Genomic DNA, 72089 nt, shown 5'->3' with positions numbered 1-72089 from the left:
TCCCGAGTACAGTGATAGAGGCCAGAACGTTGTGTAGCTTTAAAAATAGGTTGGATAAATACATGAGTGGATGTGGGTGGTGTGAGTTGGACCTGATAGCTTGTGCTACCAGGTCGGTTGCCGTGTTCCTCCCTTAAGTCAATGTGACCTGACCTGACTAGGTTGGGTGCATTGGCTTAAGCCGGTAGGAGACTTGGACCTGCCTCGCATGGGCCAGTAGGCCTTCTGCAGTGTTCCTTCGTTCTTATGTTCTTATGTTCTTATGACGAGGTATGTCCTTGATGGGTTCAAACCGCTCTACCCTCTCCCCTTTGATGAATTGACGTCACGAAGGGATTTACCGTGTAAGTTCAGTTCACCCTCACTGGTGACTCGGTGAATAGTGTATTAGCAGACCTACCAGTACTCCAGTACTGTTCTCTCTTGGTGTCTTAGAGAGTCTAGTTTAGAAACTCCTGAACTGGCTTGAGTTGGGAATTCTGTGGTGAAGGCAATAAACAATTATATCCAGATATCTTCGGTATACGATGTGACTACCTGTGTCGTGGGTAGAATCATAAGTGATTGAAGGTGTTAATTTACGGTTGATAAAACCCGTACTATTGTATATATATAAAACTTAATATTTTTATGGGACTGAAAGAATCTAAGTAATACTTAGTAGATATTTACGAATATCCAAGAAGTATTTAAGCTTTTAATAAAAAAAAAATCAGAAAATGCTGAGTAACTCTTATTTGTGCCTTACGTTTCTAAGTTTGCAAGTTCCTTCTTATTCTTGGAAGCGATTTTGTTACGGAGATCACTATCCTGGCCAGAGACTAAGATTCGAACCGTAACAGCAGCATATATGTAGAGAACCTAGAATAACCCAAAGTGACTTATTTCGATTGGGGTCCTTTTAATACCTTATTATACTATAATGGAGATATGTTATTATTAAGCTATAAAGGAGATATACTAGGAATAAGGTAAAACGAGTTATTTATATTTACATGTATGTCATCGGGGTCTTGACATCTTTCATGTCTCCTGCCATTAAAAACTGTCATGGGCTTCTGGGTTTGGTACATCAGCAGGTATCCTTTTCGGAGGTTGGCCTATGTAAAAAAAACTGCACCTCAGCAACAAACTTCCAGGCTGTGAGGGCAGGTGGTAGATTTCCTTAACCCCGGTTCTGCTGTGAAAAGAGTAGAGGTGGAGTAGGGAGTAAAGGTGGAGTGGAGCTAACAGGATTGGTGTTCGAGAGAGTAGGAAAGGTAGCAGGGATGGTGTTGGGAGTACGAGTGGTTGGTGAGATGGAATACGGTGGAGGGCAAGTGAGTGGTGGAGAGACAATAGCGTGGTTGGTCACCTCCAGCACTGCCTCACGGTCACATGAACCTCTTGTCACCCATCGTGCTGGGCGTATATCATGATATCAACATGACTAATCGTATACTGCTTTCGTTGCACTGGCATATAATTTGCTAAAGAATTTATTATATTCAATAAAGGGGGGTCAGGTTACCTCCTTGTGACTGCATTCGGTATACACTTACATTTACTTTCCTGTCTGTTTCTTAACTGTTCTTAATTCTGAAATATTTTCTTTCAAATCAAGGAGGCCTGGTTCAAGACTGGGCCGTGGGGGCGATGATCCAATGGACCATTAACAAATATAGCACAACACGCCTTTCATCCAGAGAAGCCATCCAAGCAATCCATTCTGGGAAGTTCACGCGACATTACAGTTGGAATGTCAAAGGAAGACGTCCTTAATACGAAGGTGATGTAGTTGTTGTCGATGTATCAGAGAAAAGCAAGTGGTGATGCTCAGTATTTCATTCCTTGAAGCTAACTGGGAAATAGAGGCTATATATAATTTTGACTGTGGAGAGGCTGGTGACCTTGCTTTCAAAGGTTGTGCACTGTTCAGATACCTAGTTGGAGAATGATAGAAATGAATCGGTTAGTTTATTTTTCATAAGATGACCCATTCACTAGTGCCGACACTATGGTAAGAAGACACGAAATACAGTTATATGAAGCCTTCACTGACTACGTTTCGCCCATGCTATGGGATCTGTCAGGTCACAAACCGCGTGTACGAAACGTCAAGAAAAGTCTTCTTACCACCCGACTCTGAGATAATTTGCTGGGAGTGGTAAACCCAAGAAGCCCAGTTAGTGTGGTTCATTTCCATTTGGTACTTTAATTAACCTCTTTCCAAGGATGGTACCCAGAGGAGTCGCGCAACACCCTCCAGGTACTTATTTACTGAAGTATGCGTAACAGATGGCCCTAAGACTGCAGGTACAATAATAACAATAAATAACAATAGCAGCTGAAATGAAATTAACAAAAGCCGTATATTATAAGCAATTACTATAAATGACATAGGCAGACAATCAGTCCCTACTGCGTCAGGTTGGGTGTTTAATAGGCTTTAAAGTCTATCGACTACACACGAGGGTCATTAAGGCTTCATGTTCACCAATAGGTAATATACACCAGTTCGGTGTATATTCCTTGAGAGACATACAACTCTCGGTGTATGTAGTATATCTTGCGACTGGGGATTTTTTAGTAGGCTATTTATAAACGTCAGTAAGATGAGCCTTCGTTGTTTTTACCAGCCTCACCATCTGCTTCCTGACCTTATCTTTTTTCCATTCTACTACGCTCTTGACCTTCACGCACGTACGTCCACGTACACACATACGCGCACTTGTATACATGTACCTACTCGCACGTAATGCATGTCACGTGTATGCATGCCCGTGTACATACGTACAAGCTCGTACATGAATGCAGGTGCAGGCACATACGCGCAATTCAAGCACGTACATGTATTTCACGTGCGTGCGTGCAGGTGTGCAGGTACACGTACAAATGTATACGCGTGCGTGTGTGTGTGTGCCTGTTTGCTGAGGTGTTTTATAGAATTGTCACTTGAGTGTTTGTGACTCCCCCACCCCCACCAGCACCCCCACCAGCACCCCCACCCCCACCAGCACCCCCACCAGCACCCCCACCAGCACCCCCACCCCCACCAGCACCCCCACCAGCACCCCCACCCCCACCCCCACCAGCACCCCCACCAGCACCCCCACCCCCACCAGCACCCCCACCCCCACCAGCACCCCCACCCCCACCAGAACCCCCACTAGCACCCCCACCCCCACCAGAACCCCCACTAGCACCCCCACCCCCACCAGAACCCCCACTAGCACCCCCCACCCCCACCAGCACCCCCACCCCCAGTACCCCCACCCCCACCAGCACCCCCACCAGCACCACCTCCCCCACCAGCACCACCACCCACACCAGCACCCCCACCCCCACCAGCACCCCCACCCCCACCAGCACCCCCACCCACACCACCACCCCCACCCACACCAGCACCCCCACCAGCACCCCCACCCCCACCAGCACCCCCACCCCCCACCAGCACCCCCCCCACCCCCACCCCCCCCACCAGCACCCCCACCCCCACCCCCCCCACCCCCACCAGCACCCCCACCCACCCACACCAGCACCCCCACCCACACCAGCACCCCCACCCCACCACTACAACACCCCCAACACTACTACACCACTACACCACCACCACTACACCACCACCACTACACCACCACCACTACTACACCACCACCACTACTACATCACCACCACTACTACACCACCACCACTACTACACCACCACCACCACTACTACACCACCACCACCACTACTACACCACCACCACCACTACTACACCACCACCACTACTACATCACCACCACTACTACACCACCACTACCACCACCACTACCACCACCACTACCACCACCACTACCACCACCACTACACTACACCACCACTACCACTACACCACTACCACCACCTCCACTACACCACCACCACTACACCACTACCACTACACCACTACCACCACCTCCAACTACACCACTACCACCACCTCCAACTACACCACTACCACCACCTCCAACTACACCACTACCACCACCTCCAACTACACCACTACCACCACCTCCAACTACACCACTACACTACCACCACCCCCACTACAGCAACACCACTATACTACCACCACCCCCACTACAGCAACACCACTATACTACCACCACCTCCACTACACCACTACACTGCCACCACCCCCACTACACCACTACTCTACACCACCACTACCACCACCCCCACTACACCACTACCACCACCCCCACTACACCACTACACTGCCACTACCCCCACTACACCACTACACCAACACCACTACACTACCACCACCCCCACTACACCACTACACTGCCACCACCACCACTACACTACTACACCACTACCACCACCCCCACTACACCACCACTACACCACTACCACCACCACCACTACACCACTACCACCACCCCCACTACACCACCACTACACCACTACCACCACCCCCACTACACCACCACTACCACCACCCCCACTACACGACACCACTACCACCACCCCCACTACACGACACCACTACCACCACCCCCCCCCACTACACGACACCTCTACCACCACCCCCACTACACAACACCACTACCACCACCCCCACTACACGACACCTCTACCACCACCCCCACTACACGACACCACTACTACCACCCCCACTACACGACACCACTACCACCACCCTCACTACACCACCACTACCACCACCCTCACTACCACCACTACCACACCACTTCCACAGCTACCACACCACTTCCACAGCTACCACACCACTACCACACCACTTCCACAGCTACCACACCACTACCACACCACTTCCACAGCTACCACACCACTTCCACAGCTACCACACCACTAACACACCACTTCCACAGCTACCACACCACTACCACACCACTTCCACAGCTACCACACCACAACCACCACTACCACACCATAACTACCACTTCCACACCATTACCACTTCCATTATCATTACCACCACCACTACAACACCCCCCATACCCATCACCACCACTACCACCAGCACAACAACCACCACCACTTGCAGCTGCTAGGTCTGCGGATCTTATTGTCTGAGGAGTCGCATGTGATCTACGTTATTCTGTGTATAAAAATTAATAATGAAGATGACAGTGGAGAAAGTGGACGAGGAGGAGGTAGAGAAGAAGGCGAATCAAAACACCAATACTAAAAAAAACAACAACAACAGCAACAGCAAAAATAACATCGGCTTGCAGAACAAAAATAATAAAGAACACTAGCCTCCAGGCAACTCATGAACACAAATTATCTTTCATGAAAACTGGTTAAAACATTTTTGTTATAAGAAAGATAAAGGAAAGAGTTTTTTCAGAGATGAGTCTCAAGATATACACGAAGATACAAGCAAGGGGAAAAATACAGGAAAAAATTAAAACAAGTGACTGTTAATAAAAGAGGTAAATAGAGTATTTGCGAGCCAGAAACTAATCTTAGGCTGCACCAAATTGAAAATTAGAAACAAATTGGTTGCCATGGTATCGAGTGAGGGGTTCCCCGCCCCCATTTAACCCTGAATTCAAGGATCCTTTAATCCAATAACCTCTGCGCCCTATTATTGCGTTTAATGAAACAATAGAAGTAATTACTTTTTTTGTGCGCCCGTTCACTTTACGGGCTAAGATTTATCCTATCTTAGCTCATTCAAAAGTCCGGTCCTGTCTTTATGTATACATGGGTATATACACTGAGTGGGGTAATTAACTATTTTTAATTACTAATTTGTAGCATTACACACACACACACACACACACACACACACACACACACACACACACACACACACACACACACACAATGTTCCAGAGATGGGACACAGCAACAAGGGGACACAGTTGGAAGTTGAAGACACAGATGAATCACAGGGATGTTAGGAAGTATTTCTTCAGTTACAGAGTAGTCAGGAAGTGGAATAGCTTGGGAAGCGATGTAGTGGAGGCAGGATCCATACATAGCTTTTAGCAGAGATGTGATAAATCTCACGGTTCAGGGAGAGTGACCCAGTAGCGACCAGTGAAGAGTCGGGGCCAGGAGCTATGAATCGACCCCCGCAACCACAAACTAGGTGAGTACACATGTATATATATTCATGACAGTTCCGATAGGTCTTAAAAATTCAGTGTTAGAGGTTTAAGAGTATTCGCTGTACACTCTCCCAAGTGTTCAAAATTGATTTGTAAATTCTAGGTCACTAAAATTAGTCTTGTACCCATCCATCCTGCATTTAAACCACGATGCGAGGATATTTATTTTCTGCGGGGTGGACCGGCAAGCTAGCTGAGAACCTCGGTCAAATGACTGAAACCTGCACTCAGCGGGCCCCTCTAGTGAGGTGCCTTGATGTTGGAAAAGGGTTCTTGATACAGGGAACTGGACTTGTCCTCCCTTTCCCTGGAATTAATCTGTTTTCCTCGGCGCTGCATATTCCCTGTGGGCTTAGGACATCCCGCTGATTAAAAAATGTCCACTGAGCGGGCCATATAAGATATGCGTTAGAAGGTACGTTAACTGACATATAATCTTCCCTTCCTCCTCCTCCTCCTCCTCCTCCTCCTGCATTGCTAAATCCACCATTGTCTGGGAGAGGCATTCTTTGGCAACCTCTCTGTCCATTGTTGATGGCGGGGAGGTTTACCTGGAGTCTACCTGGAGGTTATTCCGGGGATCAACACCCCCGCGGCCCGGTCCATGACCAGTCCTCCCGGTGGATCAGGGCCTGATCAACCAGGCTGTTACTGCTTGCCGCACGCAGTCCAACGTACGAACCACAGCCCGGCTGATCCGGCACTGACTTTAGGTATCTGTCCAGCTCTCTCTTGAAGGCAGCCAGGGGTTTATTGGTAATTCCCCTTATGCTTGGTGGGAGGATGTTGAACAGTCTTGGGCCCAGGACACTTATGGTGTTTTCTCTTAGTGTACCAATGGCGCCCCTACTTTTAATTGGGGGTATTTTGCATCGCCTGCCCAGTCTTTTACTTTCGTAGGGAGTGATTTGTGTGTGCAGATTTGGGACCATTCCTTCCAGGATTTTCCAAGTGTAGATTATGATGTATCTCTCTCTCCTGGGTTCCAACGAGTACAAGTCAAGTGCTTCCAAACGTTCCCAGTAGTTGAGGTGCTTGACAGAACTTATACGTGCAGTAAAGGATCTCTGTACACTCTCTAGTTCTGCAATTTCACCTGCTTTGAATGGAGATGTTAATGTACAGCAGTATTTCAGCCTAGAGAGAACAAGTGATTTGAAAAGGATCATCATTGTCTTGGCATCTCTAGTTTTGAACTTTCTCATTATCCATCCAATCATTTTATTTGCACTTGTGATCGTGGCACGGTTGTGATCCTTGAAAGTGAGATCCTCAGACATTACTACTCCCAGGTCCCTTACATTATTTTTCCGCTCTATTGTATGGCCAGGTGGGGGCAAGAAAGCTCTTAGATCTTAAAGAAACCTATAATATGACAGTCTACTTCTTCATCTCCTACTCTTCTTGTAGCTTGCTCTGTTTCGCCTACTCTTCCCTTGCTATTCCCTTCCCAACTCTTCTAAATCTCTTTCCCCTAGCTTTTTCCTTTTCTCCTCCCTCTCCCCTTTTTTTACATTCCTACTCACCTCTACATTCATCAACAGTGTAATACTACTACTACTGTTATTACTACTACTGTTACTACCACCACTAGTTATTATTATTGTTATTATTATTATTATTACATGTAAGCCAGAAGACGCTTTTGCGCTCCGTATGACTTTATGAAAATGTTAATTCTAGAAAGTCTGACACAATATACAGGTAAATTCACCAGTCTAATCACTATTAAGACTGTTAACATCTTATCTTCAAATTCACTCGAGGACAATTTAATGTGTCTCACTGGCCTATCAGGGAAGAGATACCCGATAATCTGTCAGTGCCCTGACACTCGCTGGCCTGTCAGGGAGATGACACTCTCCTTTTAATTACGTGCAATTAGTCTAGGTTTTAATTATTTAAAAGGTACGATATGTAGCTAATCTGAAACTATAGCCTATATTTATATATATGTACCTAATATTTATATAGCCCATATTTCCATAGGCTATGAAGACTGTCTCTCTGTCTGTCTCTCTCTTGTCTCTCTCTTCTCTCTCTCTCTCTCCTCTCTCTCTGTTTTATTCTCTCTGGTGTCTGTCGCTCTTTAATTTATTCCCTAAAAATGCAGTATATACAGGTATATTTACAATATTTCAATTCAATTTAGATAAGCGTTTCACGACATTGACCGTGCAAATTACATTAACAGGGGAAGTAACATTGACCGTGAAAATAACAGCAGCAGCGGTAACTACGTTAACCGTCATAGTAGCCTTCACCGAGGCACAGTTGTGATTGAACTACAATAACAAGCTGCACAGAGGTAAATGATGCCTGGGGAAAATTTAGAACCATATTCATTCCCATCCTTGTTAATATTGCACCAGTAAAGAGGTTAGGGTTAAATGAAGCACCGAGCCCTGGGTGGCTGGATTAGTTTCTCAAAAGATTTAGAGCAAGGTTCTAAAAGATGGTGCCTCCGAATTGCCAGTCCCCATTGCGGGCATAATAAATTTATCTGTCACCACCAATACCGTTCCGGTGGGGTTTAGGGAGACCAGAGCTACCACTGTTTTCAAGAAAAACAGCAGGTCTGATGTCAGCTTGTTAGTATTCTCAGCGTGATGTCCAAGATTCTGGAGAAAGTAGTGTTCTGTCAAGTAGTTAAGTATCTTAATGACCAAAACATTCTCCATACTTGCCAGTCAGGTTTCAGGAGATCTTATTCGACTGGTACCTTCCTAATTAATATGATGGACTACCTGAGAATTCTAATGTTGTCAGGGACTCTTGTAGGTTTGTTGACCCTATACCTGCAAAAGGCATTCGGTACAGTTAACCATAATGTATTGTGTAAGAAACTACAAGTAATCGGCACCTCTGAAGACTGGTTTAAGCTTTATTTGATCAACAAAAAAGTGTCAAAGTCAATAATACAGAATCAGAACCCTTGCTGGTAGCACGTCGGGTTCCGCATGGTAGCATTCTGGGACTATTTTTATGTGAATTATATATCTATCAGCGTCAAGTGTAAGCTTCTGCTGTATGCAGACGACAGTGCTCTGCTAGTCCCAGGTAAAGATCCACAAGATATAGCTAATGTACTATCACTGGAACTAGAGTCCTGCAGCAAATAGTCAATAGACAACAAACTATAGCTGCACCTCGGCGAAACAGAAGCCATACTCTTTGTCACGAAAAGTAATCTGAAAAGGGTAAATACTTTTCATGTCTAGTGTAATGGAGAACTCATCACTTCAGCATCTTCAGTGAAATACCTGGGAACTCCCTCTGATCCAAACATATCAGGAGAATTTATAGTGAACAATGTAGGCACAAAAACGCAAATGCCAGGTTAAAGATGAACTATAAACAGTCAGTGTCTACCTACTGAGTTTCGCTGCGCCCTATGTCTAGCTCTTATACATCGACATGTAGATTATTCTCGCTCTTCATGATACTCTGTGCTAGCCAAAAATAATGATACTACAAATCACCCAGAACAAAACGATGAGATTCATTCTGGACCTGGGTCCAAGACAGCATGTATGACAGGATGAATTACAACAGCTAGATATGCTTGACAGAGTCAAACAGCTGAAGTTAAATCAGGTTTATCAAACCGCTCACAAACAGTATCCAGAACATCTTGCTGCGGAGTATGTCAAGGTTAGGAGCCAAACCAGTATGGTGCTAGGGAAAGATAACACAATATTGTAGTAACTAAGGTAAGTGGACGAATCTCAAACACTTTTTATCATACATAAATAATACAGTGGAAGGGAAAGCCTGAACACGTCAAGGCCAGTCTTAACATGAAACATCTCAGGAAGAGCTTCAAGAATTCTAATGAATGAATGAAGTTACAGAAAAGGAGAAAAGTAATTTCTTATATAGGTAACATTTGTGTACATTAAACCAAGCTTCCTTATTTATTGTTCATGAAAAGTTCTCAGTTATAACTCTTGTTTCTCTTTTTAGTGTAACTGAATTTCAGGCATTTGAATTACTTTAGTTTTAATTTTATGGTTATAATCATAATTGATTTCTACTGCATCTAATAGCTAAGCTGCTAATAGTAAGATATTACAAGAACCACAGTGGAAATAATCACTGACTTTTTTAGGGGGCTATCCTAGGCAATTATACATGTTACTACGTATGACAATTGTAAACACCTAAACCTGTGTAACTTGTAACTGTACCTAAATGAACTTACCCTGAAAATAATATTTTTCCCTTGAAATTTTTTTACACCTTGTATATACCAGTGACCGTGAAAATAACCTTGACCGTGAAAATAACCTTGACCGTGAAAATAACCTTGACCGTGAAAATAACCTTGACCGTAAAAATAACCTTGACCGTGAAAATAAACTAGAAATTTACTATTCTAGTGGTGTCGTTCTTGTTACTTGATCGTTCCTTTTTTTTTTTTTTATTCGCCGGTACTCTCCCGGCCCGGGTCTTCTCCAAGTAGTGGTATCCCGGCCTTGGCTCCCTATCTGGGGAGTATCTCGAGACCTAAGTCTCCCATGGGAGGAGGTACAAGTACCCCCTCATCTTTGGGACCAACTGTCCCCAGGCCTAGCCACAGTCCCCGCCCTCACTGGGCTCGTAGGGAGAAGCTAGGCCTCTGGGCTGCCATCTGCCCCGCCACAAAGGGGCTCGTGGGGATGGCAGTCTTGTGAGCTGCACGTGATAGCAAGCTCAGGCCTAAATCGTTCCTTATTATTTTAAAAACCACTCTTTAAAAATTTCATGTAAGTCGGTGCGCAACTCAAGAACCGTAGGGCGGGCCCAAGAGCTACGGATCAACCGCAAAAAAAATATACAGGTAAAACAAATACAAAAAAAAAAAAAACAGCCTGTATCTATCGACGAGTGCCTTTGACAGCTGGTAACTAAAACACACGAACACTAGTCCTAACGCTGATATAACCTTGGCCCTCACTGTCGAGAGAGAGAGAGAGACAGAGAGATAGAGAAAGAGAGAAAGAGAGAGAGAGAGAGAAGGATGGAAGGGAGAAGAGGGGAAAGGGGAAGGATGGGGGGGTAACGCACCAAGGCAACATTTCATCTTAGAATGAAAAATAAACGAAAACAAAAGTCAACTGATTCTATTGATTTCCTTTTGTTTTACGCTGAACGTCAGGTTCCCATGACCACGTGCAGATAATAATTGCTCTTCTCTTAAACTATTGTGTTCATGTGTTCTTTTTCTTGACTATGTACGCAGTCGTGTATGTGTAGTTTTGTATACATTAAAACAAGTTTATTTGTACGTATTTGTGTGTGTATGTTTGTACTCACCTATTTGTACTCGCCTATTTGTGGTTGCAGGGGTCGATTCATAGCTCCTGGCCTCGCCTCTTCACTGATTGCTACTAAGTCCTCTCTCTTCCTGCCCCATGAGCTTTATCATACCTCGCCTTAAAACTATGTATGGTTCCCGCCTCCGCTACTTCACTTTCTAGGCTATTCCACGGCTTGACTACTCTATGACTGAAGAAATACTTCCTAACATCCCTTTGATTCATCTGAGTCTTCAACTTCCAATTGTGACCTCTTGTGTCTGTGTTCCATCTCTGGAACATCCAGTCTTTGTCCACCTCGTCTATTCCGCGCAGTATTTTATATGTCGTTATCATGTCTCCCCTGACCCTCCTGGCCTCCAGTGTCGTCAGGCCGATTTCCCTCAACCTTTCTTCGTAGGACAATCCCCGTAGCTCTGGGACTAGTCTTGTTGTAAACCTTTGCACTTTCTCTAATTTCTTGACGTGCTTGACTAGGTGTGGATTCCAAACTGGTGCTGCATACTCCAGTATGGGCCTGACGTAAATGGTATACAGAGTCTTAAACGAATCTTTACTGAGGTATCGGAACGCTATCCGTAGGTTTGCCAGGCGCCCGTATGCTGCAGCAGTTATCTGATTGATGTGCGCCTCAGGAGATATGCTCGGTGTTATACTCACCCCCAGATCTTTTTCCTTGAGTGAGGTTTGCAGACTTTGGCCATCTAAACTATATCGTGTCTGCGGTCTTCTTTGCCCTTCCCCAATCTTCATGACTTTGCATTTGGCAGGGTTAAACTCAAGGAGCCAGTTGCTGGACCAGGCTTGTAGCCTGTCCAGGTCTCTTTGTAGTCCTGCCTGATCCTCATCCGATTTGATTCTTCTCATTAACTTCACATCATCCGCAAACAAGGATACTTCTGAGTCTATCCCTTCCGTTATGTCATTCACATATACCAAGAACAGCACAGGTCCTAGGACTGACCCCTGTGGAACCCCGCTTGTCACAGGCGCCCACTCTGACACCTCGTCACGTACCATGACTCGTTGTTGCCTCCCTGTCAGGTATTCTCTGATCCATTGCAGTGCCTTTCCTGTTATGTGTGCCTGATCCTCTAGCTTTTGCAGTAACCTCTTGTGAGGAACTGTGTCGAAGGCCTTCTTGCAGTCCAAAAAAAATGCAGTCGATCCACCCCTCTCTCTCTTGTCTTACTTCTGTCACCTTGTCATAAAACTCTAGTAGGTTTGTGACACAGGATTTTCCCTCCCTGAAACCATGCTGGTTGTCAATTATACACTTGTTTCTTTCCAGGTGCTCCACCACTCTCCTCCTGATGATCTTCTCCATGACCTTGCATACTATACACGTTAGTGATACAGGTCTGTAGTTTAGTGCCTCATGTCTGTCTCCCTTTTTAAAAATTGGGACTACATTTGCTATCTTCCATACCTCGGGGAGTTGCCCAGTTTCAAATGATGTGTTGAAGATCTTTGTTAATGGTACACACAATATCTCTGCTCCCTCTTTAAGGACCCACGGAGAGATGCTGTCTGGTCTCACCGCCTTTGAGATGTCAAGTTCGCATAGCAGCTTCTTCACCTCCTCCTTGGTTTTATGTACCTCATCCAGCATTTGCTGGTGCACCCCCCTGTGTGTGTGTGTGTGTGTGTGTGTGTGTGTGTGTGTGTGTGTGTGTGTGTGTGTGTGTGTGTGTGTGTGTGTGTGTGTGTTTGTGTGTGTGTTTGTGTGTGTTTGTGTGTGTGTGTTTGTGTGTGTGTGTGTGTGATCTCACCTATTTGTAGTTGCAAGGATCGATTCACAGCTCCTGGCCTGTGTGTGATTAAAACACAACAAAACGTTTGTGTACATTCGTAGCTCGATTGCTACCGCAATCAGCTCACACACTAAGGTCCGGGGGTCGATCCTCCGGTACAGGTAGAAACATTAGGACATCTTTCTTTAAGACACCTGCTGTCCATGTTCACCTGTCAATAAAATAGGTACCTGGATATTAGTTGGCTGGTGTGCGTCGCATCCTGGGACAAAATTGACCTAATTTGCCCGAAATGTTCTGCATAACAAGTAGTATGTCACTGATGTCAGCTAGGACATGTACTTGTAGAAATAAAGATTATTATTATTATTATTATTATATATATTTACGTGTATGTTGTTCATATCCTTGCCTCAAAGTCTTGTATGTAATCAGGAATGTAATCAGGAATGAATCGGTAAGCACTCGATCAACTGTGATAACCTAGTTTGACAGAAATTAACTCGGTGAGAATTTAGCATATTCCTACACACAATCAAATTAGATAATTTTCTAAAGCATCTTTAATAAATGCAGAAAATCATTGATTTGCTTCATTTAATTTTAGGACGAGTCTTGACTATGTGGTGGACCAAACCGAGGCTTATTTTTGGTTAAACGGAGGCTGTGATAGGATTAGAAATTTTTAAATAGGCGCGCACAGAGGTAAAACCAACTAATCAGAGAAGCCTGGTGTGTTAGTTATGTAATCAGTTAAGTACACATTTAGTTACCTCTTTATTCATAAAGTTGAGACTGGAGGTGTCATCTTGCCTCTAGTCACTGTTGTCTGATAAAGCCACTGCAATAGATTTCTTTACGGTCCTGCGCACTCAGTGACCATCAGGTGTTCCGTAAACTACCCGCTGGTGGGTTAATTGCGTTTAAAGCCCGTCAACCACACTCGATGTCATTAAGGCTGCAGTAACCCGTTCATCACTAGTAAAGAATATTTTAATCCATAAACTGCGATTACAGTAAACTATCAGTGTATATACATTAAAGGATATATGAACCTCGCGGTGCATATATCCTTGATTACTCGCTGCCAGCAGCAATTATTAGTTAAAATCTCAGTGTACGTATATAAACTGAAAGATGTGTACCTCTTATACACCATGACGTGGGTATCTTTCGGTGTATTTAGACTAAGACGTGTATATACACCGAGAGGTGTATGCATTGGCCTTAACGACAGCATACATATCAGTGGACATAGGAGGTGGTGTTGTAACCATTAACCCAAGTGAATGATTACAACGACAAAATCCTCGACCTTCTGAACAATACCCAGATTTATCAACCCATCACAGTGACAGCTGCATAAATACACCACGATATTCCTACAGAAAACACGCCGCACCCTTCATAGTACTGAACAGGGTATTCGGACTCCAAAAGGCACTCAAACCTGTGATTAATATCCGTCTTATCACATCAGATATTGGAAATCCCTCACAGAAACTAGTTAGACAACTAACCAAAAATCTGTCCACACAGTTCCGAGAACACAGAAATTCGTGTAACTAGGATGACACTAGTACTGTTTGTATCTTGTCAAGATTTAATTGGGCCATCTCATGCACTTTAATTGCTACATCCAACACCATAGAACAAAGAGCTGGCAAATATATCATCTCGACTACATTTGAGCATGAGAACCTACTCCACACTGATTACCTGCTGCCACGTATTATGTTTATTAAATGACCTGACGCTTTCACCCCAACTTCAACAGTCACTGTGTTCTCTCATTCTCTTGTATCGTTTGGAATGACTAAAATCCCAGGAACGAAATGTATCCAGTAAGGATGTCTTAAGAAGAGTATGCAATTGTGTTCTTTCATTCACCTAGAGGTGTGTATCTATCTGTGTGTATAAACCCTGGGAGTTTCATCTCTCAGTGTATATACACAAAGAAGTGTGCATCTCCCAAAATATGTACTCTGAGAATGGAAATATAAACACATATGCCGTATAATGTGATCCTTTATTGACAACGTTTCGCCCACACAGTGGGCTTTTTTTCAAGTCACAAACAGATCTGTTTGTGACTTGAAAAAGCCCACTGTGTGGGCGAAACGTTGTCAATAAAGGATCACATTATACTGCATATGCGTTTATATTTCCATTGTGTCGGTATTATATACCATTTATTTCCATCCATGTACTCTGAGAGGTGTACCTTTTAGCGTATATGTACCGAGATGTTTGTATCTCAAATCTCAATATGTATACATTGAGAAAAACACCTTGGTTTATATACATATGCCCCTCAAGGAAGGTTCCTTGATGTTGGTGAGGGGCTCTTGATTTAGGGAATTGGATCTGTGCTCCAGTTCCCCGAATTAAGCCTGAATGCCTTCCACATCCCCCCCCCAGGCGCTGTATAATCCTCCGGGTTTAGCGCTTCCCCCTTGATTATAATAATAATATATACATATGTATCCTTGCGGGCAAGTAACCACATCCTGTAGGTGATGTACAGAACACTTTCTCCTGTAATTACTTACGTAACTTTATTATTAAAAGAAACAAAAGATAAGTTTGTATAGATCATACTGTAACTCTTTATAAAAGATCATACATGGAGCAAATTGGGACAGACGAAGTGAGTCTTAATTCTTCAATTCCTAATTATTCTTTTTATTTCAAAACATGTTAGTAATTATCACTATGGGTATTGCGATCATTGCCCCTCACTCGAGGGCAAGCAGTTTTACGTCTCTGGTGAAGGTTATAGTGAGGTTCTGTATGTGACGGCACTTGTTCTTTTATCATGTCGGCCATATTAGATGTAAAATCACACTGTCAAACACGATACACAGGAGGACCCCGCTATACAGCAGGCTAGGTTCCGGGCTACTGCTGTAAACCTAAATTGGTGTAAATTGAAGCTTTTTTTGCTTTTACTTTCAAATGCATATAAAAGCCTGATAACATGTTTACACTATCATATATAAGTGAGCAATAGAGCTAGGCCTTAAAAATGTATATACAGTACACACATTACTTACCTTAAAATATTTTCGTCCTTTGCTTAGAGTGGTTCACATACTTATTGTAGGAAGTCTGAATAAATGAAGAACGGGCATAATATATATATATATATATATATATATATATATATATATATATATATATATATATATATATATATATATATATATATATATATATATATATATATATATATATAATATAAGAAACATTAATCATATATCAGCCAAATTTGGTTAAATATCTATATTGGGAAAGGTTGTCACGAAAACAAACCATAAATAAATTCGCAAAATTCGGAGAAAGTGAGAAAGGGGTAGGGGGAACTGCCGCAGTTTCCATGACAGGTGCTGCACACACTCCACTCCTGCAGCTCACAGGGCAGGTGCTGCACACGCTCCGCTCCTGCAGCTCACAGGACAGGTGCTGCACACGCTCCACTCCTGCAGCTCACAGGATAGGTGCTGCACAAGCTCCACTCCTGCAGCTCACAGGATAGGTGCTGCACAAGCTCCACTCCTGCAGCTCACAGGATAGGTGCTGCACACGCTCCACTCCTGCAGCTCACAGGGCAGGTGCTAGACATACTCGACGCCTGCCGCTTCCAGGACATTTGCTGCAAACACTCCACTCTCGCAGCTTCCAGGACAGGTGCTGGACACCACATCTGCGGCTTCCAGGACCACGTCTGCGGCTTCGAGGACAGGTGCTGCACACTCCGCTCCTGCAGTTTCCAGAACAGACACTGGACACACTCCACGCCTGGGCCCAAGGAAGGTTCCTTGATGTTGATGAGGGGCTCTTGATTTAGGGAATTGGATCTGTGCTCCAGTTCCCCGAATTAAGCCTGAATGCCTTCCACATCCCCCCAGGCGCTATATAATCCTCCGGGTTTAGCGCTTCCCCTTGATTATAATAATAATAACTGCGCCTTGACTCACGAGTCAAAAGGTTTAAATTAGATTTCTGTTTTATTGCTTAAGATTCTAATTCAGGATTTTTTTTTTTTAATTTTTGACTGAACATTAGCGTAGTGTGGTAAGGGTGAGATATAACTGTACTTGATTGTGGAAAAAAAAAAGTTTGAAGGACACTGCACTAGGCTGTCAATATAATACTAGGCTAATATGCTGTTAGTTGCAAGAGAGAGCATTCATACAAGCAAGCACATATTCATATTCTCTGAGGCAAAATACTCCCCTCGATGGAGGTGCCTTGATGCCGGTGAGGTGTTCTTGATCCAAGGAATGGCACTTATCCTCCCCTCGGATCAAACCTGAATACCTCCATCTATTGTCTTTTGTCTCCATTCTCCCTCTCATCCCTCCTATGACCCACCAGTGTTTAGCTCTTTACATGAAAAACAAATTCTTTCCTCCGTTTCCCTCCTCTCCTTTCCCTCAAAAGGGGCTATTCATCCGAAAAAGTGGAACTATCCTCCTTTGGGATCGATCCTGATTGCCTCCTATTCCCAATGAGTTGTTTGACACCTAATGGGTTTAACGTTTCCCCCTGGTAACAACAACAACAACAACAACAACAACAACAACAATAATAATTCTATCCAATATTTTCCCCCCATCTCCCCAACCCCTCCCCTCCCCGCCCTCTCCCCTCCCTCTCCCACTCTCTACCATTCATATCTGACGCTGTGCTGCCTGACGTATGATACACACTACTACTGCACTCTACACCACTTCCTTGCGGCTCCTTCATACACAGTTACACTGGATAGCCAAATCACGGTTTACGTTTACCTCATAACTATCAAACATTCCGCTTGCCGGCTTGTACACTAACGCTACGAAAATCGTAACGCTACGAAAGCTGTGAGGGCGCTATATGGGCAGCTTGCGTGGTGGGTCAGGTCACTCTTAAAGCCTGAGTCCTGGTCTTGCCAGCCTCAGTCCACCCTTATGCCTGTCAAGCATCGCATTGGCGGCAAGGAATGAACCTGTAGAGCACTTTCACACTAGACAGTAACCGAGTGGAGAACTTCGGCTTCTCTCGACACTCCGGACTATCACAGCATGGCGAGTGTTGTTCCCGTAGTACTTCAACGACACTTTCGTCGGGTTAGTTCTTCCCAGCAGGCGGTTCAGAGGAGGCACCGAGCTTCCCTCGCCGCCACATTGGAGGATCTTAAGACACCTGTAGGAGAGCAAGCTCCATCAGCCACTCCTCGGCCTGTAGTCCCTACGAAAGTTAAGACTTACGAGGAGATCCCAACACCCCGAGGATATCCTCTCCTGGGGACACTACCCAGCTTCCTGGCGGCGGGGGGAGTGCAGTACCACCACAGATACATCTCCCAGCGCCACCGGGAACTGGGAGGCATCTTCAGGGAGACTTTGGGAGGATCTGAGATGGTGTTCGTGAGTGATCCTGCCACTGTGAGACAGGTCTTCGCAGCCGAGGGCCCTTACCCACGACACTTCATCCCGGAGGCTTGGCTCCTCTACAACCATGACCGTCAGGCCAAGAGGGGACTCTTTTTCATGTGAGTGTCAAAGTGTTGCACTAGCAACTCTATTAGTGTTACACTAGCTATTAGGAACACTAAATACTAGTGCCACATTACTTACTAGGAACATAAAACAAGAAATACCAATGTTGCTATTGGGAACACTTGCAGCTACAAACTATTAGAACCACGCTAATTACAAAAAACGCTGAATAATAAGGCCAAACTAGGAACTAAGGTCATGCTACTCAATAAGAAATTACTTACAATTAGCACTCACTAGTTACTTTTTACCCACGTTTACCAAGCTTTTGTTAATCATTATTATATTCCCTTTGAGGACTAAGCCCTCATGCATCATACAGAACTTGTGGAATGAGATTTAATCCGATTTCGTCTCATGCATGTATATTTTGCCCAAACACAGACAATATATATATATATATATATATATATATATATATATATATATATATATATATATATATATATATATATATATATATATATATATATATATATATATATATATATATATATATATATATATATATATATATATATATATATATATATATATATATCACAGCAGCACTGCTATTTTGCACAACTGATTCACTAGTCATCTAAAATACCCAGAATTCACCACGTGGAGGCAGCTGCGCTTCGAGTTGCAAATCAAATGAGTTGCTGGTGTAAGAAGATGGCTATAAAAACTTGTAACTCGCGTTGCAGATGGAAGCCCCAAAGGCATTACCTGTATAAGACAGGTTGTCAAGCTTCCTATTGTAACCAACATGACCGGGTGGTTGATCAGTGGATTCACACACAGGGCCGCGGGTCAGGTTTCCGCTAAAGTGGGACAAAATTATTATTGTTTCATATACATTTTTTAAATTCATGCATTGTATAATCTCTGATACGGCCATTTTCGTTAAAATACATACATCTAGAAGTTTGTATCTTAGCGTATATACACTGAGAGGTGTGTATCTTAAGCGTACATATACTGAGAGGTGTGTATCTTTCGCATAGATATACTGATAGGTGTGTGTTAGGCTTATATATACGGAAAGGTGTGTATCTCATAGTATATTCAGAGGTGTGTCTGTATATGCACTCAGTCCATACATATGCAATATTTTATCAACAGCTAACCTTTCCAGCGCATAAGTATATTGTCTGTCAGTCCTGTCTCCAGCACAATCTGCCTATTTCCATGCCTCACCCAAGAGTGTTAGTTACTAATTTGTCCAAGGCACTTGTCACTAAGACACTTGGCCTGTTCGTGTGAGTGTACTCACCTAGTGGTTGCAAGGGTCCAGTCATAGCTTCTGGCCCCGCCTCTTCACTGACCGCTACTGGGTCACTCTCCCTGCACCATTAGCTTTATCATACCTCTGCTTAAAGCTGTGAATGGATCCTGCCTCCACTACATCGCTTCCCAAACTATTCCACTTCCTGACTACTCTGTGGCTGAAGAAATACTTCCTAACATCTCTGTCATTCATCTGTGTCTTCAACTTCCAACTGTGTCCCCTTGTTGCTGTGTCCCAGCTCTTGAACATTTTGTCTGTCCATCTTGTCAATTCCTCTCAGTATTTTATATGTCGTTATCATGTCCCCCCTATCTCTCCTGTCCTCCAGTGTCGTTAGGTCAATTTCCCTTAACCTCTCCTCGTAGGACATACTCCTTAGCTCTGGGACTAGTCTTGTTACAAACCTTTACACTTTCTCAAGTTTCTTTACATGCTTGGCTAGATGTGGGTTCCAAACTGGTGCCGCATATTCCAATATGTGTGTGTGGGTGTGTGTGTGTGTGTGTGTGTGTGTGTGTGTGTGTGTGTGTGTGTGTGTGTGTGTGTGTGTGTGTGTGTGTGTGTGTGTGTGTGTGTATTCACCTATTTGTGGCTGCAGGGGTCGATTCACAGCTTTCTGTGTGTATGTGTGTACTCACCTGTTTGTGGTTGCAGGGGTTGAGACATAGCTCCTGGCCCCGCCTCTTCAATGTGTGTACTCACCTAATTGTGGTTGCAGAGGTCGAGACTCAGCTCCTGGCCCCGCCTTTTGACTGAGTGCTACCAGGTTCTCTCTCCCTGCTCCATGAGCTTTATCATACCTTCTCTTAAAGCTATGTATGGTTCCTGCCTCCACTACCTCACTTGCTAGGCTATTCCACTTCCTGACTACTCTATGACTGAAGAAATACTTCCTAACATCCCTTTGACTCATCTGGATCTTCACCTTCCAATTGTGACCCTTTGTTTTTGTGTCCCCTCTGGAACATCCTGTCTCTGTCCACCTTGTCTATTTCACGCAGTATTTTGTATGTCGTTATCATGTCTCCCCTAACCCTCCTGTCCTCCAGTGTCGTCAGGCCGATTTCCCTTAACCTTTCTTCGTAGGACATTGCCCTTAGCTCTGGAACTAACCTTGACGTGATTGATCAAGTGTGGGTTCCAAACAGGTGCTGCATACTTCAGTATGGGCCTGACGTACACGGTGTACAGTGTGTTGAACGATTTCTTACTAAGGTATCGGAACGCTATTCTCAGATTTCCCAGGCGCCCACATGCTGCAGCAGTTATCTGGTTGATGTGTGGTTCCAGAGACGTGCTCGGTGTTATACTCACCCCACGATCTTTCTCCTTGAGCCAGGTTTGCAGTCTTTGCAGTGTGTGTGTGTGTGTGTGTGTGTGTGTGTGTGTGTACTCACCTAGTTGTACTCACCTAGTTGAGGTTGCGGGGGTCGAGTCCGAGCTCCTGGCCCCGCCTCTTCACTGATCGCTACTAGGTCACTCTCCCTGAGCCGTGAGCTTTATCATACCTCTGTGTGTGTGTGTGTGTGTGTGTGTGTGTGTGTGTGTGTGTGTGTGTGTGTGTGTGTGTGTGTGTGTGTGTGTCTGTGTGTGTCTGTGTGTGTGTGTGGTGTGTGTGTGTGTGTACTCACCTAGTTGTACTCACCTAGTTGAGGTTGCAGGGGTCGAGTCCAAGCTCCTGGCCCCGCCTCTTCACTTGGTCGCTACTAGGTCACTCTCCCTGAACCATGAGCTTTATCGTACCTCTGCTTAAAGCTATGTATGGATCCTGCCTCCATTACATCGCTTCCCAAACTATTCCACTTCCTGACTACTCTGTGGCTGAAGAAATACTTCCTAACATCCCTGTGATTCATCTGTATCTTCAACTTCCAACTGTGTCCCCTTGTTGCTGTGTCCCATCTCTGGAACATCCTATGTGTGTGTGTGTGTGTGTGTGTGTGTGTGTGTGTGTGTGTGTGTGTGTGTGTGTGTGTGTGTGCGCGCGCCATATCAGGATGTTGATGTGCTAATTAAGTACATACCCTGACCAACCGTCATACGTTTTGGGTTTCAACGCAAATGCTTTGCGAGGAAAGAATTGTTGGGGGTGAGGTAGTGGTTGTTGTGTAGGTGAAGGAGTGATTGTTGAGTAGGTGAAGGTGTGGTTGTTGTGTGGGTTAAGGAGTAGTTGTGTGGGTGTAGGAGTGGTTTTTGTGTAGGTGAAAGAGTAGTTATTGTGCGGGTGAAGGAGTGGTTGTGTGGGTGGTTGTTGTGTGGGTGCAGGAGTGGTTGTTGTGTAGGTGAAGGAGTGGGTGTTGCTTGAGTAACGGAGTGGCTGTTGTGTAGGTGAAGGAGTGGTTGTTGTGTAGGTAGAGTAGTAGTTGTGTAGGTGAAGGGGTGGTTGTGTAGGTGAAGAAGTGGTTGTTGTGTAGGTGAAGGTGTGGTTGTTGTGTATGTGAAGAAGTGGTTGTGTGGGTGAAGGAGTGGTTGTTGCGTGAATGAAGGAGTGGTTGTGTGGATTAAGGTGTGGTTCTTGTGTTGGTGAAGGGGTAGCTGTGTATGTGGAGTGGTTATTGTGAAGGTGAAGGAGTGGTTGTTGTGTGGGTGAAGGAGTGGTTGTTGTGTGAGTGAAAGAGTGGTTGTGTGGGTGAAAGAGTGGTTGTTGTGTGGGTGAAGGAGTGGTTGTTGTGTGAATGAAGGAGTGGTTGTTGTGTGGGTGAACGAGTGGTTGTTGTGTGGATGGAGTGGGTGTTGTGTGGGTGAAGTAGTGGTTGTAGGTGTGGTGGTTGTGTGGTTGAAGTGGCTGTTGTGTGGGTGAAGGAGTGGCGTGAGTGAAGGAGCGGTGTGGGTGAAGGAGTGGTTTTTGTGAGAACCCACTAAATATTAGTGAACTAAACTTATTACATTGAAAGAGACCGAGTGTGCAGCCACGCTCAGTTTCTCATGATTTATGACGTAATTACTTAGAAAGTATCTGATGATCAGTACAATGACTTCTGTGAAGTGTGACCATGGTCTCAATCGTGCTTAATAAAGCAGAAATGTGTATGTGCTCATTACCTTTTGTAATTACTTATTAGTAACTACTGGAGCACAGCTAAGTCTGTGGTGTCTCGTGTATGGTATTTTTTTTTATCATATATTTTTAAGCTTTCAGCGGCTGTAACGCTTATTACCACTTCTAGTATCCCTACACTTTCTTAATTTATGATGCTAGTAAATCTTCCTAGTAATTTGGTCCAACTATGTAAATTGAAAACTTATTAATGTTTGAATTCACATTTTTTTATGTTAATGTTTTTTTGAGCTTTTTTGCTACGACACCTCCACCTATATTTACTTCATATATGCTGAAAGTATATAACCGAGAGAAGGCTCGTTGCAATGTATTCAAATTGGACATATTTAGATTTAGAAAGGATATAGGGAAGTACTGCTTTGACAGTAAGGTTGTAGATGATTACTATAAATATCAGTTGGACAGGAATGTGTGTGGTTGGGCGTAAACTGGACCTGCCTAGCATGAGCCAATAGGCCTACCGCAGTGTTCGTTCAGTCTTAGGCTCTATTATAACTCACCTTATAGCCTATCCTTTCAACGATTTTGGGCGGGTTGCGCACTTTTTTTTTTTTTGTTACCGCTAGGAAACTGAAATAAGCTATACTGTCTGACTTGTAAGTTAGTAAGTTTATTTAGGCACAGGTACACATAAGTACAATTATCATACATAGTGTAAATTACCTAGGATGACCCCAAAAAAGGTCCGGTGACAACCCTGATAGCCTATACACCATAAAAATAATACAAATAATTATAATAATGAAAAATTGATGACAAAGATTATAATTATGATAAAAAAAACTTACAATAATGATACGTTATTTGCATTTAGAAATGTGTACAAAATTCAGATATGGAGGTCAAAAAAGTTCTTAATGTTCCCTAAAAGAAGATACACATTTTGAATATCCATTTGCAAACATCTCGATAATCAGTTACAAATGTTATTATTATTATCACTACTACACCTGGAAAATCCTAGAGGGACTAGTACCGAACTTGCACACGAAAATCACTCACTACGAAAGCAAAAGACTTGGCAGACGATGCACCATCCCCCCAATAAAAAGCAGGGGTGTTACTAGCACGTTAAGAGACCATACAATAAGTGTCAGGGGCCCGAGACTGTTCAACTGCCTCCCAGCACACATAAGGGGGATTACCAACAGACCCCTGGCAGTCTTCAAGCTGGCACTGGACAAGCACCTAAAGTCAGTTCCTGATCAGCCGGGCTGTGGCTCGTACGTTGGTTTGCGTGCAGCCAGCAGCAACAGCCTGGTTGATCAGGCGCTGATCCACCAGGAGGCCTGGTCACAGACCGGGCCGCGGGGGCGTTGACCCCCGAAACTCTCTCCAGGTAAACTCCAGGTACTACTACTAGTAGAAGTAGAATTAAAAAATGTAGTAATAGTAGTAGTACTGCCCTAATAGTTAGTAGTAGCAAAATAATTGTATGATAAGGAATCAACAGAAACAGCAATAATAATAATAATAATAATAATAATAATAATAATAATAATAATAATAATAATAATAATAATAATTTATGCTAATTACCAGTTAAATATCTTTATTATGTATCCCATGCCCATCCTGTGGGCGATAGTCGAAAAATTACAGGGGTACATAATGGCTCCAGGGACTTGACAGCATAGTTTTGATAGCTGAACAAGTTACAGTGATGAACTATTTACGTCTACCGGTTACAGTCGTAGTGAGTTATTTATACAGACATGAATTAAGTCATAAAAAATATTATAAAACCATTACCTTATATTCTAGCAAGGTATACTTGTAATAAAAAAAAGTTAAGTGTAATGATGTTGGTAGAATTACCGACAATACGTCAGGTAAAAGGACACAAAGTGCAACTGATGTGACATTTTATTGTAGCAACGCTTCGCTCCAGAAGTTTTGTCAGGCCGTTACAGCTTGCCGAAGCTCATGGAGAGCGAAACGTTGTCACAATAAAATGTCACATTAGTTGCACTTGTGTCCTTTTACCTAACAAAAAGTTTAAGTGATCATGCATTATTTACAATAGGCAAAGTCAGGGTATGATTCCAGAAGGGTTGATAATATGGTACCGTGGATAAATTACTTTAACATTTCTTGAGAATTTCTGAGAGTCGTCTCCGAATTCACCAATATTATCGCACTCCAGTACATAATGACGCAAGGTGTGACAGTTGTCCATCTGGCAGAGTTTTCATTTAGTTTGCTTTACATCAACTGCTGGTGGTGATTTAACAGCCGGGACCGAGTTTGAGTTTAATATCGTTATTATGTTCTCCTCCCGTACCCATCCTTTGGGCGGTAGTCAGAAGATTACAGAGGTACATAATAGGTCCAGAGACCGGGCCCCAAAATTCTGATAGCTGAACAAGTTACAGTGGTAATGAACTATTAACAAGTTTATATCTTGTTACAGTCTTCACGAGTTATTTATGCAGATATGAATTTGGTCACACACAAAAAATAATAAAAAAAACATTGCCTTATATTTTAGCAAGGTATGTTTGTAATTAAAAAAATATTAAGTTGTTATGCGTTATATGACTATATATTCCCCTTTACTGTTCAAACGGTGATTGGCGGAGGAAACAGCCAGTCAGCGAGCTGGAGTGAGGAGATAAATATAGGATGCAATAAAAATGTTTCATTGATGATTCGGTTGGTGATACCTCATGGATGGAGAGTGTATGACCAGTGTTGGAGAATGTGTGGCCAGTGTTGGAAAGTGTGTGACGAGTGTTGGAGTGTGTGATGAGTGTTGGGGTGTGACGAGTGATGGACTTATGAGTGTTGGGGGTGTGACGAGTGATGGACTGTGATGAGTGTTGAGGGTGTGACGAGTGATGGACTGTGATGAGTGTTGGGGTGTGACGAGTGATGGACTGTTATGAGTGTTGGGGGTGTGACGAGTGATGGACTGTGATGAGTGTTGAGGGTGTGACGAGTGATGGACTGTGATGAGTGTTGGGGTGTGACGAGTGATGGACTGTGATGAGTGTTGAGGGTGTGACGAGTGATGGACTGTGATGTGTGTTGAGGGTGTGACGAGTGATGGACTGTGATGATTGTTGGGGGTGTGACGAGTGATGGACTGTGATGATTGTTGGGGGTGTGACGAGTGATGGACTGTGATGAGTGTTGGGGGTGTGACGAGTGATGGACTGTGATGAGTGTTGGGGGTGTGACGAGTGATGGACTGTGATGAGTGTTGTGGGTGTGACGAGTGATGGACTGTGATGAGTGTTGAGGGTGTGACGAGTGATGGACTGTGATGAGTGTTGGGGGTGTGACGAGTGATGGATTGTGATGAGTGTTGAGGGTGTGACGAGTGATGGACTGTGATGAGTGTTGAGGGTGTGACGAGTGATGGACTGTGATGAGTGTTGGGGGTGTAACGAGTGATGGACTGTGATGATTGTTGGGGGTGTGACGAGTGATGGACTGTAATGAGTGTTGAGGGTGTGACGAGTGATGGACTGTGATGAGTGTTGGGGTGTGACGAGTGATGGACTGTGATGATTGTTGGGGGTGTGACGAGTGATGGACTGTGATGAGTGTTGAGGGTGTGACGAGTGATGGACTGTGATGATTGTTGGGGGTGTGACGAGTGATGGATTGTGATGAGTGTTGAGGGTGTGACGAGTGATGGACTGTGATGAGTGTTGGGGGTGTGACGAGTGATGGACTGTGATGATTGTTGGGGGTGTGACGAGTGATGGACTGTGATGAGTGTTGAGGGTGTGACGAGTGATGGACTGTGATGATTGTTGGGGGTGTGACGAGTGATGGACTGTGATGAGTGTTGGGGGTGTGACGAGTGATGGACTGTGATGAGTGTTGGGGGTGTGACGAGTGATGGACTGTGATGAGTGTTGAGGGTGTGACGAGTGATGGACTGTGATGATTGTTGGGGTGTGACGAGTGATGGACTGTGATGATTGTTGGGGGTGTGACGAGTGATGGACTGTGATGAGTGTTGAGGGTGTGATGAGTGATGGACTGTGATGAGTGTTGAGGGTGTGACGAGTGATGGACTGTGATGAGTGTTGAGGGTGTGACGAGTGATGGACTGTGATGAGTGTTGGGGGTGTGACGAGTGATGGACTGTGATGATTGTTGGGGGTGTGACGAGTGATGGACTGTGATGAGTGTTGGGGGTGTGACGAGTGATGGACTGTGATGATTGTTGGGGTGTGACGAGTGATGGACTGTGATGAGTGTTGAGGGTGTGACGAGTGATGGACTGTGATGATTGTTGGGGGTGTGACGAGTGATGGACTGTGATGATTGTTGGGGGTGTGACGAGTGATGGACTGTGATGAGTGTTGAGGGTGTGACGAGTGATGGACTGTGATGAGTGTTGGGGGTGTGACGAGTGATGGACTGTGATGATTGTTGGGGGTGTGACGAGTGATGGACTGTGATGAGTGTTGAGGGTGTGACGAGTGATGGACTGCGATGAGTGTTGGGGTGTGACGAGTGATGGACTGTGATGATTGTTGGGGTGTGACGAGTGATGGACTGTGATGAGTGTTGAGGGTGTGACGAGTGATGGACTGTGATGAGTGTTGGGGGTGTGACGAGTGATGGACTGTGATGAGTGTTGGGGGTGTGACGAGTGATGGACTGTGATGAGTGTTGGGAGTGTGACGAGTGATGGACTGTGATGAGTGTTGGGGGTGTGACGAGTGATGGAAAGTGTGTGATGAATGTCGAAAGTTGTGTGACAAGTTAGTCACCAAGCTATCAAAGTTACATGTTGTGTTGGACAATGTATATGTGATGTGTTGGGGAGAGTGTGACGACTAACGAGTGGTGGAGAGTGTGGTATCAGTATTCGTCTTGTCTGAGTGTGGACTCATGGTGAGCTTTGAGTGTGACTCATTATGTCTGAGTGTGTACTCATGTCCAAGTACGGACACATGATTAGATCTTATTATGTGATGTCAGTAGCCACGCACTCATGACGAGACTCAATTACAGCAATCATCCATGTATTAAGGCGTAACTGTTACCCTTGTTCCTTGAGACAGAGTGCATGGGAGTACCTGAGAAATACAGGCACTACATGACACTAGAGTGAAACAATTGGAAGCACAGGGAAAAGGTGAATAGCAGAAGACCTTGTAGTCTTTGTCGATGATGTCTGCTGAGAACTAGTTCTAGTTCTAATGTACTGCTAATAATAATAATAATAATAATAATAATAATAATACAGCTACTGCTTCAACAACTACTAATACTACTGTTGATTGTCGTGAACACAGAAAGTAACTAAAGTGTAATGAACACTTGTCAGTGTTCAATAATAACCCATATGAAGACAGAAACAGAGAATGATGATTTATCTGTATATTTCGACCCCCTTCTAGGGTCCTCTTTAGCAGATGAAGAGGATCCCAGAATGAGTCGAAATATACAGATCATATGGGCCGCAATTCACATTGCTAAACTCACAAACTAGTATTTAGTCACTTAGCCATAATACCAACTTACCTCATAATTTTGTAATATTTTAAACTTAAGATTTAATTTAAGTCTGCCCGAAATGCCTAGCCATGCTAGGTGTTTTAATGGTACACTCTGTAATTATTATTTTACTATATGTAAACAATACAATAACCAAATTCTGTAAACTCAGCATTGTAATCCTTATAGAGAATAAACTTTGAATTTGAATTTGAATTTGAGTTCGAGTTCTGTCTCCATGTGGGTTATTATTGAGCAGAGAGAGAGAGAGAGAGAGAGGAGAGAGAGAGAGAGAGAGAGAGAGAGAGAGAGAGAGAGAGAGAGAGAGAGAGAGAGAGAGAGAGAGAGAAATAGCTACCCACTAAGCTTGCAACTGTACAGGGTTCAGTGTCCGCTCTCTCTTTGAGGCATGAAGTGTGAGTGAGTGGGTCGGTGGGTGGGTGAGTCACAGAGCCGGTGGGTTGGTGAGTTGCACCCAGCTAGTGGGTCGGTAGGTGGGTGAGCCACCCGTCCACTGTATTAAAAAAAACACACAAAATCTGGACAGGCTGCAGGCCTGATCTGACAAATGGCTCCTGAAGTTTAACCCCACCAAGTGCTTGGGGAAGTACAGAGAAGACCGTAGGCGGAGCACAGGCTCGAGGGGGAAAAGGCTGCAAACCTCACTCAAGTTCCTTGGGATGAGTATCATACCGAGCATATTCCCTGAGGCGCACATCAACCAAATAATTTCTGCAGCAAATGCGTGTCTGGCAAATCTAAGAATAGCGTTCTGACATCTAAGTAAGGAGTCATTCATTCACGACACAGATATCAGACACGGCTAGAACAAGTGTAGAAGTCTTCAAGAGAAAATTGGACAAGTATCTTCAAGTGCCAGATCAACCAGGTTGTGATAGATATGTGGGGCAGCAGGCCTCCAGCAGCAACAGCCTGGTTGACCAGGCAAGCACCAGACGAGACTGGCCCATGGCCGGGCTCAGAGAGTAGTGAGACTCAAAACTCATCAGAGATAAAGGTACACTACACAGTGTACATCAGGCCCATGTTGGAGTACGCACCTCCAGTATGGAACCCACACTTGGTCAAACACAACAAGACTAGTCCCTGAACTAAGGATATATCCTATGATGAGAGGTTATGGGAAACGCAGGAGGACTAGAGAAGGATAAACTAACGACGTACAAAATACTTAGAGAAATTGACAAGGTGAACAAGGACAATGTTTCAGAGATGGGAAAGAGGATGTTGAAAACTCAGATGAGTTAGAGGGATGTTAGGAAGCATTTCTTCAGCCTTAGAGTTGTCAGGAAGTGGAACAATCGGGGTTCCATACACAACTTTAAAAAAGAGGTACCATAAGGCTCTTGGAGCCGGGAAAGAGTGGACCTAGTAGTGACCAGTGAAGAGGCCGGGCCAGGAGATGTGACTTGCCCCTTTTGAAACCACGTCGGCTGGTACCCCCCGTCACTGATGTTTTAATGCGGTTTTTACGGGAAAAACAATGTTTTAAAACATGGGTATAATGAAAAATATTTTCATTTAGCCCAAAAACATAACCCCCCTATTATTTCAGCGTTTGAATCCTCATTGAAAATGTTAAAAGTTTTGCCCAGGTGAACATTTTAACCCCAAAAATTATAAGGGCATTTTGAGGGGATCTATATGGGTCACAAGTGTTATCATGGATCTATGTTGGGCCCCGTGTTATCATGGATCTATGCTAGGTCCCCTTATTATCATGGATCTAGGCTTTGAATTTTACCCATATGGAATTTTAAACGTGTGTTATCATGGATCATGCAAAAGGTCACAACGTGTTATCATGGGACCCTTCCCTGGTCCGGCTGTTATCATGGATCTATGCAAAGGCCCAAACGTTTTAGGGAAATCTATGCAAAGAGTCCAACTTTTACCCTTGGACCTGCTAGGCCCAAACGTGTTATCATGGATTTTGCTGGCCTTAACAGGTCAAAACCCCGTGTTTTTGGAAACTATGCTGGTCACAACGTTTTATCATGGATCTTCCCTGGTTCCAACGTGTTATCATGGATCTATTTTAGGTCACAACGTTTTTTATCATGGTTCTATGCTAGGTAAACCATTTCATGGCCCTTTTGCGGTCACTAAATTTTAATATGGATCTATGTTTTAGGTCACAACGTGTTATTTGGGGAAATGCTGGAGTCCAACGTGTTATCATGGATCTTGCTGGGTTCCTTTTATCATGGACCTTTTTCCCAAGCGTTTATTTGGCCCTGTTAATTTAAAACGGTTTTTGGGGGCCTTTTGCTAGGTACAACGTGTTATTATAATTGTCTAAGGTCACCTTGTTATCTTTGAATAAAACTTGGCAAAAATTTTATCAGGGAATTTATTAGGTAACAACTTTTTTATCATGGATTTTTTTCTGGTCACAACGGTTTTTTGGGAATATGCCAAAGTCCAACTTTTATCTTGGTTTATGCAAAGGTCAAAACGTTTTATCAGGGATTTTGCTGTGTCACAACGTGTTATGGATTTTGTGGGTTCCCAAAAGCCCCAACCTAAAACCAAAAATGGCAGTGCCTGAGCGTGAGCAAAAAAAGGAAAAGGAATTACGGGTTTATATAAAAGTATGGTTTAAAGGCCCAGAGGTTATACTGCATTTCCCTTCCCATTTAGTACCCCTCACTTGGATTATGTTGCTCATTTCTGGTCTCCCAGGAAAGTACTGGTTTAAAAACAGGCTAGTCGATGTTTGGGAACAATCTTTTAATTTTAAAAGCAAAAACCCCCTTTAGAATGGTTGATTAAACTTTAGGTAAGTAGGTTGGATCTGGGGGAGATTTGCAAAATGGGTTAGGGGCCCCCTTTTCCTTGGGTAGCGGGAAAGGGAGGGGCAAATTTTTTTGTTGGGGGGATTGTGTTTGAAAAGATCTTTAATTGGGGGAAAGGTTGTTCTTTTTAATGGGTTTTTTCTGGGGGAGGAAAAAGGTGGCCACCCCCTCTCTATTGTCACTGTGATATTTTTTCCTTTAAAAGAAAAAAAATTGGCCCAAACTGAATATCAAGAAAAAACCAAAAAATTGAAAAAAATTTATACATTTTTAAAAAAATGGGTGAATTGGGAAATTTTTGTAGGGACTTCGTTAAAAATTTTTCTTGTTTTTACAAATTACAAATTTTCTAGTCGGGGAATGGAAACTTTTTTTTTTATATTAAAAGGGAAACAATCTGCGCTATATTATTATATAGGTTTGGCGCTTTTTTTTCTTTAAAAATTTTAAATAATAATAATAATAATAATAATAATAATAATAATAAAAAAGAGAATTTAAAGTCTTCTTTTTTTTTAAATCTTTCTTGACTCCTTCCACTAAAATTCCTGTATTCTCATTTACAACTTCCCCTAAAGGGGGGTTTCCCTTGTTAGCGCTAGGGGGGAGGTTTTTTAAACCAAATTTTTTGGGAAATTGGGACCCCCTTTTTTGGCCCCATTTTCCGGGAATTGGGGTAAAGGGGCCTTCCAAATTTTTCCCAAAAATGTTTTTTGGCTGTAAAAATCCCACAGGGTTTAAGGGGGGGCCAAGGGCTCCACTTTTTTTGTGTCGGGGGGGTTGGTTGGGTCCCTTAAACCAACATGTAAATTTTTTCCCAAGGGGGGGTGTTCTCCAAAAACCTTCTTGGGATGGGGTTTCCATTAAAAACCCCCCCTTTTTTGGAAACTTTGGCCCAATTTTTTTACTGGCCTTTTGGTTTTTCATTTTTCCCAAAATTTGGGTTTTTTTAAACCCATTTTTCCCCCACTTTTGGGGAAATTGGGAAGTACGGTGCCACTCTGAAGGAGGGGGGGGGTTTTTGCAATTCGGGAGCTTTTAAATTTTTGGATTTTGCATTTTTAAAGACAGCTATTAAAGGGAAGGATGGGGGGAAAAATTTTTCTTTTTTTGGGGGTTACATTATACATTAAAGATTTAAAACTTTGTGAAACATTTGGGAATTCTTTTTGATAAAACTTTTCGCCCTTCAATGGGCTTCTTCCTCAAAAATACAAAAAACAGTGTAATGAAAAAAATATTAATCAGTCCATAAACATTAAGGGAAAAAATTATTTGAGGTGGTCAGAGCATTTAAGGAGGTAAAATTTTTGGGGGGTGGAAAAGGGGTTAAACTAAAAAATAAAACTCTTTTTCCAAAAAGCTAATAAAGGGGTTATAACCCTTATATTTTCCATTTTTACCATCCATTAAAAATTTAAACCCCCTAAAATTCTTTAACACAAGGCTACTTACTTTTTCCGGATCAAGTCGGATAACATCTTTTCCCGGGAATTTATCCCCTTTTAAAGGTTTAGTGTTTCCTAGAAAACAACAGCAAAAATTTGTTAAAAATTATAACATTTTTTTACACCCTTAGCAGCCAAATTAAATTCCTCTATACGAAACTCCTTGCTCCCAGGTTGACCTCCAAGACAAAAGTATCTTAAAAAAAACCTGGGAAAGGATGTAAACACCCTTTTCCCAATTCCCTTTAAGCCCCAGTTGTTTTAAAAATTCCCCAAAATGAGCCCGGGGAGATGCTCCCTTTAAACCCTTGACTCCTGCTGCCCTGGTTTTATTTCGAGAGAGAGAAAAACTTTGAAAAGGGAAAAATACACATAGGTGGGCAGGACCCCTTTAAACTTTTTTTAAGACGGGGTTTGATAAAGCCCCATGGGGGCAGGGGGGGGACCTAATGGCAAGTAAAGGGAAGGCAGGGCCCAAAGGGCTATTCGCCCCCTTACTTTGGGGGAAAAATTTTTCCCCCTCCTCCCTTTACCCCTTTCCTCACACACACACACAAAAATAGGCCCCCGGGCCGTGATTGGGGCCCATATTAGATGGGCACCAGTTTGAAAAATACCAAAGGCATGAAAAACTAGAAAGGGTGAAAGGTTTTTGAAAATTGAGATTTAAGGGGTTGTCTGGGGGGGTTTAAAAAATCAATCTGACCCACTGGAGGACAGGAAAATGGGGGACATTTTTAACGACTTTACAAAATGCTGAGGGGAAATTAAGGTGGACAAGACGGGATGTTTCAGAGATTGGAAACAACCCCGGGGCCCGGGTTGGAAGCTAAACCACAGATGAATCAAAGGGATGTTGGAAATTTTTAAATCCAGAAGTAGTCGGGAAAGTGGAATAGTTTGGGGAAAAAGGGGTGGAGGCAGGATCCTTTAATAGCTTTAAGCAGAACGATAAATCGTTAGTTCCGGGAGTGACCAAAGAAACGACCAGTGAAGGGCGGGCCAGGGCTTGGACTCGGCCCCTAAAATTTCAATGGGTGAGCACAACTGGGTTTTTTTAAACAACAACATACATAAAATTTGATATAAAACAGGCCTAGTTTTCTAAACAATTTCCGGGGAAAATTTTAACCTAAACAAAAAAAACCCCAAACACACACACACACACACACACACACACACACACACACACACAAAAAAAAAGAAAAGGTAGGGTGAGGTGAAGGTTGTTTTATTTTTAACTTTTATTTAAAAGCCTTCAAGCTTTTGTGACCCATATATAACTGTGTGTGTTTTGGGGAAAAAAGAAAAAATGTGTAGGGAGGGAAAATTTTTCAATAGATGGGAGTGGCGGGGATATGGTAACAATAGTTTCATTGCCGGCTGCTTGTTGGGTAGGGAAAGTAAAAGCCCCCCTTTTCCCCCTTTTCCCCCCCCAAAAGTGATATTTTTGATTCCCGGCTGCTTTTTAAAAGGTAGGGTCAGTCTGGCTCCCCCCTTCCTTCCCCCCCCGAAAGGTGGGTGTGGGGCTCTGGGTCCAAAAAATTAATCCTAACTCAAAAGCTCCAGCACTCTGAAAATTTTTTAATGCCTGCCTTGTTTTTCCCTTAAGTGGATTTTTTGGGGAAAATTTCACAAACCCAATAAAACAACCCCTTTCCAGTCTTGCTCTGGTTGACTTTTTGTAAAAATCCACCACGTTTTTTGGGTTGCACCCATGGGGGTGTTTTCCCTTAAAGAAACGAGTAACCTTTTCTATTTTTTCAGTTGGATGACAGGAGGTCACCTGTCAATCAACGAAAAAATGATGGGGCGGATAACCCCGGGGGGCCCCCCATTTTGGATTTAATTACCTGCACCCTGATTTGCAGGGGTAACCCCACAACATTGCAGCGGAAAAAGAACCTGCTTTCCTGTCATCGGGATAGAATACTCAGGGCCTCTGTGAAAAATTTTGGCCGGTGGTTTTGCCAACCCCCTTACATTGGCAGCAAAGATTTCCAACCCAAAAGTGTACCACCAGACCCCCCCAATTTTATATATTGGCTTTTCCTGGACCGGGGTTTTTACCTGGAGATTTTCCGGGGTTCCGCCCCCCGGTCTGTGCCCAAAGGCCCTCCTTTGGATAGAGCCTGATAAACCCCAGGCTGTTGTTTGGCGCACACAAAGGCCAAGTCGGACACCCCGGTGATCGGAACTGACGGGTTCCCCGCCAGTCCCAGCTTGAAGACTCCCAGGGGGTCGGGGTTCCCCCTTATGTGTGCTGGGAGGCAGTTGAACAGTCTTGGGCCTTTTTATTTGGTCTCTTAACGTCTAGTGACCCCCCTGCTTTTCATTGGGGAGGGTGCATCGTTAAGTTTTTGTTTTGTGTGAGTGTTTTTTCCGTGCCCGGATTAATTTTAGTCCCTCTAGGTTTTTCCCAAAGGTGTATATAATCGTATCTCTCCCCCTTCCGTTCCAGGGAATAAAAGGTTTTTAAAACCTAAATTCCCCCCGAATTGAGGTTTTTCTCCGTTTTTCCCTTGCCCGTAATTCTCTGTACATTTTCTAGGTCGGAAATTTTCCACCTGCCTTAAGGGTGCTGTTAGTGTGAAAAATTTTCCCAGCCTAGATAAAAAAAAATGACCTAAAGGGAAATTTCATCTGGGCAGCCCCCCTTTTTTGAAGGTTCTCATTATCCATCCTCTTTTTTCTACGGGATGCGATTGATCAATGTTAGGTCCTTAAAAGGTAAATCCTCCGACTTTGACCCCCAGGTCTTTGACTTGGTGTTTCGCTCTTTTTGGGGCCGAATTTTTTTTGTACTCTGATAAAAGTTTAATTTCCTCATGTTTCCCCTTATCGATTTAAAATTTCTCATTGTTGAACTTCATATTTTTTCTAACTGAAAGTTTTTGGTTGATGCCCCCTGGACCCTTTTGCAGTGTCTGAAAGGGGGGCACTGTCTGGGCCCGGTGTCTTGAAAAGGAAGAAAAGTGCTGTGGCGGGCACCCTTTGTCTATTCCGGTTTTGGGATGGGGAACAAGATGGGGGGAAATTGTTTGTGGAACAGAGCTTTCACCATGCTCCTCGGACTTTCTTTTTTGGGACTCTCTTGATGTTTATTGGTGAAAATTATAGATCCATCGACCGACTTTTCCTGTTATTCCTTTAGCCCCATTTTTGGCTATTGCCAAAATTCACACTTGTCGAAGGCTTTTGCAAAAGTCTGTATATATTAAACTCCCTTCTTTTTTTCTTCTAAGGGAATTTTTAATTGCTTGGGGATCCAATAGTTAAAACAGGGGACAAACCCGTTCCCAAACCCATTTGCCCCAGGTTTGTGTAACTGATGGGTTTTTAGATTGGTTTTTGATCCCCCTTCCAGGACCCCTTTTAAAGATTTTTATGATATGGGGTTTTGCTAAGGGCTGGTTCTTTGCTTTTTTTGCTCTGCCCCCTTTGTGGGGGGGGATGTCTGTTTTTTTTTTTTAGTAACTGTGGGACGACCCTGTTCCCCTGCTCCCTCTCCATTTGGATGGAAAAAGGGTCGTGTAGGGGCTTCTTGCAGTTCTTGATGGGGAGTTCCATGAGTCTGGCCCCGGGGCAGGTGCGGGCTATCATTTATCGCCTGTTCAGAAGTCATTTTTGGGGTCAGGATAACTCGGAAAACTTTTTTAATCCCAAAATTTTTTGGCTCTCTCATAAAAAATTTATTTTTTATCTTCGACTCTCAGTCTGGTTGGGGGCCCTTTAAAAAAATTTAGTCATATTGGGACTTGATAGCTCCTCATTTCCCTTTTGTCTTGTTTGGACCCATCTTGTTTAAGTAGGGCCCAATACTGGACGTTGTTCTCATTTTTATTTGGCATAGGAAAAAAACTTTGGGTTTCTTTCATTTCATTTTTTGGGTTTTAGTTCTTCCCACGATTTCTGACTCCTAAAAAAGGGTTCTTTTTGCTTAAGTTCGATGCTTGCTATTTTCTGACCAGTGTCTCCCCACGCATTTTTAGATATATTTTACCTCTTTTTGCCGCTCTTTATTCTTTTCCGTCCCCCTGTAAAAGGGCGCCTGTCTCTTTCTATTTACATCTATTCCTTTTTTGGGGGGAATTGGGCCCTTTTGCATTCGAGTGCCCAAATTTCTGTTCTAGGCATAAGTTGGGGCCCGTGTTGCTTAGTATATTTCCCCGCTTATATCCCGTTTGGGGCTTGGTTTTGGCCCTCACTTTATGTTTTTTTTATTGAAGTTGAATTTGGTGAATGCTCCCCCCGTGACTAGTCTCATTTTCGGTCTGGGGCTCCACGCTACATGTCTGAACCCCAATTATGTTGTGATCCAAGGGATATTGTTTTTTTATATGGTAAATTTTTTATCAGATCATCATTTTAGTGAAGGGGGTCTAGTTATTCTCTCCCGTCTAGTAAATCTATTATTTGCTGGTTTTAAATTAATTTTGTGCAAAAATTTTAAAATGATGAAATTTTTTTCAAGGCCCCTTGGGGTTATTCAACAATTTTTTGCTATATTCCTCCATTTAAAGGGGTTTAAATTGGGGAAAACCCCCCGGGGCAAAATGTTTGGGGGCAGGAGCTGGAAATTTTCCCGACAGTGGTCAATTTTCCCCCTTTTTCCTGGAATTTTCTGGGATGTTGCATCCCGGGGGCCCAGACTACCTTTTCGGTTTTGGGTTTCGTTTTTTTTCCCAAAACCCACCCACATCATTTGAGGCATTAAGGGAGTTCTGTGCAAAAAAAATGACTCCTGTTTTACGTCCCCCTTTTTCCTTTCTCTGTCCCTCTGGAATTGGGAACCGGAATTCTTTTCGTTGTCCCAAATGATCCTTTTTGTGGGTCTCAGTGAAAAACGAACATTTCCTTTCCTCTGCAAATGGGCCACAGATGAAAGGTATTTTTTTTGTTTTTTTTGCTTTTAGACCCTGTTTTTTCAAGAAAAGTTTTTATTGGACTGGTGGTATTGTTGGTACTGGGGGGGGGTTTTTGGGGATTTGTATCTTATCTTTGGGTTTTGGTGGGGGCCATCATTTTTGGTTTTCCCCTCCAAAAATTTTAGTTTTTGTACGTTTCTGCCATTTCCCGCCAAAAATTTTTTCCTTCCTGGCACTAAAACCTCTCCCTTTTTGAGTGGCTTGGGTAGCCAGGTTTTCCCCGGGCCCGGATGTTTTGTATCTTTTTGTCCCCCTTTTGATGGTATGGGCCCGGGAATTTAAAAATTATAAAACTCTTTCCTGTACTGAAGGGTAAAAGTTTCAGAATTTAAAAAACTTACAGGAAGGGAGTTTGCATTTTCCTTTTTCATATAGGCATGGCATTTTCTAGGGGTGGTCATGGTTCGTCCCCTCTGTTTTTCCCGATTTCCCATGCCAGCAGATACCAAGTGCATAGTATGTGCACAGGCTTGGTTTTCCCTTTCCTTGGGTTTTTTGTGACTGTATTCCCCCGTTGGTGCATGTTTCCCCGTCTTTTCTTTATCCCCTAAGCCAACAATGGGCTCCCCCCCAGTTGTTTTTGGGAATTTTATCCTCACTTTGCTAGTGGGAGTCCTCTTGTTTTCCCTTTTCCTGCGGGGTTTTTTAGTTTCAATATTGGTTTTTTCTTATTTTTCCCTTGCCCCCCTTGGCTCCTGTCCCCTATGAGGGGCATTTTATATATATTCCCTTCCTCTTAATTCCCCTTACCTGGACAAAAACTCCCCCCTTTTTGTTACTGTCTCCCAGGACAAACACCTCCAACCATTACTGTCTCCCCGGACAGCCCCCTCCCCTTCACCTTCCTTTTCCCCCCGGACAGCATATCGGCCCCCCATTTACTATTTTCCAGAAATTCATCTCCCGCCTTACAGTTTCCGGCTTCCCTGGCCAGTATCAAAACAGTACCTTAGCCCAGACTTTTTTGTTCCCATTTTTGTTTTAGAAAGCTGGGTTTTAAAACCCAAATTTTATGTTGTCCTCTTTTTTAAAACCCTTTGATTTTGGGCCCAAAATTTATCTCATTTGGGCCTTCCCCCCACTTCCCTGTTTTTAAAACTGCCCTTTTAGTTTCCCGGGATATCTGCACAAAGGGGCCGTGACATAATTTCCACAAAAACAATTTACCCATGGAAGCCCGTTTGTTTTGAACCACAAAATAAAAATTTTATTATTATAATCGAAAACGCTAAACCACAAAAAGGGCTATACAGCAGACTAAAACAGCTTCATAAAATTTTAATGGTTGATTTACTGCAATTTACCAACCTCTTGAATATTCTATTAATAAACCTCCTTAAATGAAACTCTAGCTATTTTATTTCTGTTTCTTTTTTGTTTTATTGGACAAAACCTTTTGTTCCCATTTATTTTTTAATGTTTGTGTTTTTATGAGGGCCCCAAAACCGTTTACAGTCTGCTTTTTTTGGAAAAGTTTGGGAAAACCCGTCAAGGGTTCCGGGCCAAAGGGGCAAAATTTGGAAGTCAAAGGGGTTCCCGGACCAAATCGAGGGTTCCCGGGCCAGTCGGGGGTTGGACCAGTCGATCTGATCCAATCAGTGGGGCCTTTTTCCATACTGGTCGTTGAGTTTCAAATTTTTAATTTTTTTCCTAAAATGCATGTTTTATTGTTTTTTTGTTTTCTTCTTTAAAAAATAAAATGAACTTTTTAATTTAAATTTTTATTTCGTTTTCTATTATTTAATTTTCCCGGGGGGAGCCAGCTTTGGTAAACTGTCTGAAGTTTTTCGAACAGGTAAACCTTAAGTGTGATTCAATTAAAAAACCTTTTTTCCTGGGCATTTTTAAACTACTAACCCAGGGGGTTTTAAAATTCTCCCAACCTCTTCGTCATATTCTTTCCTTTCACTGGAATGCAAAAATTGTTTAAATGCGCGTAGTAACGTGGTGTATGGGAACATTCCTGCATCATGCCCTTGGGGCAGGGTTTCCTTTAAACAAGAATTTTTCGTCTCCATACTTTTGGGGTTTTAAGGGTTTTGTGGAAAAAAGTTATTTTAGGGAAAAAGTGGAAAATTTTTTATTAATGAAGAAGTTTAACTCCTCTTTTAAGCCGATTAAATTTCTATTGAAGACACACTGCTCGTTAACGCTATGGCATTAACTTAATTAGCAACTCTGTATACAAACTTATTCAACAACCGCTGTCATATCCATCACATATGTATATTCTATATTCTTTCCCCACAAACCTTGACCTGACCCTCAGACTCTTTATATTATTTCTTTTCTGTAACATTCTACCATAAATTTCATTTTTTTTTTGTAAACTGTCTACACTTCACACCTATCCGGCGTAGCATATTCCTTGTCTAGATAAATATAACAAATCCTTTCCCTTCTCTAAGAATTTCTCATTTCCGTGCTTCACTGCACACACTTGATCCACATAACCTGTTTCCTTTTATGTATATCTACTCTGTTCCGCAATTACGGCTTCTGTTTTTCCCATTATCCTTTAAAAAAAATGTCATAGACTTTACTAGGTATGCTTAACGAACTTGTTCCCCTGTAATTCGTACACTTGTCTCATTTTTCCTTTTGTAAAGGACTACACAGATGGTCACTGGTAAGAAACTCCATCTGCTATGATATAAAAAGTGAGAAAAGTGAGTACATTAGTAAGAAAACGCATTCACATTCGGTCATAGAGCGGAAGAAACAGGTAAACTACCCAGATATATTAATGTCAATTTTCTAACCTAACCGAACCTTTAGAACTCAAAAAAAAGAGGTAATCAATGACGGACAATAATAGGGTGAATCGCGAGAACTTTTAAAATAAGAAAAGCCATGTCGATGATGATGCACTTCAAGGTACTTGTGCTCTTGCGTTACAATTGTCTTGGAAATTACCTTCAAAGTGAGAAGATATCCGAGCCAGAAAATACTGCTCGCACAGTTCACACGTTTTGAAATTTTTACAAATATAATAATACTCGCATAAGACTCGTTAAAACATTTAAACTATTGGGACTTCGTCATAGCATTCGGGAAGTACTCTTAAGTTAAGAACGGAAACGAGAGACATGTCTCATAACCTCACAGAAAATACTTGACGGCCAGATGTCTAATTTGCACACTTAATTAACAGTCCACTGGAGGGAGAGATATGGGGGAAAGCATAAACACTGTGATAAGTAAGGGTGCCCTAGGCAGAGAAATGTTAACATCCATGGTCCTTGACCCTTCACCATTCTATCAGCAGATATAAGGCATTTTGTTATTATAGAGATAAAAATCTACAGAAAAACTAGACAAATTTCTTTAGGTGTTTGATCACTCAGGCTGTGATTTTTATGTACCTGAAGGTTGCAAGTAGCAACAGCCTGCGATCAGATGCTAGATGTGCTGGAAGAGTGGAACTCTCCAGGTCGGTCACAGGTATGACAGAGCTTTGCTCTCTGCCAATATTTTAATTCCTTCACACACGAGCTGAATATATGCACCATATTCTCTGTTGATCCCCACGTGATTTCAACATTTCTATCTTAATTCCATCCACTTTCAACCTACTTATTGCATCACTTCCTTTATATTCGCTTCTGGCTCTTTCTTCATTCCTACAAATCCCCTTCCTCTTTGTCCCAAAATATGCAGTTTCTAGTGTTATTTTACCATGTTTAAATTTACATAAAATGAAGTAGCTTAATGCATCCCGTGGCTTGCTTGGCAGCGTACTCACCTCACGTATTGAGTGTCCGTGGTTCAATCCTCGGCATGGGTGGAAACGTTCGACATGTTTCCTTTCACCTGCTGTCCTTGTTCTCCTAGCAGCAAGTAGGTACTTGGGTGTTAGTCGACTGTTGTGGGTCGCATCCTGGGGGACAGTACAAGGACCCCCAGTGGAAATAAGACAGTCCCCGATGACGCACTGACTTCATATGGTTATCCGAACAAGTATTATCTTACCTTACTTTATGTAGCACATCTAAAAATTTTAAACATTAATAATGATATCTCTAAGAATCTCTTCTTTACAAACTTCTTATCTTCAGGTGCATAAACACTTGCTTGCCCACTTCTCACAGCCTACCCCACTTGCAAATAAACAGCACGATTCAGTATGACCACAATAAAAGAAAAATGAATCCCAAGCACTGTTGTGATGCATCAGTTACATTCTCAAGGGATATATTTCTCATTCAAATACCTTTACTATTTCAGGGACGGGGAGGAATGGAAAGAGAACAGACGTGTGCTAAATGTACGTCTGTTGCGTCCCAGCTCAGTGACGTTGCACCAGGACGCCTTCGGCCAGGTCGCCGACTCTTTACTAAGATGCTGGAGTTCTCTGACTCCGGGATGCCCTATACCACACCTTGAGCGAGATCTCTACCGCTGGAATATTGAGTGTCAGTATGATCTGTTATTTGTTTTGGGGGTCTCTGTGTGTGTCTGGCTCTGTGCTTCTTTTGTTCATATGTTCGTCTTTTACTATTTTTGTATCATTATATATTTTTAACTTATGTCTTCTGGGTATTTGGAGGCGCTCAGATTTTTTCTGGAAAATTTTATAATGGTCTCACTATTCGTTAAACATTGCTATACTGTACACACGAAGATTTTTGTTTATATATATATATATATATATATATATATATATATATATTTACCCCAAGATATAGGCATATTGGGCAGCGCCATTCTTCTCGTGAGTCAACATACCACCATAAAAACAGTGCAGCCCAGGTAGTAGGCATTCAGTTGGTGATATCATAGCCATCATTGGTAGTTGCAACATTCATGTATCATATCACAAATTATCATTATCAGTTTGCATCAAATCTTGTATATTTTTTTGTGAAATGTTGTGAATCTGTTGTAACACCAATGTTAACGTACTATTCACTGAATTCATCCTTTAAATAATTATTTTTAATATTATTTGTAATCTGTCATAATAGCTCACCAAACTTGTAGTTTATGTTTTCTTGTGCTCCTGTTTCTGGCAGTTTATCAGCGCTTTCCTTCCGTGGTATATTAGCATAAAATAGTATCTGCACGAATTTACGAGCATTTTGTTATTTTCCAAAATAAAAAAAAAAATCTTTCATTATGTCCTCTACAATACTGTTGGCACATTTCTATTGTCGATGTAATGAGGCTGACAGTGAGTTCAAAAATACAAGTGAGTCATGCGTTATGTTAGTGTGTTCGACGTTCGTCACCCAACCATATGGTATGTCCTCTTGACCAGTGTTCTGGCAATTCAGTGTAGCATTCTGGGGGCCCAGTGCTGCACTTATTGTCCAACTCAATCCGCCGATCACGTGGAATCCGGCTAATTAAGCCAAGGTGACGCCATTTCAGCCCACCTGGCTGAATGGCAGACTTCTGCATACACTGGTGCTGTATAGTCCTTGTGGCTTAGCGCTTCTTTTTGATTATAATAATAATAATGCATACACTGGTTGTGACCACTCATGCTTGGAATGGGTCTTGATTATTCTGTGTTACTCCGATTTCTCCAATCATTACTATTATACATAGTGTAAATACTGGTGAAGGAATACATGGGTAAAGTAATCTACCCTTGCTGTGTTTGTCTTGCCCTTGCTCCCCCCTACTGATTGCTTTATTTGCTGACTTAGTTATAACTAGGTGTTACAGGCCTTTAGACTACCACATGTGTTTATAAAAACATTTTTTTTTTTCAAATTTCCCCATGTGCGAGCAACATTATAATTAATGATACCTTGGGATGATGATACCCAGCCTTGAACTCCTGCCAGCTTTTCAAGTCTGACAATCTTTTTTTTTTTTTTTTTTGTTTTACTAACTACAGAGACCCTGAACCTACACCAGTTCTAGAATTTTGTGATCCATATGTGAATATCTGGTAGAAACCCGTTCACGTTCAGTTTGATGATGGTTAGGTGGCCACTCATTACGATCAACGAGGTATCCGACTTTCTCATTTTAAGTTTGCCATTATCATGATATCACTGTCCTAACACGGACAGTGATATTATGTTTTTCCTGCTATTAGAGTGTATGTTCTGAAGTGTTTTAAAAGTACTGACAATCGCCTTATTTTTTTTTATATCTTTATTGCTACAAGTACATGTACAAGGTATACAGGCCTTCCTGATATCAATGGCATACTACTATATAGAAACCCATTTGTTATGCAGAGCATTTCGTGCAAATTAGGTCAGTTTTGTCTCAGGATGCGACCCACACCAGTCGACTAACACCCAGGTACCCATTTTACTGATGGGTGAACAGGGACAGCAAGTGTAAGGAAACATACCCAATGTTTCCATTCTTGCCGGGAAATCGAACCACGGACCCTCAGCGTGTGAAGCGAGAGCTTTGCCTACCAGGCCACATTACAAATTTATAAGCTGTCGTTTACATTTTCCGAATTGCATTTTTCCATGTGTGCAGGAATGTTGAACTAATATACTGATTACATTATCACATATTTTCCAAGCGAAATCGTTGAACGCTTCCCTTAAGTCTAATTGTTAGTTGCTACTTTTTCTTTCTTCTACACTTCCATTATTTTTTTCCCTTTTCCTAGATTATTCCGCTTTCCCTACTCTTGTTCTCTGTCTGTCTCTTTCTGCCTCCCCACATGTCTTTGGGCAGGTGGCTGGGTTGATGAGCTCAGTTTCTTGTGGTCAGCCTGGGGCCTCGCTCCTGGGGAAGCTGGTCTGTGGCCGTCTGTGTAACAGCTAATTTTGTGTGGTAATTGAACATAATTTGCAAGAAAACCTTTATTTTAGACTTTGCTCACATGGGTTTTATCAGGTGAAACGTCTAGGAGCCTTGAGTAACTTTTGTTACAGCAAAATTATATTTGTACTGATACACTGAAATTTTCATGGGCACCTTACGAAGTGGAGTGAAGCCAGACTGGTTATTGGGAAAAATTATTTCAAACAGCAAAACTATATGGAGTCAGCGTTGTTTGCAAGTCCAGTACAGCCATCAAAACATTAATAGTTTTAGCTTGTATGAGATCCTGACTAAATTAATATTATCCCATCAAACAGCGATTCGGTGACCCTCAGTTCTTGACATCTCTTTCCATGTATCGGCACTTTCTTTAACAGTCTTTTATGTGGGACTCTATCAGAAAATCTTGCTAAAATTTAAGTAAACAACATCATTGTCTTTCATATGGTCCACTGCATCAAACGCCTTGCTGAAGAAAATCGATAAATTTGTTCGGCATGAACGACCTCATGTAAATCCGTATTGTGAGTCGTTAATCAAATACTTGCCCATTATTTGATAGTGAAAATTGTATATGACGATGCTCCGCCCAGCCTACAAGCTTTTTTTTTTCAAGTTTGTGAGCTGAAAAATCTTGTACATCAAATGAAAGAGAGATTTACACCAAGAAGTGTTTGTGTCTATAATGTGGTCCCTAATGGCTCAAATGCAATCCATAGACTTTAAATATACTAGCTTTCTCATTTATATATTTTGTTGGCAGCTCTTGGCGTAATGGTGTTTGGAAGCAGGTTGGGATTTCTTAGTGAGGACTCTGAGAGCTCCAACACCAACAGTAGCAGGAACAAGGAGGAGATGGAGAGGTTCATCGAGGCCATACATGGGATCTTCAAAGAGACGTGTGCCATGGGTACCTTCCCACCTGCGTTGGCAAAGGCACTTCGCCTCCCTATTTGGAATCGCTTCGCTGATGCCGTTGATCGTGCCCTGGGTGCTGGTAGGTAGTAATCTCCTTTTCATACTCGCCCTTTAATACACTTTCCCTCCATATCGCCCTGTTGCTGGTAAGCAGTGATCTCTGTATGCATATCCATTAGTACACTCTGTTAATGCCCCCTACTTATATTTTTTCCACCTTTACTTCCAACTGCCTAAAACTCGAGTTCTCTGTACCACGAATAAGACACATGTGCAACACTTGGATACCTTTATTGCTGAAACGTTTTGCTTGGCGCAGCTGGCTTCTTCATTACAGGACGGAAGTGACTTTTATGATGGAGACAGTAGAAGTATAGTAGTAATTTTAATTTGTTCAATCCTTTAACCTTGTTAGGTTATCAGAAGAGCAGCCAGATGTGAGGTGTAGTAGTTGGAGATGGCGTCATAAATGGACAGGGCCCACTATTGGAAGCAGGTCATGCTAATAAATTGCTTAGCAATTGAGTTGTAGAATATATCTTCTGCACCAGGATTTCATTGCGTTGAGGTGTCAGACTGGTACCATATATGCTACTTTGATTCACTTTTCAATTTAGGAAACTTGTACCGAGACTGAACTATGGGGGTGATGATTCCTGGGACCATTACATAACATATATAAGGGTGGAAAAAACTCTTAGATTTAATTTTATTGTAATGATCTCGTCTAGTGTACCATGCTGCACGATTCAGAGCTCTCCCTTTCTCCTTCCCCATCACCAGGTCAGCAGCTGGTGCTGGAGGGGCTGAAGGCGTCCCGGGAGAGGCAGGAGCGTGGGCAAGCACCCGTGGCACTCCTGGACCACCTCCTGCAAGAAGACGGTCTTCAAGACGTCACTATCATTCGTCTCCTTACAGACCTCTTCCTCGCTGCCGCAGACACGGTTGGTGGTGTCATGAATATTGCTTCCTCTGCTTAGTTTCCTTGCTCGCTCTCTCTCTCTATACTTAACCATTTGTTTACTCTGCCCATTTTCTCGCTCTGTTTACCTCTTTGGTCGCTGTTTTGGTTACCTCTTTGCTCGCTGTTGTTTACCTCTGCTCGTTGAATTTACCGCTTTTCTCGTTATATTTTTTTAGCTGTCTGCTTACCCGTCTGCTCAGTGTTTTTCTCACGGATTCCTGCATTCTTGTTTTTTAATTTTCTCTTTGCTTAGTTAGTTTAATATGTTTATTATGCACCCCATACCCATCCTGTGGGCGGTAGTCAAGAGATTACAGAGGTACATAATTGGTCCAGGGACTGGACTCAGTTTTGATAGCTGAGCAGGTTACAAAGGTAATGAACTAGATCTGGTCACAGTCGTAACCAAGTACAAAGGTAATGATCTCCAGGTAGACCTGGTCACACTCATGACTAATTTCAAAGGTAATGAACTAGATCTGGTTACAGTAATGAGAATTGGCAAAGGTAATGAGCTCCAGGTAGAGCTGGTTACAATCATGACAAGTTTCAAAGGTAATGAATCGTGAACACATGATTACAATCATGAACAGTTTTCAGAGTAATGATCAGTTTACAAACATTGTAGGGAACTTTGCTTTTCCCCTCTTTCTTACCGCTTGGTGTAATGTCTACTTGCCCTTTGCTCGCTATTTGTATATCTCTTCTTATTGATTGCTTCTGTGTACATACCTGTTCTCATTTTATTTTCCGTCTCTTGGCTATCTGTCTTCTGCTTGCTATCTTCAATTTTTCTAAATTTTGTATGATTTTGGGTTCATATTCTTTGATTTTTTAATGCTTCCTCTATTTTTCCTTTGCTTATTCATACATTTAATTTTCCTGATATACATTCAAATGTTCTTAATTAAATTTCTCTGTTATGATGAGCAGAATCTTCGTTTTGTAAAAAATATTTACGCTATACCATCATGCACTCTAATAATTTTACAAATATTATGTGCAACCACGTACTGATGTACTATGTATTCTCATGTACCATGCCCTCTCACGTATTTATGTACTGTGTGCACTTATGTACCATACACACCTACACGTACTGATGTACTGTGTGCACCCTTGTATCATGCATTCCCACATACTCATGTACTGTGTACTCTATTGTCATACACTCCTACACGTACTGATATACTGTGTTCACTCATGTACCATGTACTCCCATGTACTGTGAACGCCCGTGTACCATACACAGTGTGTGTGGATGACTTCGTTTATGATCATTTAATTTTAATGTTTTCATGACTTAATTTGTCTGTTTGTTACTACATTCTATAGAATGTATAGTAGTTGTGAATTTATATACGTATTAATTTATATAATTTTCTGTTAAATAATGTTTCTTTTTCATTATTATTATTATTAATGTTAAGCTATTTATTTTTTTTTTTCAAATGAGGTTGCTAGAGCGACTATTGTTATGTTTGCTTATCCGAGGAGAGGTAACCATAGCAACTGGGGATGAGGGAGCAGCAGCCACACTGTCATCCCCGCTACTTAACCTTCATTGGTTACTTGATTGGTCGTGAAGGGTGTATAGGAGTGTATGTTCAATGGAAATACGTCAGGGGTTAACTCAGGAGTTAACGCAGGGGACGGGCACAACTCAAGCCCAAGACACCTCAGTTATGAAACTAGCAGGGCAGTACCAGACCTCAGAGGTTTACCGAGTTTTTCTTTTGTTATACTGTTGCAGTTTCTATGCGGTAACTTTATAATGGTAAAAATATGTCTATTATACCGACAGGTTGGAAAAAAAGACAAAATGCAAACACTAGGATATTTTGCCTTTTTTATTTTTTCCAATAACTTTCGGAATGTCTATTCAGATAAACCTCAATTTTTTTTTTAATAATTGTTTATCTCAGTGGTGTATAGTTTTTAATTGTTATAAGACGTACAGCCCTATTTATCAGTTTTAAAAATAATATATTTTTGGTTATTCTTCTGAGCCTAGTAGAGCAATGATCATTAGGCATTATTATTTTAATTATTATAATAAAAAAGAAGCGCTAAACCACAAGGGCCAGATCATTATTCAGAGCTACGCAACAGTGACTATCACGATGCTCTCGATTGGCTCAAATCAGCTTATGCTTAAAAATATGACGAATTCATTAATTAAAGTAATTTATTTATTCTCAGTATTATTCATAAATTATCACATACACTTTAAGATAATCACTTCCAAATTAGGCTATTAGCGCTTCGTAGATTCTTCAAAACCGTGGGATTGGTATTTTCTTTGCCAAGAAAAATGGGAAAATTTATCCCAAGACGAATTTAATATTACAGAGTTCGCTTAAATTCAACAAACTTTTGCTTTAAATCTCAGTAGTTCCTAATCCTAGGGTCGCGACCCCGGACTTCGGTCGCCAGGGTCTTTTGATGGGTCCCGGGTGACCTCTAGCCCTAAAATGAAAAATCTTAAATTTTCAATACCAGCAAGAAGAAACGTAACGAGGGATCGCCATGAGAGGCAGTAATAATAATAATAATAATAAATGGCTGCATTGCGATGTTATTGCATTTTACCGTGGCAGCTTGCTAATTCTCTCAAACCCCGGATTTTTGAGGAATGGATGGGGGTTGGTCATCTCAAAAATGTTTCCTCCGGCCATTCTTGTGGTCAGACCTCATAATTTCTCTTAGCGACTATTTATTCGGATGCTAATTAGGTGTAGGTACCATTTGGGTCACGAGATTGATGTGATTTCATATTTTGAGACATGGATAAAAAAAAAAGCTAGGATACTACTGTGCGCCTTAGTGTAACAACATGAATACACTGTATAACTGTGTGGCTCTGTGGTTATGTGCGGGAAACTAATGTAACTAATACTGTCAGTTTATTTTTTATCGGTTGTTGGCCAGTATCTCTCAAAGGTCTTATAAATTCCTTTGAAACTTTTCGCGAATTAGCCTCATGAACTTGGTTAATAGTGTGTAAATTATGATTCTCTTGTCTTAAACTGTGAGAGACTATATCTTTCTTTCAACACACCGGCCGTATCCCACCGAGGCAGGGTGGCCCAAAAGGAAAAACGAAAGTTTTATTTATTTATTTATTTATTTATTTTGTCTTTGCAAACAGTACATTGAGATTTTGTATATTTAGTAATATATATACAGGAGAAGGGGTTACTAGCCCCTTTCTCCCGGCATTTTAGTCGCCTCTTACGACACGCATGGCTTACGGAAGAAGAATTCTGTTTCACTTCCCCATATATACGCAATTGAATTTCGGCAACTTCATTCATGTAAAGGTTTAAAAAAGTTTTCATGTTGGTATATATTCTTAGTAAGTCAGCGGCAGGTCTCGGTTAAATGATACAGAACTCAAAGCTGCTCATAATGTGATTTAAATCCCACAGTACAAGGAAACTTTCTATTCCGACAAACAAAATATCAGCAACAGCAGCAGCAAATTTTAATGGCTTCATATACTTTGCTGCCAGGTTGACCACCAACACAAAGTATAAACATGAAAGAAAGCAGGAAAGGATGTGAACGTCTCTTTAGCACGTCCAGCAAGATTATTGTCTTGGTTCCCGGAAGTGAGGCCAGGGAAGATGCTACCTTAACCTTGACTCCTGCTGCCCTGGTTTTTATGAGACAGACAGATAGACAGAGACAGAGAGAAGATAGAAGAAGGAAGAGACCATGGCATTAAATTTTTCTGAAGGTGTTTATAAGATCCTGAATTAGTTCCAAGCCATTCGGCTACAAATTCATAAAATTAACCTTACTCCAATTTTTAAAATATATGCTTGATAATGGCGACTCTTCAGCATATTCCTTAATCTTGGGAAATATATATCCAGAGTTTGATAAAGTTTGCTTATTCGTCTGAGCTTCATTGAATATTTCCCTTCCATCACTCCGAGGAAAACAACTAAATATAGCAGTAAAAAGTTTTTAATGGACTTTGCTTTATTTTTCACCAAACTTAATATAGCAGCTTCCCTTAGCCTTGCTCAAATTTACACATTATTATTATAATCACGGGGGAGCGCTAAACCCGTAGGATTATACAGCGCATGTGGTAGGGAGGGGTGGAAGGTATTCAGGGTCAATTCAGGGAACCGGAGCACAGATCCAATTCCCTAGATCAAGAGCCCCTCACCAGCGTCAAGGAACTTCCCTTGAGGGATACACAATAAACAATAATTTAATTTAATTTGTAATAACTCAACGGCATCACAGGGGTCCAAGACCCACAACTTGAAAACCACTGATATAAAATACCGAAAAGAAAATTTGGTTATAAATAACAGAGTTGCCCTCTGGTGGAAGTTCCTAGAATCAGATAGTGTAGTCTCATTCCTTTATGCAAAAACCTAGCAATGAATAAGCAGAACTGATGTGCTAAGTGAGAATGGTATTTCCTTAAGTCAATTTTCCTAAACTTTACGTTTATTTTATTTTATATATATATTTTTTTTTTGGGGGGGGGGGGAGGGAAACTATCTTCAGAGATACGCTGGTGTACTGGGAAAGAGGGTTAATGGGGGCTGCAGGTATCTCACTTGGTCTCCCTGGCGATCGAAATATCCAATGTTGTTTTTTTTTTTTTACAGATAATTCACATTGGAATATGTAGCGCCAGTATGGAACTCATATCTGGTTAAGCATGTAAATAAGTTGGAAAAAATGCTGAGGTTTGCAACGACGGCAATCCCAAAACTGAGCGGTACGAACTAGGATGAAGGGCTAGGAACTAAATCTGACGACACAGGAGGACAGAAGGAGCTGAAATGACATTAATACGGCGTACAAAATGCTCAAGAGGAATCGACAGGGTGGAAGGGCAGAGTCTGAGAAGCGAATCTCCGATATGCGAGGTCACAGCTGAAAGTTCAAAGCACCTCCATCGAAGACACCGCAAGACTCCAAGCGGACATAAACCAAATATTCAAATGGGCCACTCAAAACAATATGAAGTTCAATGAAGAGAAATTTCATCTACTCAGATATGGAAAACTTGATGAAATTAAAACTGCATCGGGGTATACGACAAATTCAACCATTGAATAGAGCGAAAAAGTAATGTGAAAGGCCTGGAGATCAGAGGATCAGATCCTGAGGGTCAGAGGATCTCGCCTTCAAAGACCAGAACAGTGTATCTACCCCATCTGCTAGGAATGGATAATGAGAACATTCAAAACTAGGGACGCCAAGCCCATGATGATTCTCTTCAAATCGCTTGTTCTCTCTAGGGTGGAATACTGCTGTACACTAACTACCCCCTTCAATGCAGGCGAAATTGCTGATCTGGAGAGTGTACAAATAACTTTCACGGCACACATAAGTACGATAAGTAAGTTACTGGGAAAGGTTGGAGGCTCTTGATTTGTGTTTCCTGGAACGCAGGCGAGAGATACATGATAATATACACTTGGAAAATCCTAGAGGGATTAGTACCAAACTTGCACACGAAAATCACTCCCTATGAAAGCAAAAGACTTGGCAGGAGAGGCAACATTTCCCCAGGAAAAGCAGGGGCACCACAAGTACACTGAGACAACACAGTAAGTGTCCGGGGCCCAAGACTGTTCAACTGCCTCCCAGAATACATAAGGTGGATTACCAATAGACTTCTGGCTGTCTTCAAGAAGGCACTGGACAGGCACCTAAAGTCAGTACCTGACCAGCCGGGCTGTGGGTCGTACGTCAGTTTGCGTGCGGCCAGCAGTAACAGTCTGGTTGATCAGACCCTGATCCACCACGAGGCCAGGTCTCAGACCGAGCCGCGGGGGCGCTGACCCCTGAAACCCTCTCCAGGTAAACACGAGTCACAGGGATGTTAGGAAATATTTCTTTAGTCTTAGAGTGGTCAGGAAGTGGCACGACCTAGATAGCGAAGTGGTAGAGGCAAAATCCATACATAGTTTCAAGAATAGGTATGATAGGGCTCGGCCAGCAGAGAGTCGGGGCCAGGAACTGAGACTCGACCCCTGCAGCCTCCGTTAGGTGAGAACGAACACACACACACCGAACATATCTGAAGCGTACATCAATCAAATAACTGCTGTAGCATTTGGGTGATTAGCAAAGCTAAGAATAGCGTTCCGGTACTTCAGTAAGGAATCATTCAGGATTCTGTACACACTGTAGGTCAGGCCCATACTGGAGTATGCAGCACCAGTCTGGAACCCACACCTAATCAAGCACGTCAAGAAATTAGAGAAAGTGCGCTATGTTTGCATCGCGACTAGTCCGGGAGCATGTCCTACGAGGAGAGGATAAGGAAAATCGACCTGACGACACTGGAGGACAGGAGAGAGACAGCGAGGGGCGGGGGTCAGAATAGCAACATATAAAATACTGAGAGGAATTGACAAGGTGGACAGAGACAGGATGTTCCAGAGATGGGACACAGCAACAAGGGGTCACAGTTGGAAGTTGAAGACTCAGATGAGTCACAGGGATGCTAGGAAGTGTTTCTTCAGTCATAGGGTTGTCAGGAAGTGGAATAGTCTGGAGAGCGGTGTGGTGGAGGCATGATCCTTTAAGAACAGGTACGACAAAGCTCAGGGAGCAGGGAGAGTGAACCTAGAAGCGACCAGTGAAGAGGCGGGGCCAGGAGCTGTGAATCGACCCCTGCAACCACAATTAGGTGAGTACACACACACACACCAGCACCAGTTTGGAATCCACACCTAGTCAAGCACGTCAAGAAATTAGAGAAAGTGCAAAGGTTTGCAACAAGACTAGTCCCAGAGCTACGGGGATTGTCCTACGAAGAAAGGTTGAGGGAAATCGGCCTGACGACACTGGAGGACAGGAGGGTCAGGGGAGACATGATAACGACATATAAAATACTGCGCGGAATAGACAAGGTGGACAAAGACGGAATGTTCCAGAGACGGGACACACACAAGAGGTCACAATTGGAAGTTGAAGACCCAGATGAATCAAAGGGATGTTAGGAAGTATTTCTTCAGTCATAGAGTAGTCAGGCCGTGGAATAGCCTAGAAAGTGACGTAGTGGAGGCGGGAACCATACATAGTTTTAAGGCGAGGTATGATAGAGCTCATGGAGCAGGGAGAGAGAGGACCTAGTAGCAATCAGCGAAGAGGCAGGGCCAGGAGCTATGACTCGACCCCTGCAACCACAAATAGATGAGTACAAATAGGTGAGTACACACAACCTTGGCCTTGACTGAGTGTGCCCTTGAGACTTGAACTGACAGGGAGCTAATCAGGATGGATACCTCTGCCCCCTCTCCGAGTGATCACCTCTCCATCACTTTCACCACCCAACCACTGTCTCCACCACCATTATCACCGCCGCCATCCCCACCACTATCATCATCGCAACCGTCACCACTCTCTACCCCACCACTACAGCCGTCACCACCACCACTGTGTCCATCACTGCACTCACCACCACCGTTATCACCGCCCTCACCACTCACAATCCCATCAGTATCACCACCCCACCTCTCTCACCGCCGCTACCACCACCACCCTACCACTATCACCACCGCCACCACTATTTCAATCACCACTGCTGCCACCACCTCAGTCACCACTATTAGCCGCATTGTTATTATTATTATTATTATTATTATTATTATTATTATTATTATTATTATTATTATTATATTTTATATATAAACATAAAATTGCAAATATAAACAACAATGGTAACTGCTTACCGTAGTAACAGTGAAGCTCCCGTTACTGTGTATATAACCGTTTCTGGTGTTACCTGGAGGTTACCTGGAGGTTATTCCGGGGATCAACGCCCCCGCGGCCCGGTCCATGACCAGGCCTCCCGATGGATCAGGGCCTGATCAACTAGGCTGTTACTGCTGGCCGCACGCAGTCCAACGTACGAGCCACAGCCCGGCTGATCCGGCACTGACTTTAGGTATCTGTCCAGCTCTCTCTTGAAGGCAGCCAGGGGTTTATTGGCAATTCCCCTAATGCTTGATGGGAGGCTGTTGAACAGTTTTGGGCCCCGGACACTTATGGTGTTTTCTCTTAGTGTACCAATGGCGCCCCTACTTTTTATTGGGGGCATTTTGCATCGCCTACCCAGTCTTTTACTTTCGTAGGGAGTGATTTTTGTGTGCAGATTTGGGACCATTCCTTCCAAGATTTTCCAAGTGTAGATTATGATATATCTCTCCCTCCTGCGTTCCAACGAGTACAAGTCAAGTGCTTCCAAGCGTTCCCAGTAGTTAAGGTGCTTGACAGAACTTATACGTGCAGTAAAGGATCTCTGTACACTCTCTAGATCTGCGATTTCACCTGCTTTGAATGGAGATGTTAATGTACAGCAGTATTCCAGCCTAGAGAGAACAAGTGATTTGAAAAGGATCATCATGGGCTTGGCATCTCTCGTTTTGAAAGTTCTCATTATCCATCCTATCATTTTCTTTGCACGTGCGATCGTGGCGCTGTTGTGATCCTTGAAAGTGAGATCCTCAGACATTACTACTCCCAGGTCCCTTACATTATTTTTCCGCTCTATTGTATGGCCGGAGTCAGTAGTATACTCTGTTCTAGTTATTATCTCCTCCAGTTTTCCATAACGGAGTAGTTGGAATTTGTCCTCATTGAACATCATATTGTTTACCGTTGCCCACTGGAAAACTTTGTTTATATCTTCTTGGAGGTTAACCGCGTCCTCAGCAGATGACAGCCTCATGCAGATCCTAGTATCATCCGCAAAGGATGATACGGTGCTGTGGTGTATATCTCTGTTTATGTCTGATATGAGGATAAGGAATAAGATGGGGGCGAGTACTGTGCCTTGTGGAACAGAGCTCTTCACTATGGCAGCCTCCGATTTAACTCTGTTGACCACTACTCTTTGTGTTCGATTTGTTAGGAAGTTGAAGATCCATCTCCCCACTTTCCCAGTTATTCCTTTAGCACGTATTTTATGGGCTATTACGCCATGATCGCATTTGTCAAATGCTTTTGCAAAGTCTGTGTATATTACATCTGCATTCTGATTTTCTTCCAGTGCATCCAAGGCCATGTCATAGTGATCCAGTAGTTGTGAGAGGCAGGAGCGACCTGCCCTGAACCCATGTTGCCCTGGATTGTGCAGATTTTGGGAAGGAAACAGTTTAACATGTTAAATATTCTTTTGAGAATCACTGCTTAAAGCCTATCGACTACACTACGGTTACTAAGGCTTCGCGTAACCTTTTCACCACCGGACAATACTGTAATCCCTATTTTAGGGGTTAAAGTAAACTCTCAGCATATATACGCTGGAAGAAGTACACTTTTCTGTGTATATTTTTCTGTGGGCACATGCAGAATGGGGTATAATTTTTTTATGGAAAAGAAATGATGATAATTAAGGGAAAAGGAGGGGGTGAGGGAAGTGAAGGATGACGCAGTGGAGGAGGTGGGGGTGAGGTAGTGGTATTAGGGGTGAGGTAGTGGTATTAGGGGTGAAGTAGGTGCAGTGACTGTTAGGTGGGGGAGGTGGACTATTATAACTGTTCATTGGGAAGAGCTAAAGCCTTATGGGAGGTGGATGAGATTGATAATTGGGAGGGGGTGGGAATGAGTTCAGGTAATATCTTTTGATGAGGTTGTTTACGTGATATTGTATAGTCATATTTGTCATTACTATGCCCCATAGTGACATCAAAAGCTGGTTATCTGTCAGGGTGGCGGGAAGTGCTGCTGTTTCCTAGCATGATCCTGTTCATGTAGTCCAAACATTTTAATGAGTGTAACTGTTATTTGAATCTATCTTGATTCACTTGAGTGGTGACCTGTACTAAGCTCAGCGAGGACGTGTCTAGTGTACTCTCTGTGGACTGAACCATGATGCCCTCCATCGAGCAACTTTACCAGCAGCTTAAGGAGGAATTGAGGGTAGCAAAGATAGAGATACGGCGATTGACTGAGGAAAACAAGAGGATTCGTAGTCCTCCTGTTGTGAGTCCTCAGGTCAAGAAGGAAACCTGGACAGTGGCAGGACAGCATGGAATGAAGTTGATGATCAAGAAGACGAATGGAAAGGTAGAAACGATGAAGAAGAGACTGCTGTGGAAACATCTAATGCATTCTCCGTGCTACCCGACGAATGTGAATCGACTACTGGGAACGTCACGACGAACGACACCAGGGAAGGTAAAAATGTTGTTGGGGATTGCCAGGTTAGGTATATGGATAGGGCCTTCTGCTTGAAGGATAGGAGTAGGAGACAGAGGGTTTGCTTTCTTGGGGCTAGGATGGAGGATATTGTTAGCCGGCTTGACATCATGAACGGTAATGGAATCAGTCCTATTATCTGCCTCAGTGCTGGAGGCAATGATGTAGGCAAGTGTAGAAGTGAGGATTTAGTCAGAAGGTTTAGGACAGCAGTAGACGTAATTAGGAAGAAGGGGGGGCACCTTGTTATATGTGGCATTTTGCCAAGGTGTGTTGGAAATGAATGGTTGTCCAGAGCAATTGGTATTAATTGTTGGCTGGGCAAACACTGTAAGGATAATGCAGTACCATTCATTGACAACTGGGACCACTTCTATGGCCGAAATGACATGTATGCCAGGGATGGGGTTCACTTATCCAGGGCAGGTGTGGGTTTTCTTGCTAGCTCAGTTGAGGGGATTCTTAGAACTTTAAACTAGGATTAGTTAGAGGTATGGGTTTAGAAATGAAAAATAATGAGTATGGATATATTGACTTAGGCTTTGATATTATGAATCTTAATAATAACAGTCATGGAGTAACTCTGGGTAATAATAATTTCAGAAATTGTGTAAAAGCAAAGGTGAATAGGAAAAATGTGCAGAAGAAAAAACATATGATGGTATTTTATGCTAACAGTCGAAGTGCAAGAAATAAGATTAATGAACTACGTTTGGTAGCATGTGCTGGGAACTTTGATGTCATTGCATTAACTGAAGCGTGGTATGATTTAAAGAGTCGGGATATGACTGCTGAGTGTAATATTCAAGGGTTGAAGTTGTTCCATGTGGATAGACGTAATGGGAATGGGGAAGGAGTTGCATTATATGTTCGAGAAAATATTAATTGTTGCATAAAAACAGGTATAAAAATAGATGGAATAGTACAGAATCTGTTTGGGTAGAGTGTGTAGAGGGTCAAGAAAAACTAATTCTAGGTGTAATATACCGACCTTCAGGCTTAGATCACGATAGAGGGAGACTTCTTTGAGACGTAATTGTTAGGGCTTCTAGACACAATAACGTAGTGATAGTAGGGGATTTTAACTTTGGTCAAATTGACTGGACTTCTTTGACCGGTAATCTGGAGTCAAGTGACTTTATGGAAACGGTTCGGGATTGTTTTCTGAAGCAGTGTGTAACAGAGCCTACCAGGGGTAATAATTTGCTCCACCTAGTCATGTCAAATAAGGAAACACTCGTAAATAATCTGGAGATCACTGAAGAGCTTGGCGCAAGTGATCACAAATCCATCACTTTTAGCATTAACCGGGACTACAAGAGTAATGATAATACGGTAAAAAGCCCTGATTTTCGTTCTGCCGATTATAGTGGACTTAGGGAACACCTGTCTAATCTCGATTGGGGTTATCTAGCTAATAATTTTATTGATGATGATCATACTTATGATTACGAAGGGATCTGCGTTTATGATTTATTTTCTTAATAATGTACACCGTGCTCAGAGTATATACATTCCCCAGAGAGAAATTAGGGCTAATAATAACGATCCCAAATGGGTTAACAGTAGGCTAAAGCATCTATTAGGGAAGAAACAGGGGAATTTATAGGCGCATCAGAAGAGGAGAGGTTAACCTTACTGACCAATATGTTCAGATTAAAAGAAGTAAAAAAGGGGATTAGAAAGGCTAAACGTGACTATGAAATTAGAGTTGCTAATGAATCAAAGACCAATCCAAAGGGGTTCTTTCAAGTGTATAGGACGAAGGTGAAGGAAAAAGTAGGACCTCTGAAAATAGGGAATGGACAGCTGACGGATAACGAACTGGAAATGTATTCCTTATTTAATGACTATTTTTTTTGTCAGTTTTTACACAGGAAGACATAAATGAGATTCCAGAAATTAACAATTATTCAGTTCCTGATGAATTCAAATTAACGAATATTACTGTCACGAGGGACATGGTTATCAGATAGAACAAACTGAAGCAAAATAAGTCCCCGGGGCCCGACGAGTTGTTTTCCAGGGTACTTAAGGAATGCAAGATGGAACTTAGTCATCCATTAACAAGTGTGTTTAATGCGTCCATCCTTACAGGTATTGTGCCAGAGTTGTGGAAGATGGCTAATGTGGTTCCTATATTCAAATCAGGGGATAAATCCATTCCTTCAAATTACCGTCCAATAAGCCTGACATCTATAGTGGGCAAGTTATTAGAATCAGTTATAGCTGACATTATTAGAAGTCACCTTGAAGAGCATAACCTGATAAATGAATCTCAGCATGGGTTCACGAGAGGTCGTTCCAGCCTGACAAATTTACTGACATTCTTCAATAGAATATTTGAATTAGAAGACAGTGATAAAGAATATGATATTGTTTATTTGGATTTTAGTAAAGCCTTCGATAGAGTACCTCACAAGAGACTCTTAAGAAAAGTGGCAGCTCATGGTATGGGAGGTAAAGTTCTAGCATGGATAGAGGCATGGCTTACCAATAGAAAGCAGAGAGTCCATTAATGGGGTCAAATCTGAATGGGGATTAGTCACTAGTGGCATTCCACAAGGATCAGTTTTAGGCCCTCTCTTGTTCATAATTTACATTAATGACCTTGATGAAGGATTACGAGTGACACGAGCAAATTTGCTGATGATACAAAGATAGGCCATATAATTCAGTCTGAGGAGGATAGCAATGAACTCCAGGAGGATTTGGACAAATTAATGTCTTGGTCTGAAAAATGGCAGATGAAGTTCATTGTGGATAAGTGTAAGGTACTAGTCCTTGGTAATGAAAATAACCCTTGAAGCTATAAACTAGGTGAAGTAGAGCTTGATCATACAGAATGTGAAAAAGACTTGGGAGTCATGGTAAGCAGAAATCTAAAGCCAAGACAGCAGTGCCTAAGTGTGTGCAACAAGGCTAACAGATTACGTACTAGGATTTATCTCAAGAAGTATAAGTAACAGAAGTCCAAAAGTTATTTTACAGCTCTATACATCACTAGTGAGGCCTCATTTAGATTATACCGCTCAGTTTAGGTCTCCTTACTACAGGATGGATATAGACTCATTGGAGAACATACAGAGAAGAATGACTAAAATGATTTACTGTGTAAGGAATCTCACCTATGAAGATAGACTTTAAATCTCCACTCTCTGGAGAGACATTGAATGAAGGGAGATATCATTGAAATGTATAAGTGGATGACGGGCATAAAGAAAGGTGATACTAATAAAGTACTGAGGGTGTCGAACCAGGTAAGAACCAGAAATAATGGATTTAAGTTGGATAAATTTAGATTTAGAAAGGACATAGGTAAGTACTGATTTTCTAACAGAGTTGTGGATGCGTGGAACAATCTTCCCAGTAGGGTGATCGAGACTAGGACTTTGGGCAGCTTTAAAAAGAAACTTGACAAATATATGAGTGGGAGGGGCTGGGTTTGATTTGTGTCATTGGGTACGGGAGTAAATTCTTGGGTAGCTTTGGGTAGAGGTTATTTTGATAAGGACTTGCCTTGTATGGGCCAGTAGGCCTTCTGCAGTGTTCCTCCATTCTTATGTTCTTATGTTGTACCATTTATTATGTTCTAGTAATTCTCTAAAAACAACATTGTTTTGATCACCACGTAGCAACTTTAGTCCTATCATGACTCTAATTTCAGGTATTCTATTAGTAACACTAGGCATACCTACCAACCACCTAAACCCCTACCCCAGTAAACTCCTTACCTCACCAAACCCCCTACCATCTCCTCCCTCAACTACCAATATACATCTTACACAAGAGTAACTTCAGCCCTGTGCGAAAGAAACATTTGAAACTACTAAACTATAGTGGAATATTGAGGATATCATCATCGTCCTACTGAGCCTAATCAGCACAAGCACCATTAGCTCTTTTATGGAACCCATACTATTTGATGGAAGTGAGAGGGAAACATTACTAGCCTTGTCTATATTGTTACTATCACATATAAAAGAATAAGCACAAACTTCAGGTGAAATCACTGTTTAACTCAAATAAGTCAGATTTACTTTATTGGGGTTTCTTCGTTAAATCAACATACTTCGTATCTGGCAATATAAACACAAATGCAGTATAATGTGATCCTTTATTGACTACGTTTCGCCCACACAGTGGGCTTTTTCAAGTCACAAACAGAACTTGAAAAAGCCCACTGTGTGGGCGAAACGTAGTCAATAAAGGATCACATTATACTGCATTTGTGTTTATATTGCCATTGTGTCGGTATTTTATACCATTTATTTCCATACTTCGTATCTGCCTACCACACCTGTGTGCCCAAGACCATTGCAAAAAATGTTTATGCTGTGTACACAAAACATAAATACTTATCCACAAACTGTGGGTGTTACTACCATGTGAGTTTTATATATAATAAAGTAGTGGCACACTGCCCGTGTTTTTCCACCACTTAACTCATGTAGATTAGTGTAGCCACACACTAGGTGTTCTCAACGTGTAATTTGTTTTAAGAGCAGGATATACCACATACTGCGGGGGTTCCCACCTTATACACAGGAAAGCAGCACGCTGAAGGTCTTTCCATGGCTCTTAAATTTAAAAAATAAACTCGTCTACAGACGTCCCACACGGCCATCTGGTCCTTATACCTGCTTGGACGTCACCCAAAGGAGGCCGAGCGGGCCCGGCGGGAGGTATTAACTGCTACGGGAGGCTCGCGAGAGGTGAAAGGGAACCATTTATCTTCCCTGCCTTACCTGAAGGGTGTGGTGAAGGAGGCACTAAGGATGTATCCCGTGGCACCCTTCCAGACCCGGGTACTGGGATGTGATACACAGCTGGCAGGATACCTGGTTAAGGCCGGGGTGAGTATATAAGAGCACAAGTAAAGGGTAAGTGCTAAACCCATAGGGGTCTAGTGGCACTTGAGAATGAAAGACAATCAGGTTCAATTAATAAACTAGCATTAAATCACATTCATATAGTTTTTAAATGTATACCTAGAAAAGTTGGACGTTAAAAATAGCTAGACAGTAAGTATTGTAAAGAATTATTGTAAAGAATTGTAAATGTTATTTTTATACGTGCATAAACTGTGTGATCCTGCAGACGATGGTGGTGCTGTCAGTGTATACAACAGGGCGTGACCCAGCACACTTCACCAACCCTCACCAGTTCTGCCCCGAGCGCTGGCTCAGGGATGCCCCCGAGGTCACTACTACAAATACCTGTCCCATTAATAGTGAGGCCAAGTCCTGCACCTCGCCTTCAGGTTCCATCTCCACCACCAGCAGCGCTCCCATCGGGCGCCTTCATTCTCATGCCTTCATTCCCTTCGGAGTGGGTAGCCGCTCGTGCATAGGACGTCGTGTGGCGGAAACGCAGCTGCACCTTCTCTTGGCGAAACTGTTGGCGGCCTCAGACCTGCGCGCAGTCAATCAGGTGGATATGGTGATGCGCATGGTGGGTGTGACGTCTGAACCTCTTCAGCTCCTAGTTACACCATTAAGTGATGAAGCTTCAGAATGAAGTAGCTACCCGCTGAAGCCTAGAAAATATTAACTGTCTCTGTCTAGACCTATATCGATTTTGTTGGGTTGACCTATATGTATATATGAGATTTTGAATGAGTGAGAGTATATTAACTAGATAAAATGGAAATTTATTTTAGCTGTTTCATAACGTAGAAGAGAACAGAAAGAGTAACTCAAGCCAGTTTTAATAAGATTATTCATTAATAAATGGGCATTGTCTGCATAGTATTTTTTTTAATAAGTTAGGGTACACCATCTTTGTAGGTTGCTTTAATTTGTACAAGATGTTACAATTAATCAAAAGCTAGCAGCGACGTTTCGCTGGATGGTTTTCATACGTTGGATTGTCGATTCGAATCTACTAGTCTGCACAAAATAATTGCTAAATTCTTATATACATAAGAACTGGACGGTTGATAATATATTATTAAGAGTGCGTTCATGTTCGTTTTCACAGAATTTAAGGTGAAATATTCACACTTAAGAAATACTTCGTCTTCAGCTGCCTGCCACGAGTAACTATAATCCAATCTTGACCGAAGATTGGGCCAGTCGTTGGTCCAAAACATACTTTAGTCGCCCACTAAGGATCATGATAAAACTCTTAACTAGAGCTAACCGATATAATTATGGCATTTACAATATCACAATGTACTGAACGTTGTGTATTCGGACAGGATTCAGACCTTAAGAAATCCTAATTCCTAATATTAATATACTTTATAATGTTTGAGTGTAATTTCTCTTCTCTCAGATCATATTACATTTTGTAGAAAGCTTTTAAAAATAGAAACATCAAGTTTAAGTACGTTCTTGATTATTACTTACAGATTAGTTTTTTGTGTGTTTCCATAATTGACAATACTCGTAACTGGAAGGTAACAGTATGAACGAGGTTTAAAAAAATACCATGTTATGCACAGAAATTATTTCATATAATAATGTTCTTTATTATTTTGTTAAAAAAAGGTCTTTTTTTTTTTTACTTAAGACACTAACCTGGAGTCACTGTTTTCGATTCTCTGATGTACAGCTCAACTAATTGTTTAATCTAGCTAGTATTTTTTGTACAAATATCTCTTGTCACCTTTGTAGGCTACTGTTGTAGTGCGACCAATCCTTAGTGTATGATAATTAAGTCTTAAGCACTTTCCGTGGATTATTATTGTTTGATATAATCCCCGCTCAATTCTGCTTTAATGTCATCCTCATTCAGGTCATGTAGGTTTTTATTATACCATGGTATAGTCTGTCCCTCAGTGGTTCAGTGAAGGTGACTATGTCCCTGGATTTATTTGATATCTGTCAAGAGTTTGTAGCAAAACGTCACCATCGCAGTCAGCAGCAAGGAGTAATTAAAGTTTATTAGGTCTCATATTGTGTACAGTTACCTTAAAAACATATGGAATGACAAAGTGTATATGGAACTTAAAACATGTCATCGAAAATGTCTCTGAGTCTATGTCTTCCATTTGTAGGTTCTCTCAAGTTCGATAATTGTGGCCTTCAGGGAGAGAAACCCCTCTTATGCGTCACACCTTAATTCGTTATTTTTCATATTTATAATAATAATAATATGTTCCATATTCCCCCCTCCCCCTTCCCCGCAGAAACTTCAGCTGTTAAATGTTTATCTCAGTGTAACTAATGTATTTTTGTTTTAGCATACAAATTCTAATACAAAAATTCTATTAGTAGGTATATAAAACCTACGGGAATACAAACCATTGTCTCGTTCATTGGTATTATCTTGACCAAACAAGAACATAACTGCCATAAACCCTTTAATATCTCCATCTTCAAGACAAGGAAGGATTAAAACTCATCTCATTTCTTTGGTGCCTTTTAAACCCTAAAAGTTAATCGCTGACCATTGCATATATAAATAATTTATCGTTTCCAGCCCCTCAAGGAAGGTTCCTTGATGTTGGTGAGGGGCTCTTGATTTAGGGAATTGGATCTGTGCTCCAGTTCCCCGAATTAAGCCTGAATGCCTTCCACATCCCCCCCCCCAGGCGCTGTATAATCCTCCGGGTTTAGCGCTTCCCCCTTGATTATAATAATAATAATATCGTTTCCAGACAACTTTTCGGAAATTAGTTGAAAGGTGGAGGAAGCATAAATGTTACGTACTAACGCTCTTGTAAGTGAAAACCAGAGATATGTACACTGCCCATGTTCAAAAATATGTCATTTTAAACCATTAGATGTGAAATTGGAAAATACTTGAACTTCCTTACTCAGGGCTATAGACTGAAGGGCTGTATAACCCCTGTGGGTTCAGCGCTTAGTTTTGACTATAATAAATAATATAAACTGAAGTCTGTTCCTTCAATGCAGGAACTAGTAATTTCTTCAATTCAGATATATTAAGATTATACAAATGACTGGATTAAGAAATTCTAAATTAGACTGGATGAAGTTAGATCATAGTTTATATTAGACTGGGTAACAAACGGCAAGGCTATGATGAAGTAAAATTTAAATTAGTTTAGATATTAGTGGCTTTAAATTCTCTTTAAAGTGATCGTGTAATTCGGAGATTTCTTTACTACTGATTTATTTACAATAATAAAATTAAGACTATTAATAATGTCACAATTTCTGAAATTACCTGCGTCTTGCCTAGTGTCATGGTAAATGTTCCCTTCAATGTTAATGGCTCTTGATCCAAGGAAAATGGAGTTGTCGGATCAAACCGTATTACCTTCCATTCCCCAGGCGCTTTATGAGTTACGGGTTTAGCGCTTCCCATGGATATGATAATGTAAATAAATCACTGTTTACTTTGTTGAAGAGTGTCAGGATAGATTTGAGCATTTGTATCAGTTCAGTTACCATTGTGATAGTTTGAGTGTATTATTATTATATGTGTAGTCTATGGCTGTTGGTTAGTTTATTGGGTTTCAAGCCTAGCTACTACACGGCTACATGTCACCTGTACACTACTTGTTAAGGATGTGTTGGTCCCTGAGATAGGTATTTAAGTAAACTTTCAGTATGTACAGTGTACACTGAGGTACACGCCTTTCGGTGTATATACAATGGTTGCCATTACTATATTATGTGTAGACCATATTAATGCTTTGTCTTGTATAAATACAGTATAAATAAAATGTATGTGTGCCTTGGCATAAATCAATGTAATTTTTCAATAAATTTTTCAAGTCTCGTTTTTTTTGTTCTCAATTCTAATGCTGATTTTTTTTTACCTCTAAAGGGGTTGAATCTTATATGATACATATTTTGTTCTTAATCAAATTCAGATGGTGACAGACAACACACATTATACATATAAGACAGTATGGACTTCACTACCCAGTGCTCCCACTTCTGTAGAACACACATGATACCTCGTGTTCGAGTCAATCTGTCCAATAATTACATGCACATAAAGGACTTAAAATTTTGAATTCTATTCCAGGAAATACAGAATGTTCCCAACTCGCCACCTGCTTCATTTTTTTTTTTTCAAAAGTACCTAATTCACCTGGCCCAAATTTTGTGTAGACATAATGTTAAAATCCAGTTTACAACCATCAGCCTTGTTTATCTAATCAATATTAGAATTCATATTATTATTATCATTAAATTATGCCCATAAAGTCATAATCACTACAAACATTATAACAAATTGTCTTGCAAAAAATAATACAATTTTTAGAGTTATTATAAAAAATTGTAAGCTTTAACATAAATGTACACCAACGTAATCTCGGTAATATCTGTAGTTATAAGTTAAGCTTAAGGCTGAATTATTATTATTAAAGATTCGCCGGTATTCTCCCGGTCCGGGCCTTTTCCAAGTGGTGGCCCGGCCTTGGTTCCCTCTTTAGGGAGTGTCTGAGACCTAAGTCTCCCATGTGAGGAGGCACAAGTACCTCCTCATTTTTGGGACCAACTGTCCCCAGGCCTAGCCACAAGCTAGGCCTCTCTGGTCTGCCATCCCCGCCCCAAGGGGGCTAATGGGAATGGCGGGCTTGTGAGCTGCAAGCTCTGGCTCAGGCACCTATCCTACCCTAGAAGGGCTGGGCATGGTGTCGATCTTAAGGCTGAACGAAATGCTCTTCATAACCCAGAAATGTCAACGATTCCTGTATTAATTATATAGTTTTATGTAATTATCATTATCAATATTTTGTTAGGTTCAAGGTTGGCAAACATTTTATGAGAGCTTTTGCCTAAATTGTGGATAACTGTTCGAAAAATTCTTTCGCTTGTCTAGAAATATTTGAGAAGCAAAATTAGTTACTACTATAAATTTAATACTTTATAGTTTTTTTATATTTCATAATTATTTTATATAATAATATATGGTTTATTGTTAAAGTATAAATTTCAGTCTCTACAGAATGTATTCGTTTCCACACTCGCATACAAACAATGTATGTCCTACGAGGAGAGGTTAAAAAAAAAAAAACCTGACGACACTGGAAGACAGGAGAGACAGAGGGGACATGATAACGACATATAAAATACTGAAAGACATTGACAAGATGAATAGGGACAGGATGTTTCAAAGATGGAACACAATAACAAGGGGTCACAACTGGAAGCTGAAGATTCAGATGAGTCATAGGGATGTTAGGAAGTATTTCTTCAGCCATAAAGTTGTCAGGAAGTGGAACAATCTGTAGAGTGATTTAGTGGAGGCAGGATCCATACATAGAGATCAGCGAAGATGCGGGGCCGGGATCTGTAACTCGACCCTGCAACCACGAACAGGTAAGTACAAATAGGTAAATACACACACTGGAGCTGTGAATCGTCTGGCAGATTTCAGAGTAGCTTTCAGGACTTTCAACGAAGTCATTACGGGCCATTTATACAGCTTACGTTAGGTCCATCTTGGAGTATGCAGCACCAGTATGGAACCCACACCTGAAAAAGCACATTAAGAAACTGGAGAAAGTGCAAAAGTAAGCAATAAGGCTTGTCCTTGAGCTAAGGGACATGAACTACTAGGAGAAGCTAACGGAACTGGAACTAACTACATTATAGAAGAACCAGGGGGACATGATAACATAACAAAATGCTCAGGGAACTGATATGGTAGACAGGGATAGGCTGTTTGAGAGGCAAGAAACGGGAAATCTGGGACACAGAGGAGCCACATTGATGTTTGGAAATAGTTTTCAGTCTCAAGAGTGGTCGGAAAGTGGGATGATTTTGGGGAGGAACCGGAGACAGGCTTCATACATAGTTTTAAGAGCAAGTACGATACGGTGCACGAAGGAACAATGGCAAGTTAGAGGCAGGGCCAGGATTTGAAAATCGATCTCCTTGGAATTTCACTATTTTTTTTTCTGTGACTGTTTTGCACAGAATGATATCACTTGTTTACTGTGACCTTATTCCATACACTATATATATATATATATGCATATATGTATATATATATATATATATATATATATATATATATATATATATATATATATATATATATATATATATATATATATATATATATATATATATATATATATATACACACACACACACACACACACATATATACATATATATATAGCCCCATATATACATATATATATATAGCCCCACTCCACAAAGGGGGCAGTAAAGCAACAGCAAAGAACTACAGACCAATAGCACTAACATCCCATATCATAAAAATCTTTGAAAGGGTCCTAAGAAGCAAGATCACCACCCATCTAGAAACCCATCAGTTACACAACCCAGGGCAACATGGGTTTAGAACAGGTCGCTCCTGTCTGTCTCAACTACTGGATCACTACGACAAGGTCCTAAATGCACTAGAAGACAAAAAGAATGCAGATGTAATATATACAGACTTTGCAAAAGCCTTCGACAAGTGTGACCATGGCGTAATAGCGCACAAAATGCGCGCTAAAGGAATAACAGGAAAAGTCGGTCGATGGATCTATAATTTCCTCACTAACAGAACACAGAGAGTAGTCGTCAACAGAGTAAAGTCCGAGGCAGCTACGGTGAAAAGCTCTGTTCCACAAGGCACAGTACTAGCTCCCATCTTGTTCCTCATCCTCATATCCGACATAGACAAGGATGTCAGCCACAGCACCGTGTCTTCCTTTGCAGATGACACCCGAATCTGCATGACAGTGTCTTCCATTGCAGACACTGCAAGGCTCCAGGCGGACATCAACCAAATCTTTCAGTGGGCTGCAGAAAACAATATGAAGTTCAACGATGAGAAATTTCAATTACTCAGATATGGTAAACATGAGGAAATTAAATCTTCATCAGAGTACAAAACAAATTCTGGCCACAAAATAGAGCGAAACACCAACGTCAAAGACCTGGGAGTGATTATGTCGGAGGATCTCACCTTCAAGGACCATAACATTGTATCAATCGCATCTGCTAGAAAAATGACAGGATGGATAATGAGAACCTTCAAAACTAGGGAGGCCAAGCCCATGATGACACTCTTCAGGTCACTTGTTCTATCTAGGCTGGAATATTGCTGCACTCTAACAGCACCTTTCAAGGCAGGTGAAATTGCCGACCTAGAAAATGTACAGAGAACTTTCACGGCGCGCATAACGGAGATAAAACACCTCAATTACTGGGAGCGCTTGAGGTTTCTAAACCTGTATTCCCTGGAACGCAGGAGGGAGAGATACATGATTATATACACCTGGAAAATCCTAGAGGGACTAGTACCGAACTTGCACACGAAAATCACTCACTACGAAAGCAAAAGACTTGGCAGACGATGCACCATCCCCCCAATGAAAAGCAGGGGTGTCACTAGCACGTTAAGAGACCATACAATAAGTGTCAGGGGCCCGAGACTGTTCAACTGCCTCCCAGCACACATAAGGGGGATTACCAACAGACCCCTGGCAGTCTTCAAGCTGGCACTGGACAAGCACCTAAAGTCAGTTCCTGATCAGCCGGGCTGTGGCTCGTACGTTGGTTTGCGTGCAGCCAGCAGCAACAGCCTGGTTGATCAGGCGCTGATCCACCAGGAGGCCTGGTCACAGACCGGGCCGCGGGGGCGTTGACCCCCGAAACTCTCTCCAGGTAAACTCCAGGTATATATATTATATATATATTATATATATATTATATATATATAATTATATATGTTATATATATATATAATTATATATGTTATATATACATATATATATATATATATATATATATATATATATATATATATATATATATATATATATATATGTATATATTATATATATTATATATATATATATATATATATATATATATATATATATATATATATATATATATATATATATATATATATATATATATATATATATATATATATATATATATATATATATATATATATATATATATATATTATATGTGTGTGTGTGTGTGTGTGTGTGTACTTACCTAATTGTGGTTGCAGGGGTCGAGACTCAGCTCATGGCCCCCGCCTCTTCACTGAGCGCTACTAGGTCCTCTCTCTCCCTGCTCCATGAGTTTTATCATACCTCGTCTTAAAGCTATGTATGGTTCCTGCCTCCACTACATCACTTGCTAGGCTGTTCCACTTCCTGACTACTCTGTGACTGAAGAAATACTTCCTAATATCCCTTTGACTCATCTGGGCATTCAATTTCCAATTGTGACCCCTTGTTTCTGTGTCCCATCTCTGGAACATCCTGTCTCTGTCCATCTTGTCTATTCCAAGCAGTATTTTGTATGTCGTTTTCATGTCTCCCCTAACCCTTCTGTCCTCCAGTGTCGTGTGTGTGTGTGTGTGTGTGTGTGTGTGTGTGTTAGTTACCATTTTGTCCTAGGCACATGTCGATTAGACACTAGGCCTGTTGTATATGAGTACGTGTGTGTGTGTGTGTGTACTCACCTATTTGTACTCACCTATTTGTGGTTGCAGGGGTCGAGTCATAGCTCCTGGCCCCGCCTCTTCACTGATTGCTACTAGGTCCTCTCTTTCCCTGCTCCATGAGCTTTATCGCACCTCGCCTTAAAACTATGTATGGTTCCTGCCTCCACTACTTCACTTTCTAGACTATTCCACGACTTGACTACTCTATGACTGAAGAAATACTTCCTAACATCCCTTCGATTCATCTGAGTCTTCAACTTCCAATTGTGACCTCTTGTGTCTGTGTCCCATCTCTGGAACATCCTGTCTTTGTCCACCTTGTCTATTCCGCGCAGTATTTTATATGTCGTTATCATGTCTCCCCTGACCCTCCTGGCCTCCAGTGTCGTCAGGCCGATTTCCCTCAACCTTTGTTCGTAGGACAATCCCCGTAGCTCTGGGACTAGTCTTGTTGCAAACCTTTGCACTTTCTCTAATTTCTTGACGTGCTTGACTAGGTGTGGATTCCAAACTGGTGCTGCATACTCCAGTATGGGCCTGACGTAGATGGTATACAGTGTCTTGAACGACTCCTTACTGAGGTATCGGAACGCTATCCGTAGGTTTGCCAGGCGCCCGTATGCTGCAGCAGTTATCTGATTTATGTGCGCCTCAGGAGATATGCTCGGTGTTATACTCACCCCCAGATCTTTTTCCTTGAGTGAGGTTTGCAGTCTTTGGCCATCTAAACTATATTGTGTCTGTGGTCTTCTTTGCCCTTCCCCAATCTTCATGACTTTGCATTTGTCAGGGTTAAACTCAAGGAGCCAGTTGCTGGACCAGGCTTGTAGCCTGTCCAGGTCTCTTTGTAGTCCTGCCTGATCCTCATCCGATTTGATTCTTCTCATTAACTTCACATCATCTGCAAACAAGGACACTTCTGAGTCTATCCCTTCCGTTATGTCGTTCACATATACCAAGAACAGCACAGGTCCTAGGACTGACCCCTGTGGAACCCCGCTTGTCACAAGCGCCCACTCTGACACCTCGTCACGTACCATGACTCGTTGTTGCCTCCCTGTCAGGTATTCTCTGATCCATTGCAGTGACTTTCCTGTTATGTGTGCCTGATCTTCTAGCTTTTTCAGTAACCTCTTGTGGGGAACTGTGTCGAAGGCCTTTTTGCAGTCCAAAAAAATGCAGTCGATCCACCCCTCTCTCTCTTGTCTTACTTCTGTCACCTTGTCATAAAACTCTAGTAGGTTTGTGACACAGGATTTTCCTTCCCTGAAACCATGCTGGTTGTCAATTATACACTTGTTTCTTTCCAGGTGCTCCACCACTCTCCTCCTGATGATCTTCTCCATGACCTTGCATACTATACACGTTAGTGATACAGGTCTGTAGTTTAGTGCCTCATGTCTGTCTCCCTTTTTAAAAATTGGGACTACATTTGCCATTTTCCATACCTCATTGAGTTGCCCAGTTTCAAATGATGTGTTGAAGATCTTTGTTAATGGCACACACAATATCTCTGCTCCCTCTTTAAGGACCCACGGAGAGATGTTGTCTGGTCCCACCGCCTTTGAGGTGTCAAGTTCGCATAGCAGCTTCTTCACTTCCTCCTTGGTTATATGTACCTCATCCAGCACTTGCTGGTGTACCCCCCTGTTCTGATTTCCTGGAGTCCTACTGGTTTCCACTGTAAATACTTCTTTAAATCTCGTGTTGAGCTCCTGACATACCTCTCGGTCGTTGCTTGTGAATTCCCCATCACCCTTCCTCAGTCTGATTACCTGGTCCTTGACTGTTGTTTTCCTCCTGATGTGGCTGTACAACAGCTTCGGGTCAGTCTTGACTTTCGATGCTATGTCATTTTCATATTGTCGCTGAGCCTCCCTTCTTATCTGTGCATATTCATTTCTGGCTCTTCGGCTAATCTCTTTATTTTCCTGAGTTCTCTGTCTTCTGTACCTTTTCCATTCTCTAGTACACCTAGTTTTTGCCTCCCTACACCTTTGGGTGAACCAAGGACTCGTTCTGTGTGTGTGTGTGTGTGTGTGTACTCACCTAGTTGAGGTTGCAGGGGTCAAGTCCAAGCTCCTGGCCCCGCCTCTTCACTGGTCGCTACTAGGTCACTCTCCCTGAACCATGAGCTTTATCGTACCTCTACTTAAAGCAATGTATGGATCCTGCCTCCACTACATCGTGTGTGTGTGTTAGTTACCATTTTGTCCTAG

At 42.0% G+C, this 72089-nt stretch overlaps 1 protein-coding gene across 1 annotated transcript; it reads left to right on the top strand.

Moving 5' to 3' along the window:
• The first annotated feature begins 18079 nt into the window (after window positions 1-18079).
• Window positions 18080-62265, top strand: sad (Cytochrome P450 family protein sad). The gene is made up of 6 exons (XM_053772963.2): window positions 18080-18686; window positions 41919-42106; window positions 45202-45435; window positions 46140-46300; window positions 61122-61367; window positions 61612-62265. The coding sequence occupies exons 1-6, from the start codon at window positions 18217-18219 to the stop codon at window positions 62029-62031; spliced, it is 1719 nt and encodes a 572-aa protein (XP_053628938.1). The 5' UTR covers window positions 18080-18216; the 3' UTR covers window positions 62032-62265.
• Window positions 62266-72089: the final 9824 nt, after the last annotated feature.

Source organism: Cherax quadricarinatus, chromosome 9 (assembly GCF_038502225.1).
Source record: "Cherax quadricarinatus isolate ZL_2023a chromosome 9, ASM3850222v1, whole genome shotgun sequence".
Classification (NCBI taxonomy): Eukaryota; Metazoa; Arthropoda; class Malacostraca; order Decapoda; family Parastacidae; genus Cherax; species Cherax quadricarinatus.
This window is presented reverse-complemented; position numbering and strand designations above follow the sequence as displayed.

Bases quoted from the DNA above. Each gene is read 5' to 3' on its own strand.
- sad (XM_053772963.2), top strand. From the start codon at position 18,217: ATGGCGAGTGTTGTTCCCGTAGTACTTCAACGACACTTTCGTCGGGTT. The intron at 18,687-41,918 runs GTGAGTGTCAAA...TTACTATTTCAG, and splicing joins AAGAGGGGACTCTTTTTCAT to GGACGGGGAGGAATGGAAAG. The intron at 46,301-61,121 runs GTTGGTGGTGTC...ACTCGTCTACAG, and splicing joins TCCTCGCTGCCGCAGACACG to ACGTCCCACACGGCCATCTG.